The following is a 72,089-nucleotide window of genomic DNA, read 5'->3' as shown; positions in this document are numbered from 1 at the left end:
TTTTCAGTTTCACATTAGTTTCTGTGCTTATGGAGCATGTAAGTGAGTTTGCTTTGCGCGGGTCTGGATGGATGTTGAGTCATGTAAAACATCTCGACATGCATGTCTCTGCATACCGACCATTCACGGTGGGGGCCGCGCATACAAAGTTGCCTGCATTTTTGTCTAACCGCAAAGCTTGTGTAAACATCGAGACTGACCGTGAGATGTGCTTTCTGTATGCCGTTATGGCAGGTGTGACGCCGGCGGCTGGGATGGTTACTCGTACTGGATCGTATCCTAATCCTCTCGAGGTTTTTGATACGACCGGTATGACATTCCCCATGACACTGCATCAGGTTAAGATCTTTGAGAGTCTCAATAATATTTCCGTGAACATTTATTCTTGCGTGAGTGATCAGGAAACGATTATTGACGAGGATTTTAACAAACCCACTGATGCAAGTATCCAGTCGATTTGCATTACCTCTATGCGATGTGATCGCCATGTGAATATTTTGGCTATTCGTGCGTCTGATGCTCCCGCTCATCTCCATTTCGTGACTATTAAGAATTTGTCCCGCTTGCTTTCTTCTCAACTCTCGCGTGATCAACATACAAAGTGGGTTTGCGACCGCTGTCTTCAGTATTTCCATACTGCGGACAAGTTGAACTCCCACACTGATTTGTGCAGCCAACACACGGCCGTTCGGTCAGTATTCCCGACTGAGGAGACCAAATGGCTCGAGTTCACAAATGTATCCAAGAAGGAACGTATGGGCTTTGTCGCTTATTGCGATACAGAGACCTACTTGAAACCGATGTCCACCTGTTTACCGGAGACCGATGCCTCCAGCACCACGACGGTGAACGAGCACGTGCCTTATGCATGTAGCATTTTATTAGTTTGTTCGTACGATGCTTCGCTTACCAGATATGCGCACTTTGAAGGGGAGAATTGTGTTGCCGACATGGTCTCTACCTTGATTGATATGACTAAGTGGGTGTGCGCGATTTATGCTAAGACCGTTCCCATGAAAGCCCAGACTCCTGCTGTTGCTGCGCGGTTGGCGAGTCAGACACATTGCCATATATGTAATAAGACACTAGGTGACAAGTCAGTGTTGGACCATGACCACCTGACCGGTGAGATTCGTGGCTATGCGCATTCTAAGTGTAATATTGCATTTAGACTGCAGAAGAACCAACTGGTGGCTATTTTCCACAATCTTCAGAATTATGATGCCCACTTTTTGATGAGACCATTAGTCTCACGTCATATTGCACAACCTGACGGTTCCTCCATTTTGGAGAACCCCGGGGAGGTCAGGGTTATAGGCACGTCTCTTGAAAGTTACAAGAGCATAACAAAGTACATACCGATTACCGGTAATGATGCGAGAGGAGGTACTCGAACAGTGTGTTTAAGATTCATTGACTCCCTTAACTTCCTAACTTCATCTCTGGATACTCTGGCAGGTAATCTCTCGCCTGCTCAGCTGAGCCTCACTCGTGTCCAGTTTCCAGAAGACGCACAGTTTGATCTAGCTCGTAGGAAAGGGGTGTTCCCATACGATTTCGTCACTAGTATGGCAGAACTGCAGACGACCTCACTACCCCCTAGGGAAGCATTTCATAATGCTCTTAGTGGGACTGACGTGAGTGAGGGGGACTATGCTCACGCTAGATCTGCGTGGAATGTTTTCCGCTGTAAGACTTTGAACGATTACGCGTTGCAGTATTTGAAGGTGGATACGTGTTTGTTGGCTGACGTGTTCGAGAATTTCCGTTCAGTTTGTTGCCAGTCCTATGGCTTAGATCCGGCGCACTACATTACGGCCCCATCACTTGCGTGGGACGGTTTGTTGAGCAAGTCTGAGGTGTGTCTGGAATTAGTCACCGATCCAGATATCTATCTTTTCTTGGAGAATGCTGTTCGGGGTGGGATCACCAACGTTAGTCGGCGCTATGCGAAGGCTAACAATGTTTACATGAGCGATTATGACTCCAGCCTGCCATCTTCCTACATCTGTTATTTCGATGTAAATTCTCTCTATGGTCATACGATGCTTGGTAAGCTTCCGGTGGGCAACTTCCAGTGGGTGCAGGAACTCGAATATGCAAACTGGAACTTTAGCACCATGGACACCGATGGTGACTGCTCATGTTTTATAGAGGTGGATCTATCCTTTCCGCGTGAATGTCATGACCGGCTATCAGACCTGCCGCTTGCACCCGTGAATGGCGTACCGGTGAACGGCAATATGTCAAAGCTCTTATTGACACTTGAACCTCGAAAGAACTATGTTTTACATGCAAAAAAACTGCAGCACTACCTTACGTACGGGGCCGTTCTTGAAAATGTTCATCGTGTTTTGCGCTTTGAACAAAAATCCTGGATGGCGTCGTACGTACGGTATAATCTGAATTGCCGTGCTCAGGCAGCGAACCCCTTTGAGAAATCCTTCTATAAATTAATGAATAATTCCGTTTTTGGCAAATCTTTGCAGTCGCCGCGTAGGGAGCGTGACATACGTGTGGTTTCGCGGTACGATACCATATATGGTGCGGCAGAGTTGATAGGTCGTCCGTCATTTAAGGCAAGGCGGATCGTCGATGAGAATCTGGTCCTCATTGAGTTAGCCAAAGGTTCGGTAACCTTCAACAAACCCCTTTACACTGGTGTGGCCATCTTAGATTTATCCAAATTGCATCTCTATGATTTCCACTATAACTATATGCAGGTTAAGTTTCCCTTTCCATCTCTGCACCTGCTTTACTCAGATACCGATTCTCTTCTGTACCACATCGAGTGTCGCGATGTGTATTCTTCGATTCTCCCCGATTTGGCTTCTCGATTCGACACTTCGAATTATGCTCCAGATAATGCTCAAAGGTTTCCATCAGTCAACCACGGCATGACTGGTGTCATGAAGGATGAAGCCGCTGGACGCATCATTACTGAGTATGTTGGTCTTCGCCCCCAACTTTATGCATACAAGATGGACGATGGTGCTTTTACGCTTAAATCCAAGGGTGTGAAGGCCAGTGTACTCAGCTCGCTACTTTTTGAGCAATATCTGGATTGCTTGCAAACAAATTCACGGGTTTGGGGGACTCAATATCATTTTCGTTCACGAAATCATATTGTTTGTACTGAACGCGTGACTAAGGTGGCGTTGTCATCAGGTGACGACAAGCGGAGCATTTCCGATGATGGAATTAGCACGCTTCCATGGGGACATTACCGTCTAGATCCCTGAACCTGAGTTCCCCACATAATAAGAGATTCTAACTTTTTTTTTTTTTTTATAATTTTCCAGTTTATTTTTTTTGTACTATCCTCATACCTTGGTACGCTCAATAAGCATTGCTGCTCCGAGTCGAGTTGTAGGAAAACAACAGCACTCCAAACTCCTCCTCCGCTCGGAGTGGTCAACTGGGTAGATGGCAACCAACTTCGATTCATTGCCTCCCCCTTCAGCCATAAAACATTAAGAATGTTGGACAGAACTCATGCACTACTGTACTGCGCATGTGGAGATAAAACCATCGGTATGTTTAACATGTAGAGATTGCACTCATCTTATTTACACGGTTCAGATAGTGAATCTGATAGTTTTCTTTAAATGCTAGTCTGTTTAATAATTTAAAGTAAATTTGAGTCTATCCTGATTTTAAATGCTAATGTGGTTAAACTTTGTTGCATGTCATCTTTCCGTCAAGACCAGGTCAACTATAGTCTTCATTCTGTCTCTGACAATTCCATAATGAACATGGCTGCTTTTGAGGAAATGCGCGATTGCATTGAATATGCGCTTCATGCTTGCATCGGCATGAATATAGATGCGATAGTACACCATCTAGAGGTCTCCGCGATCAATTTGTTCGCTGCATTTCCAGAGGAATACGAGTTTCTAACATACCTTTACAACGGTATTATAGCATGCTTTGAAGCTGTAATGGAGGCTCAAGAGCAAGTGGAGCCAGATGATGGAGTGGACAGCGGCTTCGGAGAGAGTGACGGTGAAGCATAATGCTTGCGCCCTTGTTAAACATGGAAAATAGGCCTCTCGGGGAAACTCGCCATGTATAAAAAAAAGGAGTTAACGCATCTAATGCTGTACCTCCTGAGACATAGTCTCTAAGGTGATGTGGAAAGCAGCATACCACTATAAATTCAAACACAAGTTTTTTTTTTTCAGCTTACACTCCAGAGAATCTTCCGCCACGTCGAGATGAAGAGAATGAGACTACAAATCATAGTTATAAATTCACTATCACTAAATAATAATAATGAGCTTACACTATTATTAAATGCATTACAGGAAAGCTAACACTAAAGTATGCCTATAAGAAAAAATTTCTTATGCCTGCTTCTGATGCATATAAAGGAACACATATCATGATCATTCAATATGGTGCACTCTGTGCATGTAAGGGAACAATCTTTTCGGTGCACTCTGTGCATGTATTAGAACGAGTCCTTGGGTGTATCATGTGCTTCCAAGATGGTGGGGCTGTTGAATCCAAGATGGCGGAGAATTGTTTAAAGGTTGTAATATTTTTTAAATTTAAATATCGCGCCCTCTGGTAGCAACACTTGTTACTAAATATATCGATTAGCATTCGATCTATCGAATGGTGCTGCGCCCTGGCAGCTGAAATATGAAATAAAAGTAAATATATCGATTAGCATTCGACCTATCGAATGGTGCTGCGCCCTGGCAGCTGAAATATGAAATAAAAGTAAATATATCGATTAGCATTCGACCTATCGAATGGTGCTGCGCCCTGGCAGCTGAAATATGAAATAAAGATGGCGACGGTGGCACACTCTGGTAGCCAACTTGAGAATCAAGATGGCGGCACCTCTGGCAACTAATTTTTGAATTTGCCGCGCGATACTAGCGACATCTACCAGCCAACTTGAGAACCAAGATGGCGGCGCCTCTGGCAACTAATTTTTTGAATTTAGCGCCATCTGGTAGTCTGTGCTGGAATTAAAGATGGCGGCTGTATAATAATTTTTAATTTCAAATGTGGCGCCTTAGGTATGCATTAAGGAAGGCAAAAACACCCTCCCCCCATTTATCATAAACTTGCCGTCAGTACATAGCATATATAGATTATTTATTCCACCATATTCCAATTGGTCTCGTGGTCTAGTGGTCAAGGCGTCCGCCTCGCAACCACGACATCCTGGACGTTTTCACGTCCCATGGATCGAATCCCAGCCTCGGCACTGAAAATATTTTAGTTAAAATAAAATAATATCTGCTGCTACCTGGTGGCGACCAACAGAACTATATGACGTCACACAAGATGGCGGCCTCCAGCAGCCGAAACAAGATGGCGACCAGGAAAAATCAAGATGGCGGCCTCCAGCAGACGAAACAAGATGGCGACCAGGAAAAATCAAGATGGCGGCCTCCAGCAGACGAAACAAGATGGCGACCAGAAAAAATCAAGATGGCGGCCTCCAGCAGACGACACAGAATCATGTCGTCATGATTCGAAGTTGGTGGAAATTTCTAGAAATACAAAATGGCGGATTTGCGGATTTGTGAATTTGCGGATTTGTGAATTTGCGGATTTGTGGATTTGCGGATTCGCGGATTTGCGGATTCGCGGATTTGCGGATTCGCGGATCTCCGGATTAGCCACTGGATTAGCGGATTAGCCACTGGATTAGCGCATAAAAAACTGGATTTGCACATAAAAAACCATAAAAAATGCATAAAAAACCATAAAAAATGGGATAATCCCCGGATTACCCCGCTCCCCCCTCGCCTATGTTCCAGAGTCGGCACGCTCTCCCTACTAGCCTGAGGCCGTGACAGTGCGCAGGGAACGGAAGGGGGAGAGGATATAGAGTACCCTTGCAATCCGGCCAGGCACGCGTGGCATGCCTTACGTCAGTGGTGGCCGTGCCGGGCCACCAGCCAGCTCCGAACCTGGGGCGCATCGCGGTCCTGTCTGCGTTCATAACAATATGCTGGACATTGATCATGACTTGGTTGAAAGGAACGCCAATTATCGACCTAAAAGGCCCAATATACTTGGCTTATATGCTTGCAGTGGTCATTCTAGTAGTTCATAGTTTAAACTCTAGTAGTTATAGGTTACACCGAATATATCCTCTGAGGTAGGCGTAAAACCATCGAGTAACTTTTTTTTATTCGAGCAGCTGCCTTACAGGTATCGAGTCCTTACACGTTCTGAAGGTGATAAATTTGCTTGTCAAAATGGATATGAAAATTTTGCTAAAAAAAAAAATACATTTGTATTTTCGTCTGTATTCACATAGTCCGTTTTTTAAAGACTGTATATTCATTAAACCAGGCCACATTTATTCAAGTAAAATTATAAGCTTTTATAAATTCATATTTTGGTCCAACCAAGAATGAAACCATGAATTGTAATGGATCGATTAATTTAGTATAATAAATTGTAACTTTTTTCCAATTGTTTAAATCGTTTAGATAATTTTAAATATTTACAATATAGTGACCAAGATTGTTGACAACATGGCGGACGCTAAGATAGCTGGCGATCTGGTGATTGACACTAATGAACTATAGTTGGTAACAAATGTAGTACAATGACGATCGCCGTCAAGCAGGCGACAAGCAAATCCAACATGGAACTAACATGGCTGTCATGTCGTTGCACTGGTAGAACTACTTGGTATTACAGTGGATTCGTTAGCTTGTGTAGTTAATGGAGGAAGAACGTAATTTTTTTACAAATACATTTGTCAATTTCCAACACAGGAATCTAAAGTCAGTGATGAAAATATTATTTATAATATTTTTAAATGATACTTTTTAATATTATTTATTTTTTTAAATAAATTTGGTGCGTTAGAACTGAGGGTGTCAAACTATAAGTTAGATATAAGTGTTTTTTATTCAAATATTTTAATACTAATTTTAACCAATATGGTGCCCAAGATTAAGTCATTGGCAATAAGTAAGAATATTCAGCTTCTTAACAAACAAAAAAAAAACTGTTTTTAAGAAAACTAAGCAACTTTAAAATTTTTTGAAGAATTATAACTTATATATTTGGACAATTTCCCCTCATAACGGGAATTTTACCTGTAACGTGGGAATGTTTTTTGGATCTTTGAGTTAGTTTCAGAACATTTTGTACGTATTTTGGAGAATTATTTTTTAACTTTGAAGGTCAAAGTCAAGTATTAAATATTAAAAGATTTAAGCTGTTGCGTCTCAATCCAATATGACTGATGTGGTAATCATAATTCATTAACTAAACCCTGGTACAGAACCGACCATTCAATACTTCAAATTCAATACTCTATGAAAAAAATGTTCTGTTATAAAATATAATAAAGTATTAACAAGAATAAAATTAACAAAATTAATTACTCACGTAAAATTAAACATTCTTCTCAGCTCTATATTCTGTTGTTCAGCGAATATGTCTTTTGGGTATTTTTCTCCTTTATTTGATGCCACAGGACCGTTGTCTGGATTCGCGTGAGGTTTTAAAACCTGAAGAAAATGTTCGTCAGTTGTGATGAAAATAAGTTACGAACATATGAAGAAAAGTTACAAAATAGGCACATTGTTTAAAATATGTTTGTGTTCTAATGTCATGAAGTAATAAAAGTCAAATTTAAGAAACGGTACATGTTTCTCAAAGTGAAAAACTATCATCAAACGATCTGGCATTTGGAGTCTCAGCTGTTCTGTTAAGCTTCTTAAGGTGGGATTTCTCTCGCTTTGTTGATATTATTTTTAATTTCCTTGTCATTACTATTAGTAAACGGCTATTTCTGTAAATATACCATCATGTCTCTCTTGCATTTGTTGTTTATCCACAAATATTTTCAAGAGATATTTACAGAGCATAATAAAATTTCTGTAAAAGGGCGCGCGTCAAGTAACAAATTACAAACACTTGTACGACTTTATATAGCCATTATAAAACATTAAGTAAATATTTGTGACCGTACAACAAATCCAAGAGAGGTATAGTGTTAAATTTACAGAAATAACCTTTAACCAACAGTGAACAATAGAAAATGGAAAAAAAAAATCTACTTTGCATATAAGACTCCTCCTTAAGGCTTCGTCTCACACGCCATGTTTAACTTTATTTTCTCGCCATAACTATTATTGAAGGGCTAAAAATAAAAAAAAAATTAACGACACCTGCCTTGAATTTGTTGTAACGTCACACATATTTACAAAAGATGTTCACTAAGAATAATATAATGGGAGTAAATAGTCTAGCAAGTGTTCGTTGATACTATTATCAATGGCGGGATTATTTACACCGTTTACAAGAAACTTTTACTTTCAGTGAAAATATATTGCAAATATTTGTTACATAACAACTTATTCAACAGAGATATGGATTTAAAATTTTATAAATAGCCGTTAAATAAAAGTAATGATGAGAAATAGTAAAAAAAATCAAAATTGCGTGTCAGACCAAAACTTAAGATCTAGATGAAATTATTTTAGGCTCCTTTTGTTGAAAAATAATAAACTTTAAATGGATGCCATAATTGTAATAAATTTTATGCAATGAACGTTTCAAAACGTATGAAAATACCAAACTTCAATGCTGTGGTCGCTGATAAAACAACAAAAAGTAAATGTAAAGAGGTGAAAAATCATAATCTAAAAAATATTATTCTTTTTCCGCCTTAGTCAAGTAATATGTACAATTATATTTATTAAGACATAACAAGGCTGAACTACTATTTTAAATAAACCTGAATGACTTTTACTGTAAATATTTCCTTATTTCTTACATAAAAGCATCCGACGTAAACGAGTGACATTGAACTTTGAAGAATTTAAATAATAAATATTGTTTACTTATTTTGAGTTTGGTAATTTCTTACGAAAACTACAAAACATAACAAAAGATTTAAATAAATGCAGAAAATAAAACTTTTTTTCTTATCTTCGTCATTTCTGCTCAATAAGGAATTTGACACCCCAAAAAAAATTTTTTTTCTTTATTTTAAAGTCATTGTAGTATTTTCTTCACCAAAAAGTAAAATTTAATAAATTTTAAGTGAATAAAAGTTAATTTGGTTCAATAATTATGTGTGTAGAATATTTGTGGAAGAAAATACACAGTAATTATAAATAAATTTAGTAAAAAACAAAATAATTTAACCAAGCATCATTTTGAAAATCTACTTATTTCAAGGTAATTGATTTTGGATACTTGTATGAACACACAATAATAATGACATTTAGCCATATCACCGTTTTGAACAAAAGTATTAAGTGTCATGCCTTATTTCGTTGTAGTTTGACTACCAAAAGTCAGTTGTATAATTTAAGGACTTTGAGTGCAGGCTAAATGTAACAGATTGCGTACGGGCTAACTCTAAGGTCGTGATCTTAAATTTATGTGGCCATTGACCTTAAAAACATCCATTTCTCAAAAAATAACTGAAAAAATTAATCATAATAACTAAAACTTTGATGGAAAATTTTCTATTCTAAGGAAAACTTTATCATCAAAAATATATTTATATGTATTTATTATGTGTGTTTTAATTTACTTCCAGCTGCTATACTTTTCAACCTAATGGCTACCTTTCCTTCGAAAGTAGTAAATTTTTGAAATTACCTAGATCCAGCCACCATCTTGGATCTATACAAAATTAATTCGAAATAAATATTATTTAATAATTATATATATTATAGACTTCCAGGTACTTGGCTCTAAAGTGGCGATTAAAAAGAAAATGACTATAGAACATTTATTAACGTATTGTTTTAAGAATTCTAAAAAAAAATTATTTAAAAAAAAAAATTATTTTAAACGATTACATTTCATAGATTTCAACTATCTTCGGTTCATTTTCCATAGATTTTTTCTACAATATGTTATGATTGGTGAACACTAAATGTATTAACAAGTGACATAATATATAATCTATTTAAAACAATCTGACCATAAGCACGTGATTGGAAAACTTAACTTCAACAATCATAATTAAATACATTAATAATACGTGCACTCTGTTACAATTTAAGTCATTCACATTTTAAAAAGAAGAGTGTTAGCATTTCAAGTGTGCACTGAAGGATCCATAATTTTGTTTCCAAAGCTTAAAAAAAATAATTTTTATATATGGACAGCAATAAACAGGGTAAGAGGTTCCATACAGTGTAATATTTCCCGTTGCTTGTTGACGTATAAATTTTCCTGAGAATGCAGTGGATGTAACTAACTTGTCTATTTCATTACTAAGTAGGTATGCTTGTTTATCTTACAAATTCAAAATATATATCAATTTAATAAACTATCATAAAGAGGATATTCGAAACTGTGTAGGTGTTCGTGGGTACGAATGGTGTTGTAAGCGGGTACTCGCGAGCAGCGCGGCGAGCAGGTTGAGTCCCTGCAGGTCTCCTCGGCGGCTGGCGTGGTACTTCCACCGGGGGTCCCAGGCGCCGGCCGGGTCCTCCAGCACGGGGCGGGCGCGGTCCAGCCGGTACAGCTCGCGCGTGGCGAAGCTGCCCGCGCCGCCGCGCCTGGTCGCCCACGCCAGCTCGCTGTCCAGCCGCAGCCCGAGGGCCTCGCGCGGGAGCAGCGCGCCGTCGGAGTGGACGAGCCAGTGGTGGCTGCCGTTCAGCAGGCCCCGCTCCGAGTTCTGCTGGCACGTACTTCAAGTCACTTTTCAGATGCGTAACATCTTAGCTCTCGGTATACTGCAATTTCTAGGAGTAATTTCGTGAATGGAATGGCGGATGGCGCAAATCAATGTTCAAAAAGACAAAAGTAAAATTTATGTTGTTAACTGTTCTAGTTAATTTTAACAAGCTGGGCAGTACTTTAATAGAATACCTTGTCAAAAATCAGCCATTTGTTTTTCTTTCATCTGAGCCGTTTGATTATATAGTTTAACATTTCGCTCTGTAAATCGAGTGATTCTATAGTCAACTATGCTGCTCCAGCAACGAATTCTAGTGGCTTGCACGGAAAAAATTTATGATCGCGTCCAGAAATGTAGCTGAAAACACAATTTGTGAATATCTATCATGCTCGGTATTATTTTAAAGAATTCTAAATTTAATTTCGCGTCCGAGTTTCGTATTATGAGTGTATTAACAAAATGACAACATAAGCATGAATTTGCTCGTTTCCGAAGTTAGTTAGATGTTACTCATCTCTCACGAGTTCTGAAAGACTCGCCCACATTTATTTTTACCTCGTCGTCGCCATATTGTCATGCCAAAAATATTGCTTGACCATACATCTGATGAAAGTTTCTAAGTAAAAATTAGAATATCTGTCGTTTGACACAATCACATTTATAAAATACAAATAGGTAGGCCTACTTAACTGTTTCCACGGTGAGGTAAATACAATTCAACAAATGTTTTTGGATGTCTAACCAACATAGCGCCGCTGAAATAAATGGCTTCACCCGGTTACCATGAAAGTGTGGGAACGTAGCCACCCCTTGCCAAAAAGGAATGTCGTGAGTAGTATAGTTTGGTTCCTTCTGGAACATGGAGCTGGCCCGAGGTGTAAGGTGCCGGTAAATGACCGACCGCTTTGATGTCACGGTGGCCATAATGGATTGCCATGACCTATAACCATGACCTTGAACTTTGACCTTGAACTTGAAAGTTGACCTTGACCTAGACCTTAGATCTCAGTCGCCATCTTGAATTATGCCATCTTGTAATCAAGAACCCCAATCCCCGAATGTTGTACGTTTCGTTACGCATGCCATATTGTATGTGTTTTATGTCATGGATGCTTTTTTCGTTACGGTCGCAATCTTGAACCTTAGATGTTGCATTTTTCGTTATGGTCGTTATCTTGAATTCTTACAACATTTATGCCATATTTTATCTATTCTGTCGTCATTTCCGCCATCTTGTTTTCGTCTGCTGGAGGCCGCCATCTTGGTTTCTGCTGATTGTTCACAGAGAGCGCCAGCATTACTCTGTCTCATGCACATACGGTCATTTTCCATTACCTGCCAATGTTGTTGTGGTTCAATTTAATTTTTTATGCCAAATACATTGGAAGTGCTGTGATACGAACCATCACAGCTCTGACCTCTGGGTTGGAAAATATACGCCTTTAACCGCACAGCCATCAAGACAACTATAGACCGAGAATTCAATAAGGTATATAAAAATATAACACACATATCTGGAATGTAATTTTTTTTTAATTTTGAAGGAATAATAAATATTATCACCTGTTCGAAACCGAGCCGCAATAATTTTTTTTTTCCTTTCATGCTATGCTGGTTAACACACATTACCTGCAAGAGAGAGCTGCCGCCACCTTGTTTTCAGTAATCAATTCCAGCACCGCTAGTATCATGTAGTACACGCGCCATCAGCTTGAGTGTGTTGCCGTCAAATTAGTTTAATTTTTATACTCTAGTGTTCAGAAATAATTTATTGCCAGGGCAAATGCCATCTTGCCGCCCATCTTGGCCGCCAAGTTAAATTTATGTAATTATTAAATTATAAATTTGTAAAAAATTCCAATATCCATCAGAAAAATCGCTGGTTAAAATAATGATTTAGTAATTGGATCACTGTCCTTAGTAGTATAGGTTAGCCGGAACTGGCACAGGCTTCAGGCTGAGGATTGAAGATTGTTTACATTGTGACGTCACGGCGGCCATCTTGGATGGTTGTTACCTTGACCTTTGACCTTGACCTTGAATTTGATCCTCAAAATGTGTCAAAATCCGCCAAAATTGGGCAAAATTTGCCCAAAATTCCTCAAAAATCGCCAAAATTTCAATTTCTGTGAAAAAAAATTCCGCCAAAAAATCTCAAAAAATTCCACAATTCAAAAATTCCCGTTTTCGTGAGAAAAATTCCCGTTTCGAGGGAAAATTTCCCGTTTTTAGTCCTTAAAAATCCCAGCGGCTAGAAATGTCCATATGTAGGCTTAAGCATCCATGTCTACAGCCTACGATAAGCCTCTGACGTCATCATGGATTATGACGTCACCGTTGTAATTTCCGTTATGGCCGCCATCTTTAACTTTTTTATTTATTATCCGATTTTAATGAAATTTTTTTTTAAAATTATAAAAATATTCATTTAATAAAATTTCAATAAATTTTTTTAAAAATCATACATTAACGACACGGAGCTCGGAGTCCTCGGTTCAAACCCGACGAGTGCAAAAAAATAAAAATGGCGACCGATCCTTCCCCCCGCGGTGGCTGCAGGCATACTGACTCCCACCACTTTTTTTCAAAGCATATATATCGTCAGGTAGTATGACGTCATGTCCGCCATCTTGTCCTCGTCTGCTGGAAGCCATCATCAGTGTATCGTCGGCGAGAGTGCGCTGACGCCATGTTAGTTTAATTCTTATCCGATAGAGTGCAGTAATCATTTATTATTGCTGTGACACCCGACATCTTGTCATTTGGCCGCCATCTTGAAAATCCGTAATTATTTAGCTAGAAATTCGGGAAAAATTCCAAAATTCATTAAATAAATTTGTAATCTATATACTGATTGATTAGGTCGACTAAGGTCCTTGGTACGATCCAGGACGATGCAAAAAAAAAGGAAATATAACATCAATTTAACATAATAGTAACAGGTTCAAAAATAAAAACACTGCAAGTTCTTTTACAAACATAATATTTATTACATAATTTCTATTTTACTACAGGATCACCTGCGAAGGTTAGCAATCTTACAAACATTTAGGTCCGCATAGGCGTGAAATGACTAATTCTTAGCTCCAATCGGTTTATACAAGACAGAGTCCAGCCAGATCCTTTACAGACATAGTCCTCCTCTTCTTGACAGAGTTTCTGGATACCTTGTTTAACAGTTTGCTTGATATCGTTAGAACTGTAAATTACTGCAGCCGATGTCTTGAATGCACACTTCTTCACTTTGTCATCGAACGGATAAGGCTTTCCATATATACAGTCCAACCACAAGTTATATTTCAAAGGTCCGTTTGTTCCTACGTCATCAGTAACCTGATTGATTATGTCCTGTCTGATATCATCAAGAAAATTACAAATGTCCTTTGACTCACTTAACGTACTTGGATAATAGTAGTCTTTCAATGTTCCACGAAATGCAGACTGCGCCAAGTAGAAGCCATTATCGTTCACTTGTAATGCTCCGATCACAGTATTATGTTTATTTTCATGTTCAGATGCCACAGCAATCGGTTGCTGCACATCAGTTTTTTTACTTGTACGCTCACGAGTCACCAATCTAAACTCAGGAGTCGTAATTGCTGCAGGTAGTTCAGCAGTAGGCGCACTGACTTCACCTTTACAGTTTATCGAATGTTGGCACAAATTATCAATTCGAGTAAACCATTTATGACACTCGTCACAGCGAAACTTCATGCGAGAAGGATTCTTCGTACATTTACTCCTCTCATGTCTCCGTACATCATGTGCAAATGCAAACGTCATGTCGCAGTAGCCACAAGGATGCCTAGTTGAAGACAAACCCGAACCAGATGTCGATGTTACTGCAACTGAATCATTTCCAGGCATACTCTTATGCACATCAATGCATCGCTGTTGTATAGAAACCTTTACTTTCTGCCGCACTGCAGGTCCTTTACATGTCTCCAAGTGATGCTTCAAATTAGCATTTCTTGTAAATTGCTTGCGACACTTAATACAACCAAACATTTTACGATAAGGGTTCTTGGCACATTCTCTCTTCTCGTGTCGACGAGCATTGCTGATGTTTGAGAAAATCTTGTCACAGTAACGACATCGATGTTCGTTAGTTGACGATTCGCCATCCATTGAAGTCTCCATCGAGGGCGAAACAGCGTTCGTCGAGGTTTCCTGTACAGTCAGCACTACCGGCGTTAAAGTCTCTTCTGCTGGTGGTATCACATCTGTTGAAATCCCCTCCAATGTTGACGTCATCGTTACCAACGGGATCTGCTCCTTCTCCGTCGTAGCTATCGATAAGGTTCCCGTAGTCGATGGTACAACCTCCGAGTTCAACGTTAAAGACGGTAAAGATGCCATCGAGTTCGCAAGAACAGGTAATTACGCGATTTATGCACCAGATTAAACAATCTAGGTGATCCTTACACCGCCGTCGTCAGAAACAAACTGAGCGTCCTGCTGTCTAGGACTCGCTTATATACATGCACCGGATGGAATAATACGCTAGTCAAATCAAGAACAATTTATTATAATACTAGAGTCAAAACAACATTAAAAAAATAGAAGCACCATCAAAAAAAAAGGAAGCACACTTGGAAGCACCGACAACGAAAAGGCAGCACATTTGGAAGCACCGACAACGAAAAAGGCAGCACCATCATCGAAAAGGCCGCACATTTGTCATTGGCTCCAATATTCATTGGCTCCAATATTCATTGGCTCCAATATTCATTGGTTCCATCAGTCTATTGATTCTATCAGTCTAGTGACTCCAACAGTCATTGACACCAACGACCTTTTTCTTCATCAGCTCCAATGATATTTGGCTAGAATGCTACGAGTCTAAGAGACCATGAGACTACAATTCTACGAGTGTACAAGACTCCTCCAACTACCTTCAAGTGTATAAAGCTCCAAATGCTCCAACAGCTCCAACACGCAATGTACGCGCAATACATGCAATTTACACGCAATAAATGTAATGATTACACAGTACACACACACAGGAAACGGAACGTACACACAGTACACACAGGAAACGGAACGTACACACAGTACACACAGGAAATGGAACGTACACACAGTACACACACAGGGAACGGAACGTACACACAATACACACAGGAAACGGAACGTACACACAGTACACACAGGGAACGGAACGTACACACAGTACACACAGGAAACGGAACGTACACACAGTACACACAGGAAACGGAACGTACACACAGTACACACAGGAAACGGAACGAACACGTAATATTCACGCAATTGACACACAGTACACGCAGAGTACACGCAATTTACGCAAAGTACACCCAATGTACGCAATGTACGCAATTTACGCAAAGTACACCCAATGTACGCAATGTACGCAATATATATGTAATGTACACACAATGACTACGCTTCGTTCGCGCAGAAGTACTCGGAGAAAACCACCACATGTTTTCCTTGATATCATAAAATTACAGGAAAAAAATATTTAAAAAAATAAAAATAAATTAATAAAAAAATAAAAAAAAATAAAAAATGCATAAACAGTTTCTGCTAGCTTGTAAACTTATCATTGTTGAGCAAAGATAGAGTTCTTGTACAAGCCAGAAATTTATGCATTTTTTTTATTTTTTTTATTTTTTTATTAATTTATTTTTATTTTTTTTAAATATTTTTTTCCTGTGATTTTATGATATCAAGGAAAACATGTGGTGGTTTTCTCCGAGTACTTCTGATTAATCTGGTAAATATTATGATGGTTTTCTCCGTGTGCTCCTGATTATTCTTGCCAATATTATGATGGTTTTCTCCGTGTGCTCCTGATTATTAATGTCAATAATTTGATGGTTTTTCCCGCGTTCTTGCAATCATTCCTGTGGTTTCTTCAAGTGTTTCTGACTATTCTGAGGAACCACTCTCTGCATGGATTTTTTTTTGTCTATTGAGACATGTCATTTTAATTGGAGTTACATTTAATTCGATAATTTCTGCTACTAAATCAAAACTTGCAATATTTTTATCAGGTGGAATTGACAAATATCATTACTCAGTCAAATTAATATTACGCCATGAGACATCTGTGGAGCACCAACATGTAAGACGAACTTCCTTTTCCTTGGAGTCTAGCGAAGCCATCCTTCTTTTGCGATCGTTAGTGAGCATCCCGCATCCCGCATAAAAGAACTAAATATTATTTACCTGCAAGCAACATGTGGCGACATCTGTTGTTGAAAAGCAGAACTACATGCATAAAGTACTTTTGCATGAGATAACCTAACTCTCACCACTGAGTGGTGCTATTGTAATCAGTTATAGTCATGTAGTCTCGTAGCCATGTAGCCTCGTGTCCTGGAAGCTTCGTAGTCCTGTAGCCTCGCAGTCTCGTAACCCTGTGTTCTGGAAGCTTCGTAAACATGATGCATTGGAACCTTGTAGACCTGTAGCTATGTAACAAAGTATCCATGGAATCATATAGCATAATGCTGTTGGAGCAGTGGGAGCAAAAGAGAAAATGCTGACGAAGACAGATGTGATAATTGGAGCCTTGTAGATGTGTAGCTTCGTAGTCAAGTAGCCTTGTACTATTATAACATAATGCTGTTGTAGCAGTTGGAGCCAAAGAGAAAATTCAGCCGAAGACAGATGCCGTAATTGGAGCCATGTAGACTTGTAGCTTCGTAGTCAAGTAGCCTTGTACTATTATAACATAATCGAGGTGCAGATCGAAGAGATGCTGGCGGGCGGAGTTGGAGTCAAAGAGAAAATTCAGACGAAGACAGATGCCGCAATTGGAGCCATGTAGACTTGTAGCTTCGTAGTCAAGTAGCCTTGTACTATTATAACATAATGCTGCTGAAGTAGTTGGAGCTTTGTACGCTTGAAGGTAGTTGGAGGAGTCTTGTACACTCGTAGAATTGTAGTCTCATAGTCTCTTAGAGTCGTAGCATTCTAACCAAATATCATTGGAGCTGATGAACCAAAAGGCCGTTGGAGACAATGTCTGTTGGAGGCAATGACTGTTGGAGCCAATGACTGTTGGAGTCAATGACTGTTGGAGTCGATGGCTAATGGAAATATAAACTGTTGGTTTCATAGACTGTTGGAGAGATTATATCCTAAATTATCATTGAAGATCGTATCCTACCAAGTTGAATGAACGAGAGAATGCGCCTCCTTTTCGTTAAATGAGCTTTAGTTTTATAGAATTTCCGTCCAAACGTGCTTCGTTTTCATTAAATGCTTGTCCTGCGCGAACGAAGCGTAGTCATTGTGTGTACATTACATATATATTGCGTACATTGCGTACATTGGGTGTACTTTGCGTAAATTGCGTACATTGCGTACATTGGGTGTACTTTGCGTAAATTGCGTGTACTCTGCGTGTACTGTGTGTCAATTGCGTGAATATTACGTGTTCGTTCCGTTTCCTGTGTGTACTGTGTGTACGTTCCGTTTCCTGTGTGTACTGTGTGTACGTTCCGTTTCCTGTGTGTACTGTGTGTACGTTCCGTTCCCTGTGTGTACTGTGTGTACGTTCCGTTTCCTGTGTGTATTGTGTGTACGTTCCGTTCCCTGTGTGTGTACTGTGTGTACGTTCCATTTCCTGTGTGTACTGTGTGTACGTTCCGTTTCCTGTGTGTACTGTGTGTACGTTCCGTTTCCTGTGTGTGTGTACTGTGTAATCATTACATTTATTGCGTGTAAATTGCATGTATTGCGCGTACATTGCGTGTTGGAGCTGTTGGAGCATTTGGAGCTTTATACACTTGAAGGTAGTTGGAGGAGTCTTGTACACTCGTAGAATTGTAGTCTCATGGTCTCTTAGACTCGTAGCATTCTAGCCAAATATCATTGGAGCTGATGAAGAAAAAGATCGTTGGTGTCAATGACTGTTGGAGTCACTAGACTGATAGAATCAATAGACTGATGGAACCAATGAATATTGGAGCCAATGAATATTGGAGCCAATGAATATTGGAGCCAATGACAAATGTGCGGCCTTTTCGATGATGGTGCTGCCTTTTTCGTTGTCGGTGCTTCCAAATGTGCTGCCTTTTCGTTGTCGGTGCTTCCAAGTGTGCTTCCTTTTTTTTTGATGGTGCTTCTATTTTTTTAATGTTGTTTTGACTCTAGTATTATAATAAATTGTTCTTGATTTGACTAGCGTATTATTCCATCCGGTGCATGTATATAAGCGAGTCCTAGACAGCAGGACGCTCAGTTTGTTTCTGACGACGGCGGTGTAAGGATCACCTAGATTGTTTAATCTGGTGCATAAATCGCGTGATTAACTGTTCTTGCGAACTCGATGGCATCTTTACCATCTTTAACGTTGAACTCGGAGGTTGTACCATCGACTACGGGAACCTTATCGATAGCTACGACGGAGAAGGAGCAGATCCCGTTGGTAACGATGACGTCAACATTGGAGGGGATTTCAACAGATGTGATACCACCAGCAGACGAGACTTTAATGCCGGTAGTGCTGACTGTACAGGAAACCTCGACGAACGCTGTTTCGCCCTCGATGGAGACTTCAATGGATGGCGAATCGTCAACTAACGAACATCGATGTCGTTACTGTGACAAGATTTTCTCAAACCTCAGCAATGCTCGTCGACACGAGAAGAGAGAATGTGCCAAGAACCCTTATCGTAAAATGTTTGGTTGTATTAAGTGTCGCAAGCAATTTACAAGAAATGCTAATTTGAAGCATCACTTGGAGACATGTAAAGGACCTGCAGTGCGGCAGAAAGTAAAGGTTTCTATACAACAGCGATGCATTGATGTGCATAAGAGTATGCCTGGAAATGATTCAGTTGCAGTAACATCGACATCTGGTTCGGGTTTGTCTTCAACTAGGCATCCTTGTGGCTACTGCGACATGACGTTTGCATTTGCACATGATGTACGGAGACATGAGAGGAGTAAATGTACGAAGAATCCTTCTCGCATGAAGTTTCGTTGTGACGAGTGTCATAAATGGTTTACTCGAATTGATAATTTGCGCCAACATTCGATAAACTGTAAAGGTGAAGTCAGTGCGCCTACTGCTGAACTACCTGCAGCAATTACGACTCCTGAGTTTAGATTGGTGACTCGTGAGCGTACAAGTAAAAAAACTGATGTGCAGCAACCGATTGCTGTGGAATCTGAACATGAAAATAAACATAAGACTGTGATCGGAGCATTACAAGTGAACGATAATGGCTTCTACTTGGCGCAGTCTGCATTTCGTGGAACATTGAAAGACTACTATTATCCAAGTACGTTAAGTGAGTCAAAGGACATTTGTAATTTTCTTGATGATATCAGACAGGACATAATCAATCAGCTTACTGATGACGTAGGAACAAACGGACCTTTGAAATATAACTTGTGGTTGGACTGTATATATGGAAAGCCTTATCCGTTCGATGACAAAGTGAAGAAGTGTGCATTCAAGACATCGGCTGCAGTAATTTACAGTTCTAACGATATCAAGCAAACTGTTAAACAAGGTATCCAGAAACTCTGTCAAGAAGAGGAGGACTATGTCTGTAAAGGATCTGGCTGGACTCTGTCTTGTATAAACCGATTGGAGCTAAGAATTAGTCATTTCACGCCTATGCGGACCTAAATGTTTGTAAGATTGCTAACCTTCGCAGGTGATCCTGTAGTAAAATAGAAATTATGTAATAAATATTATGTTTGTAAAAGAACTTGCAGTGTTTTTATTTTCGAACCTGTTACTATTATGTTAAATTGATGTTATATTTCCTTTTTTTTGCATCGTCCTAGATCTTACCAAGGACCTTAGTCGACCTAATCAATCAGTATATAGATTACAAATTTATTTAATGAATTTTGGAATTTTTCCCGAATTTCTAGCTAAATAATTACGGATTTTCAAGATGGCGGCCAAATGACAAGATGTCGGGTGTCACAGCAATAATAAATGATAACTGCACTCTAGCGGATAAGAATTAAACTAACATGGCGTCAGCGCACTCTCGCCGACGATACACTGATGATGGCTTCCAGCAGACGAGGACAAGATGGCGGACATGACGTCATACTACCTGACGATATATATGCTTTGAAAAAAAGTGGTGGGAGTCAGTATGCCTGCAGCCACCGCGGGGGGAAGGATCGGTCGCCATTTTTATTTTTTTGCACTCGTCGGGTTTGAACCGAGGACTCCGAGCTCCGTGTCGTTAATGTATGATTTTTAAAAAAATTTTATTGAAATTTTATTAAATGAATATTTTTATAATTTTAAAAAAAAATTTCATTAAAATCGGATAATAAATAAAAAAGTTAAAGATGGCGGCCGTAACGGAAATTACAACGGTTACGTCATAATCCATGATGACGTCAGAGGCTTATCGTAGGCTGTAGACATGGATGCTTAAGCCTACATATGGACATTTCTAGCCGCTGGGATTTTTAAGGACTAAAAACGGGAAATTTTCCCTCGAAACGGGAATTTTTCTCACGAAAACGGGAATTTTTGAATTGTGGAATTTTTTGAGATTTTTTGGCGGAATTTTTTTTCACAGAAATTGAAATTTTGGCGATTTTTGAGGAATTTTGGGCAAATTTTGCCCAATTTTGGCGGATTTTGACACATTTTGAGGATCAAATTCAAGGTCAAGGTCAAAGGTCAAGGTCACAACCATCCAAGATGGCCGCCGTGACGTCACAATGTAAACAATCTTTAATCCTCAGCCTGAAGCCTGTGCCAGTTCCGGCTAACCTATACTACTGTCCTTGTATCGATTCTTTGTCAGTTTTAGGAGTAACTAAAGCTTAAAATTAAATTTAATTCTGTTTCCTATTACATTTCGTTATTTTTTTTTTATTCTCTCTGCGAAGAAATAAATAAATTGTCGCTGTTCCTACCACAGAACTCTAATTTTTAGATATTTGGAATATCTTACAAACAGGCCTTAAACAATATTAGGTGTACAGGTCAAGCGTTTCCGAACAGAAATATTTTTCGACGATACTAAACGAACATTTTAAACAGGCCATGTCCAATTTCAGGCGTTTAAACCAGGGATCTTCGAACCACGAGGTCAATCATGACCTGACTACAGTTTTGTCAATAAATATTCAAAAAAATTAATCACAATCAAAAAAAGTAAATACCATCGGAAGGACGTCGAATAAAGTAAGCACAATAGGAAGCACAATTAAAAAGGGAACCACATTTGGAAGCACAATTTAAAGCTTATTTCGAAAAAATAAACACATTTAAAAGCATATTCAGAAAAAGGAAGTACATTTGGAAGTACCATCAAAGATAAAGTATCACAATACAAAGTACAATAAAAAAAGGAAGGACAATCGGAAACACAATCAAAAATGTAAGCCTATTTGTGACGCACTATAAAAAAAAGGAAACACATTTGGGAACACATTCAGGAAAAGTAAGCACATTAAAAAAAGATATACTGTATTACGAGATCTCCATCTTAGAAACTGAAATCTAGGAATAAAACTATCACTTTTAAAAACAAAAAATATTAATTAATTTTTTTTATTTTATACGAATGCAGGTAACACAAGTCATTATTGTTTGTAGCCAGCTTCCCTCAGTTCTTTGAGTACGAAGGATACTTCATTTTTTTGCGAGTAGTTTCCTGCTATAAGCGGAGCCATCGGTAGTCTCAGACGATCGATCAATATGTTAGGATCTTCCCATGATGTGCAATCAATCTCTTCTGCTGCAGTCATCTCCCTGGAATGTTTGTCATTAATATTTTTAAGATCACTATCGTCCCAGTGATTGTTTTGTTCACAAGCTTCATCAGTCTCGAATCTTGACAGCTTTAGGTAATTCATCACAGTGTTTTATCTTGTCACCAGCCTCAAAGTCACTCTCGTCATCTTCGTAGAAGTCAGCGCCTTCACCAGTATCACTGTAAGAATTCGAAATCCGTGACGTCGAAGTTTCATCAACGTCTACAAGCTTCCTGGAGGATCAACTTAAGATGGGCTTGAATGTATTCTCACTTTTCATGGTAATGATATTTCCATTGTCTTCAGTCGGGTAGCAGTCACTAGGCCGAAAGTCATTTGGCCGAAATTTCGGCCTAGTGCCTTTCGGCCCACTCAGTAGTATATAATAGGGGTTCCGGGCCCAGGATGCAGGATGTGGATTGTGATTGTCGGTCAGCCATCTTGGATTGTGACGTCACGGCGGCCAACTTGAATGGTTGTGACCTTGACCTTTGACCTTGACCTTTGACCTTGACCTTGACCCCGATGGCCATTTTGGGCCCGCCATCTTGGATACGCCATTTTGGATGACGTCATTGTGTTCTCGAACATTCTGGCGATGTGTTTTCCGCCATATTGGATGATGACGTCACTGTTGCAATTTTCGTTACGGTCGCCATCTTTAACTTTTTTATGTATTATCCCATTTTAATGAAAAAAAATATTATAAAATTCTTTAATAAGATTTTAAAAAAATTTAAAAATCATACATTAACGACACGGAGCTCGGAGTCCGTGGTTCGAACCCGACGAGTGCAAAACAATAAAAATGGCGTCCGATCCTTCCCTCACAGTGGACGCAGGCAGACTGACCCCCACCACTTTTACCAACACATATACAAACTTACACCCCCCCCCCCTCTCCGACCCCCCCCCCCCCCCACAACGACCACCCACCATTTTCTAATTTATTATTTTTCTCGCACATGACGATCCACCCCTCCCCCACCCCCTTTTATAATTATTTCGTTTTTTTCATCGTAATAACCTCCCTCCATCAATAATCTTGTTTTTTCCCCTCCCTCCCTCACTTTACCGTCATTCCCACCCCTACCCCCTTCACCACTATTCTACCTTTTAGAGTATAAATACCGGCTGCAGGACCCGGGAGCCTTCAAATTTGGCCGTAGCTCCCAGCCTGAAGGAAAGACGATGTTTTCTTGTTGTGGGAGCGGAGCAAAGATCTTGTCGGCCATCTTAGCATATGGTAAAGTGCACACGCTTGCTGCACTGGATAAGGAGACGGAGTTACCTTATCTACCAAAGGAGTTTCTCCTGGTCTACGCCCCGTACGAGATAAGATACGTCTACAAGTTCCTGCCGGTGTACCTGCAGCTAGACCCAGATATCCAAGACTGTCTACCATGCACCGAGTGCGACAAGGATATGTCGTCCGTGCCCGACACGCCACACATGAAGTTATGGTGCAAGAAGCGACGAGATGCGTGGCAGCGGCAGCAGCAGCCTAGCTCCTGAGTGCCAGGGGTCACAGCTGATAGCATCCAGACGTCCCGGTCTCCGACAAGGCCAGCCTCGCAGCCTTGTAGTGTCAGCTCTCCGGCCTCGCAGCGCCATCCTCGCAGAGCCAGCATCATAGTCACGTCACTCCAGCCTCGTCATATGTGTAACTGTGAGTAATCACAATATGACACTGTTTCTTGTCAACGTTCAGTGTCTTACGTCCCAAAAGGGGCCTGTAGTGAAGCAACTGTCCGTGACGTCCGTCATTGGCGGTGACGAAGTCAAGACTAGCGAATACATCTTTAGACCGCCGTGTGACTGGACTAAGCTAGACAGAAAGTAACAACGCGAGAACCGTCGTCTAACCTACGAAGTGAACGGACTCTCGTAGAATGAAGGTGATTTAGACTATGTCCAAGTGAACTCTGTGCTACGTGATCTCGTCGAGTCGGAAGACGAGGTTGTTTACGTCCTTGGTAATGAACAGAAGCGTATTGTGAGTGATTTGTGTAGTGCCAATGTAATTTACCTACTTAAACAAGGCAACTGTCCTTCTTTCAAAACACTGTTAAAGATGTACGGAAACCAAATTGAAAAGTGTGATAAATTTTATAATGTTTTCCACTGTGGACATTGTAATAGTCAGTTACTGAAACTGTGGCTCTATGAGCATCCTTATTACTACAGTGATGTTTAATTTTCTATTCTTTTTGCAATTGTAAATATTGTTTCCAATGTCATCGACTGATGTGAGGGGTGATGTAATTATGTAATTAAAATATATATAAACCAATGTATTTGTCTGTTTTCTTCTCACCTTTATTTCATTGGAGATTTTTTGTGTAAAATATTATGATTATACTCTTTCGATAAAAAATATATAATAATCACATTAACTGTTTCAAGCAATTTTCATTCCAAACATACAATATAAAAAAAAATTTCTCAAGAAAAAATAAATCAGCAAATAAAAAAACAAGGGTATTAGTATTAAAGAAATAAAACCAAAGGACAAAAATGTTACAGATATATATATTTTCGTAAACATATATATTTAATTATATCCTTAATATATTTGACATGTATGCATGTGTGTAGATTCGCAGGTCTGTTCCTCTCTCTCCCAGCAGCCCACGATCGTCCCGCCATCTCCCCATCACCATCTCACCAGCTCCCCGCCCCACACCGAATCTCTCTCCATCTCAGCAACTGCTCACCTGCTAAAAACTTAAACAGAATATTAGTAATTTAAACAAAAAGCTTGCACCACAGCTCTATGTGTTTGGAACGGGCTGGAGACCGACACCGCTAAACAGGCTTGTCGATCACAATCCCCTTGCCTCCATATGCAATATACGTCACATATGTAGTCAAGTACTTATGAACAACGTCTCTATTTAGCCGTGGCCCATTACAACGATGCAAGCCTACCAGAAAGAACTACCATATGATACAATGACACAAAGCACGTGCGTAAATTAGCATATGAACACATAGCAACACTGACATTGCCAGTAACAACGATGTATCAACGCCGAAATCTTGCATGTCAACGACTGTGGAACCCAGCGGCGTAACAGTCCAGCGTTGACACACAACGCCGAAATCTTGCATGTCATCGACTGAGGAACCCAGCGGTGTAACAGTCCAGCGATGACACACAACGCCAAAATCTTGCATGTCATCGACTGAGGAACCCAGCGGCGTAAAAGTCCAGCGGTGTCACACAATGCCGAAATCTTGCATGTCATCGACTAAGGAATCCAGCGGCGTAACAGTCCAGCGTTGTCACACAACGCCGAAATCTTGCATGTCATCGACTAAGGAACCCAGCGGCGTAACAGTCCAGTGGTGACACCATCGAAATAACTCCACCAATGTAAAGAGCCCAACGTCATGACTCCATCGATGATAGGAGCTCATCGTAGTGACCCCATCAACATGACACCATCGATGTTAGGAGCCCCATCGACATGAGTCCATCGATGTAAGGAGCCCAACGATGCATAAAAAAATGCATAAATCACTTAAAAACGCATAAAACCGCAAAAAACGCAAAAATAAAAAATACATCAATGTAAACAATGCTTGCACCACAAATCAACGTAGGTGTACAAAAACCACCACTTCCATCCCAACCAACCAAGAGAGCGCAGCACCACAAAAACAACATAGGTGCATAAAACCACCACTTTCATCCCAACCAACCAACCAAGAGAGCTGAGCACCACAGAAAACAAGGATGCAAAACACCACCACTGCCATCCCAACCAACCAACCAAGAGAGCGCAGCACCACAAAAACAACGTAGGTGCATAAACCAATACTTCCATCCAAACCAACCAAGAGAGCACAGCACCACAAACAAACGTAGGTGCATAAAACCACCACTGCCATCCCAACCAACCAACCAAGAGAGCGCAGCATCGCAAACAACGAGGATGCAAAACTTCCATCCCAACCAACCAACCAAAAAACGTAGCACCACAAACAACGTGGATGCTAAACACCACCACTTCCATCCCAACCAACCAAAAAACGTAGCTCCACAATCAATACAGGTGCAAAAACGTACCCTCACCATCTCCACCACCGTCAAATCCCATCGACGTAAAAACTCCACCAAGTTAAGAGCCCACCGCGTAAGAACTCCATCGATGCCAAAGCCCATCGATGAAAAAAAATAAATCCACAGACGTAAGAACTCCATCGATAAAAAAATAATCCACCGATGTAAGAACTCCATCGATGTAAAAAAAAAGCATTAGTGTAAAACGCATCAGTGTAAAACGCATCGGTGTAAAAAAACGCATCAGTGTAAAATGCATCAGTGTAAAGCGCATCAGTATAAAACGCATCAGTGTAAAACGCATCAGTGTAAAACGAATCAGTGTAAAAAAATGTATCTGTGTAAAAAAACGCATCAGTGTAAAAAAAATTCTTGCACCACAAACCAACGTAGGTGCATAAAACCACTTCTGCCATCCCAACCAACAAACCAAGAGAGCGCAGCAACGCAAACAACGAGGATGCGAAACACCACCACTTCCAACCCAACCAACAAACCAAGAGAGCGCAACACCACAAAAACATCGTAGGTGCATAAAACCACCACTGCCATCCCAACCAACCAACCAAGAGAGCGCAGCACCACAAATCAACGTAGGTGCATAGAACCACCACTGCCATCCCAACCAACCAACCAAGAGAGCGCAGCATCGCAAACAACGAGGATGCGAAACACCACCACTTCTAACCCAACCAACCAACCAAAAAAGCACCACGAAACAGTGTGTAGGTGCATGAACAAAACGAATCGCACCACGAAACAGTGTGTGTAGGTGCTTGAACAAAACAAAACACACCACGAAACAGCATGTGTGTGGGTGAATGAACAAAACAAACCCCACCACAAAACAGTGTGGAGTGCAAAAAATCAAGGAAAAATAGCACCACGAAACCAAAAATCTAGGTGCAAAAAAATAAACAAAAAAAAGAGCACCACGAAACAGCGTAGGTGCAATAAAATTACAACGAGCGGACTCAGGAAACCAACGATGAAAAATCCATCGACGAAGGCTATGTACACCAAATCAACAGAGACATGGGTGGCTACCAAGTGACAAACACTAGTCCCATACTCGTACATCACGGTACAGATTCCCGTCAAGGTCTTCTTCTCGGCTACCACAACAGCCTGGGACACCGTCAGAGAACACTGCTCTATACGTACGAGCACAGACACCAGTTTCTACATTTCATATTATTTGTTCAGTTCCTTTTTTTTTTGTGGAAGGAAAAAAATACCTTTTTTCCATCAAATTAATTTTTGCATAAATACTGCGTTATTGTTAAAATAACATTAACCATTGTACCCATATGGTAATGTGTGTATACCATCATCACATATTCGTCGCTTATCATCATGCCATGAGAGTGCCAATTTATTCGTACATTCTATGTACAATACCATTTGGTGCGACCTTATGGACCGGACGTTTACGCGCTTTGTTGTGTGTTCTTCCAGGACCTCGAGGAAATCTTCAAATAATATTTTATTTTTCACTACACATTTCTGAATTCCTTTTGCTCTCTTTGTAATCGGTTCCCCATATCTGTACGTATATAATTTAGCTCTGAGGCCGACAAACACCTCCATCACCACCACAACCCCATTGCACTCATCCTTGAACTTACCCACCACTTTCTTATTGGTGGGTGAGTAGCAGGGGTGGTCAATGGGATACGCGCTCGTATCAAATACACTCATGAGCGCAGAGTCGACGGCCAGGTCCTGGTAGAAGTCACGCGTCTTGATCTCGTAGATGAAACATATCGTAGTCAATCATAAACTCCAGCTGTACCTGCGTCTGTTTCAACATTGAGTCGAAAGTGAACCCTTGAGAACTGACATACTGACTGCTGTCAAGCCCGTACGTGTCGAGATAGATCTGACGAAAGTTCTCGAAAATGTCTGCAAGAAGCAGCTCGTCCGTCTTTAAATATACGTCGCTGTAGTCACCCAGGGTCACACAGCCGAACTTGTTCCACACCACCAGCGCATGTTCGTAATCGGCAGCGCTGACATTGCAGTCATTTAATATATTGTAAAAATCTTCCTTTTCAGGCAGTTGTGGATCGTCCAGTTTCTCCCAGCTGGAAACATAATCATAGGGGAATATACCCTTTCTCGTGACGAGGGACATTTCTTCTGTTGTGAAATATTTTGAAGTCTCTTTGAATTTGTCGGCTGGCAGGTACGATTCAAGGGACGACAAACTTCGTGCCATGAACCTGAAAGTATCGATAAACTGTACGGAGAATTTTTCGCCCAGACTTTTCGAAAATGTTATCATTTTTTCCTGCGTGTGGGGGATTATGAATATTTCCTTGTTGTCGTAGCCCAGTTACTTGATGATAAACTTTTCATCATAACCCAGGTTGTGGAAGTTCACAACAAGCTTCTTGGGTTGCCTGCGCAGAAGATTGCAGATGTTGCAGGGGGCACCAAGGTATTTACCACTGAAGTGGTCGTGGTCCTTGACTTTATAATTATCAGCCATAAATACTGTATTACAGTAGCAGCACTGTTGGGCTGCGGCAAATCTGGCATACTCTTGAGCTGTCAGCGGCGTCATGGGCAGGCTCGTCTCGTATATTTGCTTCACCTGATTCCCAATATTGACTATGTCCTCCACGAATTTTGCTTCAGCATCGGGCCCCCTGTATAGCATCGGCTCTTGTGGCAGCGAGGCGGTGAGTGTGGCTGGGATCACATCAGTATCTACCTTTACATATATGCAATAACTATAAGCTTCGTGCTTCTGGTAGGCCTGTGTGCTTGATTGCTGGGGGTCCGGCTGGCATGATGAGATGGGCACGACCATGGCCTCAAAGTCTGCGTATACGTCGATGGGCATCTTTGACATGTGGTGGTAATTTTTGAATTTTTGACAGGTGGCTTGCCGTTCTTGTCTGGCTTCGGCATCTCGACGCGCACGGGAGCATGGGTGTTGCAGAATTTCTTGTGCACTTCGATACACTGTTGCCCTGTCAGCCCTGAAACTCGGTGCTGGTCATCGTAGTACGTGAAGCATCTCTTGCAGACATGGATACCTTCTTTGTGGGCTGTGATCTGAGGCCTGACGAGTCTTGAGAAGTTCTTAATATAGCAGAAATGAGAGTTACTATCTTCGTTCGACAGAAGCAGGAGGTCGAAATGATGTTGCTTTTCCTCCTTCCCCACACGCACTGGCGCGATCTTGTCGTTCTCGTCAATGTTGTAGACGTTGACAGACACTTCGAGATTGTTCCTCTCAAACACTTTGATTTGGTGGAGGGGGGTATGGAACTCCAATCCTGAAAAATCAAATTTGTTTTCAAGCTCAAAGTAGCGCTTGTCCACACGTTGAGGATTCACCCCCTCCACGTACCGCGCCAGTATGGGTCCACTTGAAGCACTTTTGTCTTCCAGGTTCATGCGCGCCTCCCATCGCCCCCGCCGGTTCCCCGGCGAGCAGGCCGGCATAGAGAGTGTAGGGAAAATAAAAGTACGCACTAGGCATAGCAATCGCCTGTTTTCCAAAAAAATGTTTCAGAAATTATTACAATTTCCGTCTCGTAATTTTTTTGAGTGTGTTTATTTTTTTTCACGTCTAAGATTGGTACTGCTTAGATGATGTGTGCGAGTGGAACTGTTTAGAGCCTGCGTTCGTTAGTTTCCGTATTACTATTGTAGAGTCGTGATTATTACAATTTTTTTCTAGTCGAAATTATTAGAGTCATCAGTTGCAGTATATTTCATCTTGAAATATTATTTTTCCCTGGCATACATGTTAGTTATTATTATTCATGCATGAACGACTTTGCTCGAAACAAGATGGATGCCGTGCACACCACTGTCCTACCGACGGGGCAGCGCGTAGAGCGTGCCCTCCCCCCATCGCTGCTTCAGCCCCCACCCGTGGTGCGCGGAGCGCTCCCCTCCCTCCTCCTGGACGGTCTGCCCCCCCTCATCCTCGGCGCGTGTGGGCCCTACCGACCCCCCGCGCTCGTTGACCGTCCCCGTGCACGGAGCGATGTTTCCGTCGCGCCCTGCAGCTTATGTCTGGCTAGTTACCGCGCCCAAGTCAACCTGCCTGCCCCCTCGCCAGGCCTAAAAAAATAAATAACAGATGCACGCGCACTTGCCATTATAATCAAATAGAAAAAAAAAATATTTGATAAAAAAAAAGAATTTTTTTTTATACTTAATAAAATACAGAATTTCTAATCACAACTAAATACAGAAATATACCAAAAAAATACGACTAAATTACTATTGTAGTATATTTACGTAAAAATACTGTATGTGTTGCAGGTATTCAGTGCTTCTCCTTGCGTCGAGCTACTCCCCAGTGTGATCCGCTTGGAGAACGCCTGTCTGCCCTCTGGAGTCCTGCACCGTTCCTCTTCGTTTCCGGTCAGTACATAAAAAATAAAATTTTGACGTCAGTGTCTTTGCGCTGTCTTGAAAGAAAAAAAATTCGAGTGCTAAGCCAGGTGGTCTCTTTTCTATGTTACAGGTTACAGTGTGCTGTACAACGTTCCAGCCCTCCTCGTTGTGCGTGCGTGCAGTACACACAGAGTCGTTCCTGTGTTCTTCTGGTGAGTTGAATTTAATTATTTTTCATGCATGTGTGCTTGTTTCTGATGTTTTGTGTGTGTGTGTGCGTGTGCGTGTGCGTGTAGCTGTCTTTATGCTAGTGTATTTTGTTTGTGTGTAGGTGTGGTTGTATTTATGCACGTTTATTTGTTTGTGTGTGTATGTGTGTGTGTGCGCTCGTGGTTGTATTTATACACGTTTATTTGTGTGACATGTTAATTTTTGATTATATTTGACAATTTAAATAAACAGGATAATCACTAACACTTTAAACATTCATTGCTACAGTTTCAAAATTTAATGGTGGAACTATTTAGATAAATTGCATTCCTATAATTTTCCGCCCGTGTTACAGAGTCCATCATCGTCATCATGAAGAGGACCGCGTCTGGAGTTCCCGTGGTAGCCCTCCAGCCCTCGACATCGGGAGCCTGCCAGCTTGTGTCATCTCAGGTATGTGCACCGTCACCAGGGAATGGGTGTGCGTACTGTGGCAAAGGTTTTACCAATACTCAAAATGCCAGACGGCATGAGCGCATCTGCGCAGCTAATCCTGCCTGTAATACAGCAAGCCAATGCCATATCTGCGGTATGACAATAAGCCGCAAGGACAGTTTGGCCCGCCATATGAGAACATGTGAGGGCACCGTCGAGCACAGCACAGGCTCGAGGTGCATTCACTGCGGGCAGCAATTCAAATATAGCTATGAAGCCAGACGCCACGAGAAGAGCTAGTGCTCATTCAACCCTGAGCGCATTGCATTTACATGCACTACATGCCAGGGCGAGTTTACCCGCAAAGACAATTTATTGACGCACATCAAGACGTGCAAGGGCCTGGCTCCCAAGAGACGGTGCGTAGACGCGACCTCCGGCCTGCAACAGCCCTCGGCCCCAGCACTCGTCCGCAATACGTGGCGAGTGTGCCCGACCAGGCACAGCGAGACTTGGAGGCGCAAGCGCCTGACCAGGCTCAGGTTGACTTGGAGGCAGGCGGTACCGGGTTCGTTGAGGCGAAGAGTGCATTCCGTCGCAACCTAAAGACCTTAGTGGCAGTCAACAATGGTGCGACAAAAGATATTTGCACGTACCTTGGCGAAATGAAAAATAACTTGATAAATCGCATTTCCCAGGTAGTACGTGAAAATGGCCCAGTGAAATTCAATGTATGGCTTGAATGCGATTATGCCAAGCCCGCTCCCTTCGATAAAGGTGTAGACAAGAGGGCATTCAAGACGAAGAATGTAACCATCTACGAAGAGAGCGACATTGAAGAGGCAGTAACAGAATGCATTGAGAAAATATGTAGGAGGAAGACGAATATGTCAGTAAAGGCTCGGGGTGGACTCTGTCTGCAGTAAAGAAAATTCAGCTCGTTTCAACAAGTTAGTACCTCTTCGAGTCTCCTCCTACATTGATCTGCCCGCTGTCATCAAGAACCGTGAAGCATGCATAAATCCCATGAACCTGGAAGACAACGAGTGCTTCAAGTGGGCCATACTGGGGCGGTACGTGGAGGGGGTGAATCCTCAACGTGTGGACAAGCGCTACTTTGAGCTTGAAAACAAATTTGATTTTTCAGGATTGGAGTTCCCTACCCCCCTCCACCAAATCAAAGTGTTTGAGTGGAACAATCTCGAAGTGTCTGTCAACGTCTACAACATTGACGAGAACGACAAGATCGCGCCAGTGCGTGTGGGGAAGGAGGAAAAGCAACATCATTTCGACCTCCTGCTTCTGTCGAACGAAAATAGTAACTCTCATTTCTGCTATATTAAGAACTTCTCAAGACTCGTCAAGCCTCATATCACAGCCCACAAAGAAGGTATCCATGTCTGCAAGAGATGCTTCACGTACTACGATGACCAGCACCGAGTTTCAGTGCTAACAGGTCAGCAGTGTCTCGACGCGCACAAGAAATTCTGCAACACCCATGCTCCCCTGCGCGTCGAGATGCCGAAGCCAGACAAGAATGGCAAGCCACCTGTCATGAAATTCAAAAATTACCACCACATATCAAAGATGCCCATCGTCATATACGCAGACTTTGAGGCCATGCTCGTGCCCATCTCATCATGCCATCCGTACCCCCAGCAATCAAGCACATATGCCTACCAGAAGCACGAAGCTTATAATTATTGCATTAATGTAAAGGTAGATACTGATGTGATCCCAGCCACACTCACCGCCTCGCTGCCACAAGAGCCGATGCTATACAGGGGGCCCGATGCTGAAGCAAAATTCGTGAAGGACATAGTCAATATTGGGAATCAGATGAAGCAAATATACGAGACGAACCTGCCCATGACGCCGCTGACGGCTCAAGAGTATGCCAGATTCGCCGCAGCCCAACAGTGCTGCTACTGTAATACAGTATTTACGGCTGATAATTATAAAGTCAAGGACCACGACCACTTCAGTGGTAAATACCTTGGTGCCGCCTGCAACAGCTGCAATCTTCTGTGCAGGCGACCCATGAAGCTTGTTGTGTACTTCCACAACCTGGGTTATGATAAAAAGTTTATCATCAAGAAACTGGCCTACGACAACAAGGAAATATTCATAATCCCCCACACGCAGGAAAAAATGATAACATTTTCGAAAAGTCTGGGCAAAAAATTCTCCATACAGTTTATCGATACTTTCAGGTTCATGGCACGAAGTTTGGCGTCCCTTGCATCGTACCTGCCTGCCGACAAATTTAAAGAGACTTCAAAATATTTCACAACAAAAGAAATGTCCCTCGTCACGAGAAAGGGTCTATTCCCCTATGATTATGTTTCCAGCTAGGAGAAACTGGATGAGCCACAGCTGCCTGAAAAGGAAGATTTTTACAATATATTAAATGACTGCAATGTCAGCGCTGCCGATTACGAACATGCGCTGGTGGTGAGGAACAAGTTCGGCTGTGTGACCCTGGGTGACTACAGCGACGTATATTTAAAGACGGACGTGCTGCTTCTTGCAGACGTTTTCGAGAACTTTCGTCAGCTCTGTCTCCACACGTACGGGCTAGACTGCAGTCACTAGGTCAGTTCGCCAGGGTTCACGTTTGACGCAATGTTGAAACAGACGCAGGTACAGCTGGAGTTGATGATCGACTACGATATGTACATGTTCGTCGAAGCTGGGATCAGGGGCGGGGTCGCGCAAGTGGTCAAGCGCCACTGCAAGGCCAACAACGTCTGCCTTCCCCGCACCTACGATCCCAGCCAGTCGTCGACACACATACTCTATCTGGATGCCAACAACCTCTACGGATGGGCCATGTCGCTGCCGCTGCCAATCAGAAGCTTCAGGTGGGTGGGCACGGACATTGACGTGATGTCGATACCTGACGAGGGGCAGACGGGCTACATCCTTGAAGTCGATGTAGAGTATCCATCTGCCCTCCACGAGAACCACAAAGATCTGCTGTTCCTCCCCGTAAACAAGTGCCCGCCCGGCTCGAGTCAAACTAAATTAATGACAACTCTCGAGCATAAGGAAAATTATATAATTCATTATAGAAACCTGAAGCAAGCTCTCCAGCACGAACTGAGACTCAAGAAAATTCACAGAGTCCTGGAATTCAAGCAGCGTGCCTGGATGAAGTCCTATATTGAGAAAAATACATTAAAGAGACAACATGCTAGCAATGACTTTGAGAAGGAGTTTTTCAAGCTGGCAAATAATTCCTGCTTTGGCAAGCTTATAGAGAATAGATTCAAGTGGCAGTGTATGGAGCTCGTATGCAGCGAGGCGATGCTCCGAAAAGTGATTGCCAAGCCAGCGTTCAAGGACCGAACCATTTTGGACGAAGACCTATCGCTAATTAAACTCCAACATGAGAAAATTGATCTTGGCCACCCTATATATGCGGAGTTCTCGGTTATGGACTTGTCCAAGACGTTGATGTACGATTTCCACTATGATGTGATGAAGACAAGATATAAAAACAACATCACGCTGGCGTACATGGACACGAACAGTTTCATCTACGAGATCAAGACGCGTGACTTCTACCAGGACCTGGCCGACGAATCTGCGCTCGTGAGTGTATTTGATACGAGCGCGTATCCCATTGACCACCCCTGCTACTCACCCACCAATAAGAAAGTGGTGGGTAAGTTCAAGGATGAGTGCAATGGGGTGGTGGTGGTGATGGAGGTGTTTGTCGGCCTCAGAGCTAAATTATATACGTACAGATATGGGGAAACGATTACAAAGAGAGCAAAAGGAATTCTGAAATGTGTAGTGAAAAATAAAATATTATTTGAAGATTTCCTCGAGTTCCTGGTAGAACACACAACAAAGCGCGTAAACGTCCGGTACATAAGGTCGCACCAAATGGTATTGTACACAGAAAGTACGAATAAATTGGCACTCTCATGGCACGATGATAAGCGACGAATATGTGATGAATGTATACACACATTACCATATGGGTACAATGGTTAATGTTATTTTAACAAATACCGCAGTATTTATGCAAAAATGAATTTGATTGCAAAAAGGTATTTTTTCCTTCCATAAAAAAAAAGGAACTGATCAAATAACATGAAATGTTGTAACTGGTGTCTGTGCTCGTACGTTTCGCGCAGTGTTCTCACGGTGTCCCAGGCTTTTGTGGTAGCCGAGAAGAAGACCTTGACGGGAATCTGTACCGTGATGTACGAGTATGGGACTAGTGTTTGTCACTTGGTAGCCACCCATGTCTCTGTTGATTTGATGTACATAGCCTTCGTCGATGGATTTTTCATCGTTGGTTTCCTGAGTCCATTCGTTGTAATTTTATTACACCTACACTGTTTCGTGGTGCTCTTTTTTTTTGTTTTTTTTTTTTGCACCTAGATTTTTGGTTTCGTGGTGCTATTTTTCCTTGATTTTTGCACTCCACACTGTTTTGTGGTGGGGTTTTTTTTGTTCATTCACCCACACACATGCTGTTTCGTGGTGTGATTTGTTTTGTTCATGCACCTACATACACTGTTTCGTGGTGCGATTCGTTTTGTTCATGCACCTACACACTGTTTCGTGGTGCTTATTTGGTTGGTTGGTTGGGTTAGAAGTGGTGGTGTTTCGCATCCTCGTTGTTTGCGATGCTGCGCTCTCTTGGTTGGTTGGTTGGGATGGCAGTGGTGGTTCTATGCACCTAAGTTAATTTGTGGTGCTGCGCTCTCCTGGTTGGTTGGTTGGGATGGCAGTGGTGGTTTTATGCACCTACAATGTTTTTGTGGTGTTGCGCTCTCTTGGTTGGTTGGTTGGGATGGAAGTGGTGGTGTTTCGCATCCTCGTTGTTTGCATTGCTGCGCTCTCTTGGTTGGTTGGTTGGTATGGCAGTGGTGGTTCTATGCACCTATGTTGATTTGTGGTGCTGCGCTCTCTTGGTTGGTTGGTTGGGATGGCAGTGGTGGTTTTATGCACCTACGATGTTTTTGTGGTGTTGCGCTCTCATGGTTGGTTGATTGGGTTGGAAGTGGTGGTGTTTTGCATCTTCGTTGTTTGCGATTCTGCGCTCTCTTGGTTGGTTGGTTTGGTTGGAAGTGGTGGTGTTTTGCACCTACGTTGATTTGTGGTGCTGTGCTCTCTTGGTTGGTTGGTTGGGATGGCTGTGGTGGTGTTTTGCATCCTCGTTGTTTGCGATGCTGCGCTCTCTTGGTTGGTTGGTTGTGATGGCAGTGGTGGTTTAATGCACCTACGTTGGTTTGTGGTGCAAGAATTTTTTTTTACACTGATGCGTTTTACACTGATGCATTTTACACTGATGCATTTTACACTGATGCATTTTACACTGATGCGTTTTACACGGATGCGTTTTTTTACACCGATGCGTTTTACACTGATGCGTTTTTTTACATCGGTGGATTTTGTTTTTCATCGATGGAGTTCTTACGTCAGTGGATTTATTTTTTTTCATGGATGGGCTTTGGCATCGATGGAGTTCTTACGCGGTGGGCTCTTACATCGGTGGAGTTTTTACGTCGATGGGCTGTGACGGTGGTGGAGATGGTGAGGGTACGTTTTTGCATCTGTATTGATTGTGGAGCTACGTTTTTTGGTTGGTTGGGATGGAAGTGGTGGTGTTTAGCATCCACGTTGTTTGTGGTGCTACGTTTTTTGGTTGGTTGGTTGGGATGGAAGTGGTGGTGTTTTGTATCCTCGTTGTTTGCGATGCTGCGCTCTCTTGGTTGGTTGGTTGGGATGGCAGTGGTGGTTTTATGCACCTACGTTTGTTTGTGGTGCTGTGCTCTCTTGGTTGGTTGGTTGGGATGGCAGTGGTGGTTTTTATGCACCTGCGTTGTTTTTGTGGTGCTGCACTCTCTTGGTTAGATTGGTTGGGATGGAGGGGGTGGTGTTTTGCATCCTCGTTATTTGCGATGCTGCGCTCTCTTGGTTGGTTGGTTGGGATGGAAGTGGTGGTTTTATGCACCTACGTTGTTTTTGTGGTGCTGCGCTCTCTTGGTTGGTTGGGATGGAAGTGGTGGTGTTTTGCATCCTCGTTGTCTGTGGTGCTGTGCTCTCTTGGTTGGTTGGTTGGGAGGGCAGTGGTGGTTTTATGCACCTACGTTGTTTTTGTGGTGTTGCGCTTTTGGTTGGTTGTTTGGGTTGGAAGTGGTGGTTTTTATGCACCTACGTTGATTTGTGGTGCAAGCATTGTTTACCTTGATGCATTTTTTTATTTTTGCGTTTATATGCGGTTTTATGCATTTTTTTGTGATTTATGCGTTTTTTTATGCATCGTTGAGCTCCTTACATCGATGGAGTCATGTCGATGGGGCTCCTAACATCGATGGTGTCATGTTGATGGGGTCACTACGATGGGCTCCTATCATGGATGGAGTCATGACTTTGGGCTCCTTACATCGGTGGAGTCATGTCGATGGTGTCACCGCTGGACTGTTATGCCGCTGGGTTCCTCAAACGATGACATGCAAGATTTCGACGTTGTGTGACACCACTGGACTGTTATGCCGCTGGGTTCCTCAGTCGATGACATGCAAGATTTCGGCATTGTGTGTCATCGCTGGACTGTTACGCCGCTGGGTTCCTCAGTCGATGACATGCAAGATTTTGGCGTTGTGTGTCACCGCTGGACTGTTACTCCGCTGGGTTCCACAGTCGTTGACTTGCAAGATTTCGGCGTTGATACATCGTTGTTTCTGGGCAATGTCAGCATTGCTATGTGTTCATATGCTAATTTAGGCACGTGCTTTGTGTCATTGTAACATATGGTATTTCTTTCTGGTAGGCTTGCATCGTTGTAATGGGCCACGGCTAAATAGAGACGTTGTTCATAAGTACTTGACTACATATGTGACGTATATTGCATATGAAGGCAAGGGGCTTGTGCGCGACCAGCTTGTTTAGCGGTGTCGGTCTCCAGCCCGTTCCAAACACAGAGAGCTGCGGTGCAAGCTTTTTGTTTAAATTACTAATATTCTGTTTATGTTTTTAGCAGGTGATCAGTTGCTGAGATGGAGAGAGATTCGGTGTGGGGCGGGGAGCTGGTGAGATGGTGATGGGGAGATGGCGGGACGATCGTGGGCTGCTGGGAGAGAGAGGAACAGACCTGCGAATCTACACACATGCATACATGTCAAATATATTAAGGATATAATTAAATTTATATGTTTACGAAAATATATATATCTGTAACATTTTTGTCCTTTGGTTTTATTTCTATAATACTAATACCCTTGTTTTTTTATTTGCTGATTTATTTTTTTTTGAGAAATTTTTTTTTATATTGTATGTTTGGAATGAAAATTGCTTGAAACAGTTAATGTGATTATTATATATTTTTTATCGAAAGAGTATAATCATAAGATTTTACACAAAAAATCTCCAATGAAATAAAGGTGAGAAGAAAACAGACAAATACATTGGTTTATATAGATTTTATTCACATAATATCCATCACCCCTCACATCAGTCGATGACATTGGAAACAATATTTACAATTGCAAAAAGAATAGAAAATTAAACATCACTGTAGTAATAAGGATGCTCATAGAGCCACAGTTTCAGTAACTGACTATTACAATGTCCACAGTAGAAAACATTATAAAATTTATCACACTTTTCAATTTGGTTTCCGTACATCTTTAACAGTGTTTTGAAAGGACAGTTGCCTGGTTTACGTAGGTCAATTACATTGGCACTACACAAATCACTCACAATACGCTTCTGTTCATTACCAAGGATGTAAACAACGTCGTCTTTCGGCTCAACGAGATCACGTAGCACAGAGTTCACTTGGACATAGTCTAAATCACCTTCATTCCACGAGAGTCCGTTCACTTCATAAGTTAGACGACGGTTCTCGCGTTGTGACTTTCTGTCTAGCTTAGTCCAGTCACACGGCGGTCTAAAGATGTATTCGCTAGTCTTGACTTCGTCACCGCCAATGACGGACGTCACGGACAGTTGCTTCACTACAGGCCCCTTTTGGGACGTAAGACACTGAACGTTGACAAGAAACAGTGTCATATTGTGATTATTTTCAGTTACACATACGACGAGGCTGGAGTGACGTGACTATGATGCTGGCTCTGCGAGTATGGCGCTGCGAGGCCGGAGAGCTGGCTGCGAGGCTGGCCTTGACGGGTACCGGGACGTCTGGATGCTCGCAGCCGTGACCCCTCCACTCAGGAGCTAGGCTGCTGCTGCCGCTGCCACGCATCTCGTCGCTTCTTTCACCATGACTTCATGTGTGGCGTGTCGGGCACGGACGACATATCCTTATCGCACTCGGTGCATGGTAGACAGTCTTGGATGTCTGGGTCTAGCTGCAGGTACACCGGCAGGAACTTGTAGACGTATCTTATCTCGTACGGGGCGTAGACCAGAAGAAACTCCTTTGGTAGATAAGGTAACTCCGTCTCCTTATCCAGTGCAGCAAGCGTGTGCACTTTACCATATGCTAAGATGGCAACAAGATCTTTTCTCCGCTCCCACAACAAGCAAACATCGTCTTTCCTTTAGGCTGGGAGCTACGGCAAAAACTGAAGTCTCCCGGTTCCTGCAGCCGGTATTTATACTCTAAAAGGTAGAATAGCGGTGAAGGGGGTAGGGGTGGGAATGACGGTAAAGTGAGGGAGGGAGGGGAAATAAACAAGATTAGTGGTGGAGGGAGGTTATTACGATGAAAAAAACGTAAAAATTATAAAAGGGTGTTGGGTGAGGGGTGGATTGTTATGTGCGAGAAAAATAATAAATTAAACAAGGTTGCGGTGGCGGGGGGGAAGAGGGGGGTGTTAGTTCGTATATGTGTTGGTAAAAGTGGTGGGGGTCAGTCTGCCTGCGTCCACTGTGAGGGAAGGATCGGACGCCATTTTTATTTTTTTGCACTCGTCGGGTTCGAACCGCGGACTTCGAGCTCCGTGTCGTTAATGTATGAGTTTTAAACAAATGTTATTAAAATCTTAATAAATGAATTTTTTTATAATTTTTAAAAAAAATTACATTAAAATCGGATAATAAATAAAAAAGTTAAAGATGGCGACCGTAACGAAAATTGCAACGGTGATGTCATCATCCAATATGGCGGAAAACACATCGCCGGAATGTTCGAGAACACAATGACGTCATCCAAAATGGCGGATCCAAGATGGCGGGTCCAAAATGGCCGTCGGGGTCAAGTTTAAGGTCAAAGGTCAAGGTCACAACCATTAAAGATGGCCGCCGTGACGTCACAATCCAAGATGGCTGACCGACAATCACAATTCACATCCTGCATCCTGGGCCCGGAGCCCCTATTATATACTACTCCAGTGCCTTTCGGCCTAGTGCCTGTCGGCCTAGTGCGGGTTGCCAGAGTTAAGACATATTCCCAGTGATATAAATTTTCTAATTTTCGGCCTACTGCTTTTCGGCCTAGTGCCTTTCGGCCTACTGCCTGTCGGCCTAGTGCCTTTCGGCCTAGTGCCTTTCGGCCTAATGCCTTTCGGCCTAGTGCTTTCGGCCTAATGCCTTTCGGCCTAGTACTTTCGGCCTACTGCCGTTCGGCCTACTGCCTTACGGCCTAGTGCCTGTCGGCCTAGTGCCTGTCGGCCTAGTGCCTGTCGGCCTAGTGCCTTTCGGCCTAGTGCCTGTCGGCCTAGTGCCTTTCGGCCTAGTGCCTGTTGGCCTAGTGCCTTTCGGCCTAGTGCTTGTCGGCCTAGTACCTTTCGACCTAGTGATTTTCGGCCTACTGCCGCGGCCCCGGTATGCTAACATCACTTGTCTCGCGTATTTCTTACCAGTTTCCTATATTGTTACTATTACAATATTTCTTCAACTTCAGTTCTGACATATCTCCATGATTGATTTCATTTATTTGCATGGAAAATGTATATATATTTAAAAGTAAAAACGCACACATGTTTGAAGTTAAGCTTTACAAGTTAGATTTATGACGATGTAAAGGAACTTGTGCAAGTATCATGGGCGTGCCCAGAAATTTTTTCGTGGGGGGGGGGGGGGGGTGTTTGGGGTTTCCCATAATTTGTTAAATGAAAACTTACATGCATATTTGTAGTTCCTGATTATGTAATAGTATTTTATCTGAACTGGTCACAATTATAATTAATAAAACAGTCAATTAACTCAAGAACAAAACGTTTTTTTTTTATCGCACGAAAACTGTTTTAGATATATGAAGAGTTATTTTCAAATTTGGTTTCATTTACAATACACAACTTATGTATCGTTTAAGCTTACCACTTTGCCTTGCTCTCAACCATGATTTCATTTTTTTTTTTTTTTTAGCTCTCTTAAATATATAGAGCATGTATTGCAATATGGTTTCTTACAGAGTTTACAGTGCAGTGCAGCATATCCTTCATACACACTGACATGACTATGTTCAGCATCTGAACCAGTAAAAAGAGAATTAGCCAAATAAAACAGATATAATAAAACTATTGACAACAACGTAAGTGTGTTTTTTACTACAATGTTATATTTATGCATAACAAGTTAAGCTTGAGGTTAATTGCTTTTCAAAAAGCTCTAATTTTACAAATGAGCAAAATAAATACATATAATTAAAATATTTGAGGACACATTTAAGTAGTATGTAAATGGGTATTCTGAAACAGGCTTCAGGCTGTGGTGCCTGTGGTGCCTGTGGTGCCGACCGCCATCTTGGATTGTGACGTCACGGCGGCCATCTTGGATGACCTTGACCTTGACCTTGACCCCGGCGGCCATTTTGGATCCGCCATCTTGGATCCGCCATCTTGGATACACCACCTTGGATGACTTCATTTTGTTTTCTCGAACTTTCCGCCACTTTTTTTCCCGCCATTTTGAGTTATGACGTCACTGTTGCAATTATCGTTATGGTCGCCATCTTTAACTTTTTTATTAATCATCTGATTTTAATGAAAAAAAATTTAAAAATTATAAAAAAATTCACTTAATAAAATGTTAATGAAAAACTAGAAATGTCCCCATAGTGGCTAAAAATTCCCCATGGTCAAGCCGCTCTAAGCCGCATGCTGTGGGGAGCTTTGATCATGAACTTGGCGGCCCATATTGGATTCTAGATCATTGCAAATTTTGTTACGGTCATCATCTTTAACTTTTTTATTATACGATTTTAATAAAAAAAAATTTTAAATTATAAAAATTCAATTAATAAAATTTTAATGAAAAATTTAAATAAAACTAGAAATCTCCCCATAGTGGCTTAAATTCCCCATGGTCAAGCCACTCTAAGCCGCATGCTGTGGGGAGCTTTGATCGTGACCTTGGCGGCCATATTTGATTCTAGATCATTGCTCATTTTGTTATGGTCACCATCTTTAACTTTTTTATTTATTATCCGATTTTAAAGATTTTTTTTTAATTTATAAAAAAATTATCTTATTAGAAAATGGATTGATTAGATCGATTCCTGTCCATGGTTATAAACTGGTGAAGGCAAAAAATAAAAAATCAACAGATCCTTCCTCCACAGAAGTCACCTACAGACTGACTTACCATCAGTAACAAGGTATTTACCATCAGCTGTTATGACGTCATGTCCGCCATCTTGGCTTCATCCACTGGAGACTATCATCTTGTTTTCGTCTGCTAGAGTGTGCAGGCGACATGTTAGAATAATTTTCTGTTCACCATACCTTTAACCTCGACTGTTGACCTTGAACTTTGACATTGACCATGAAATTTGACCGTGACCTGGAACTTTGACCTTGACCTTGAAATATGACCTTGACTTTGAAATTTGACCTTGATCTTGAAATTTGACCTTGACCTTGAAATTTGACTTTGTCCTTGTCGACCATCATGGATCCGACATTTTATGTTCAGTACATGCTACCAGGAGTTACCACCTGCTGTAGTACACCATCTTGTGTGTGTACTCGTATTATAGAAAACATTTCCATCTGGATGATTTTAGTATAACCCGCTAGAGTGCAGTAATAATTTATTACCGAGGAGCCCCCCGCCATCTTGAAATTCGACAGCCATCTTGAAATCGTGTAATAATGTAGCTAGAAAACCGGGAAAAATCCAAAATTCATCAAAAAAATCACTCATTTACTTACATATTGATTCGATCCGCTCCCGTCCTTGGTTCGATAGTCGATCGATGCAATAATGTTTAATTTTATGAAGAAAAAAAATAATAATTTCAATAAACCATGTTCAACATTCTTAAGAGACTTTAAATCCTCTACTTCCATCATCCTATCCGACATCAAGACCAACATCTTGGAATCTTCGTAATTGTAATGCTAGAGATTCGGGAAAAAGTTAAAAATTCATTAAATAAATTTGCAAACAATATACTGATTAATTAGGTCGACTAAGGTCCTTGGCACGATCCTGGACGAAGCTAAAAGAAATTTAATTTAAATACCAGAAAAGTGTAAGGTTTGAGAAATAAAACACCACAAAGTCTTTTACAAACATAATATTTATTACACAATTTCTATCCTACTACAGGATCACTTGTGAAAGCCAGCCAACTTAAAAACATTTAGCCCTACATAGACGTGCAACGACTACTTCTTAGCTCCAACAGCTCCAAATGCTCCAACAGCTCCAAATGCGCCATCAGCTCCAACAGCTCCTAATGCTACAACTTCCTTTTCTTTCAACAGCTCCAATGATATTGGGCTACAATGCTATGAGTCTAAGAGACTACGAGGCAACAAGGCTACGAGTCTAAAAGTATCTAGCTGGTTCCGAGTTATACATCGCTGAGAGACTGCATGACTAAAAGACCGCATGGCTACGAAACTACATGTCTATGAAGCTACATGGATACAAGACTACTCGGCTCCAACACGCAATGTACACACAGTACACACAGGAAACTGAACGTACACACAGTACACACAGAAAACTGAATGTACACACAGTACACACAGGAAACGGAACGTGCACACAGTACACACAGGAAACGGAACGTACACACAGTACACACAGGAAAAAGAACGTACACACAGTACACACAGGAAACAGAACGTACACACAGTACACACAGGAAACGGAACGTACACACAGTACACACAGGAAAACGGAATGTACGCACCGGAAACGGCACGTACACACAATACACACAGGAAACGGTACGTACAAACAATACACACAGGAAAACGGAACGTGCACCCAGTACACACAGGAAAACGGAAATTAAACACAGGAAAAAAGGAATGTACACACAGGAAAACGGAACGTACACACATTACACACAGAAAACGGAACGTACACACAGTACACACAGGAAACGGAACGTATACACACAGTACACACAGGAAACGGAACATACACACAGTACACACAGAAAATCGAAATGTACACATAGTACACACAGGAAAACGGATTGTACACACAGTACACACAGGAAAACAGAATGTACACACAGGAAAACGGAATGTACACACAGTACACACAGGAAAACGGAATTTACACACAGGAAAACGGAATGTACACACAGGAAAACGTAATGTGCACACAGTACATACAGGTAACGGAACGTACACACAGGAAACGGAATGATCACACATGCAGTAGCGGAAACACATGCTTAGTTGGAAATCAGGAAACAAGAAATAAATCATATCTTTTTTTTTAATATAAATAATTCATTTTATTTTTCATTAGTACACACATGACAGTTAAACAAATTATTATTGTATGTAGCCAGCGTTCCGGAGTTCTTTAAGTATGGACGATACTTCCTCGATATGGGAGTAGTTTCCTCTACGAACAAATGCCACCATCAGTCTTAGCCGGTCAACCAATATGTTTGGATCTTTCCAAGATGTGTAATCCATCTCTTTTGCCACCATCTTTCGTGCACGTTTATAAAAAATATTATGATCTCTGGTGTCCTCCGTTTTAACACCAACCTCAGGGTTACTTTCGTCATCGAGCCAGTGATCATCACAAGCTTGATCAGATTTATTTAATATAACACGACGTTTCCATCGTTTCGGTCTCAGGACACCGCCACAGCCTTCGGTCTTGTCCGCTTTAGATGCTTCAGCACAGTCTTCGATCACGACGACAGTTTCAGAGTCACTGTAGCAATCACCGTAGAAGGCATCGTCTTCACCCAGATTTCCGTAAGAACTCGATATCGTTGATTTCGAAGTGTCTTCATCGCCTTCATGCTTCCCTTTTAGGAGTCCATTAATTTTACAAAGTATGGACGATCTACTGAATATAGGCTTGAGTGTATTCTCACTTTTCACGGTTTGATACTTCGATTAGTTTCAGTCTTCCCGAAACCATCAGCATCCTTCAATATTTGTTCCTCGTCACGATCGGCGTGCTACGGCTTCCATCTTTTCTATATTAATAATATTATTTGTCTTAAAATCTCCGCGTCCGTGTCACTATCACAGATGTAAATCATCATCATAGCTGTCATCAATATTATCATGAGCTACATCAATATCACTCATTTTATGAAATCGTTTCCACATTTAAGTTGTCAGAGATTAACCACAATCTATGATCTTGTGAGCTCCATTCTCATTTTTTGTAAAAGCCAGTGTGTCTAGTTAAATTATTTATCCTTCAACCCATCATCCCAAACACAATTAATTAATTGTAGTGTACAGAAAAAAAATCAACAAAGTTCCTTTTATTTAATCTTAGGAACCGCTTCATCCTTTCCACCTATGGTACAGTGTATTGAACCCAAGAGTATTTCATTATATACCATTCAGTGTTCTTCAAGAGATGTGATATACTTCTAGTTCTACATACAAATCCATCCTATCAATGATTTGTTTACACATAAAAAAACCTTCACGTTAATTTTACATGTTTTATAAAATATCATTTCGACTAAAATAATTACCTTACATAGTAAGTTCTACAAAGGACCCTTTGCCCAAGACATTTTAACCATCATCTCTGAAAACAACCATGTCCCGTCTATATCACAAAGCAAAAGAGGGTAGAGGAGATGGCTCAAACGTCAAATGTAGTCACACATATGGTAAGGAACATGCGTTCGATACCTATCTCAGTCATTGTAGCATCTATGTATTTTTCTTACCTCATGTAGAAAAATACCTTCCAATGCATACGAATTTAAACTTATCCACGTGCGTCTAGTTAAAGTACCTAAATTCAAGCACGTTAACCGCAACAAAAAAAAAATTCTCAAGGATAGAGACAGAGTCTACACGATCGAGACACACCTACCGTCACCCTCAAATGAACATGGACCCCTCGCGCGTGAATTGCAAGCTAGCAGAATGCTGCGACAGTCATATGTTTGCTCGAGACATGCATACATCACGTCGCTAGCCTTCCAACCTATTTCACGTAAAACTCCAGTGAAATCGTAATCCAGCATACGTAAAGTACTTGCTGGAACCACTTCAAAGTAAACATCACTGAACCAGAGCAGAAAATTAGCTTACGCATGTATAACTTGCTACCAACAAAAAAATTTGTAGCACATATACAAGAGGAGTCGAACCCTACATACCATACTGTGAAAGTCGATACTCCGATGATTATAAGCGGCAAAATATTTTAAATCAAGACCCCGGCCAGTATATAATATTTTTTTCATGTTTTAAAAATTCATGTTAGTAATCAGCAACAAAGTAGTGAGTAACTTTGACGAAGAACCGTTTACCACGTATCCAGAATCTTACTGATAGAGCCCATCCAGTGCACCAGCATACTCCGAAGTGTGGTCAATTAATTGATTAACATTCTTTAATTTTTTAATATCACCACCGTAGTGTACACCACTATATGACAGTTTATGATTTAGGACCATAATTTTTCCTCAAGTCTGTTAGTTTTATTTCGGGGAGTAATAAATTATTTCTCAGAAATTACATGTACCAGCACTTTACCAAAACATCTCCCATAAAAAATCTTAAGAAATCAGATGACATAAGTCAAAAAAAATTTAAAAAAAAACTGTCTTCAGCATTATTGATAAAAAATAATACACACAAACAAGTCAAAACGGACATTACAAACCCGACCTAAATTACGTGTCACATGTAGTTTATTACATTAAGATAAACGATGCAGGTTAAGAAGAATTAATAAAAAATTCTTTAATTCTATAATTTATTTTTAATTGTACATTTATACACATTAAAATCTGACACTGTGTATATATTTTTTACATTTTTCAGTCCATGCGACATTCAATATTATTAAAATACATTATTATAGTTCGTATTAAGATTGAAAAAATACAAATAATTCATACAGATCACGATACATCAGTTCAGGAGTGTAAGACCTTAGAGGACCAGAAATGATGATGCTAGAGACCTTCCTATACAAAATTTATAATGTTTTTTCAAGTAAAATCTTCGTGTAACCTGTACACCACACTTATCACACAGAAATTTTACACGGTCAAGATTTCTTCTGCAGCCATGCCTTTCATGGATGCGTGTACTTCGTACTCGTTCAAAACGTTTACCACAGTAGTACAGATACTCATCGCAATTACCATCGCTTCCCCGATGTACAACTTGCAAATGAACTTTGCTTTTACAATGCCTAATCAAATTACTTTTGTTTATGAAATGTACACCACATGGCTCACACGGAAATGTCAAACGATTAACGTTTCTTCTACAGACATGATTTTCATGTCTTCTTGCATGTTGTCGGTATTTAAAAATTTTGCTACAGTACGTACACAGATGTCTCGTCGTTAGACCGTTAGTCACCGACGGCTCGGAAAGTATATTACTTTCAATGTGCACTGCTGTAGTAGGCGACCAAGTCCCATATGTTGCATGAGCTGGAGATTTCCCACTAAATATTGACAGATCATCTGTACTGGATGTCAAAGAATCTGAAGTATTACACGACTGATGCAGAAGCTGGGAATTGCTCACAAAATCTTTTATTTACCAAATGCGGTGTAGTTGCAGGTATCGGAGTCTATTCTGCCGTCGATGATGCACACATTGAAGTCTTTTGGAGTGAAGAGACAGTAGATACAACCATTATCGGGATCTCTGGAGATGGTAGCCTCGTTACCATCGGAAACATTGGAGCTGCCGTCGACGTTGTAATCGGGATCTGCTTCGTCATCGTCCCCTCCGTCGTCAGGGACCCCGGTGAAGACGCGAGACCCTCCGACAAGATCTCTGCAGCCATTGAGCCCGCCACCATTGGGATTTGTACCGATGTCGACGTTGCTACCATTGTGTTCAGATACAAATGAATATTCATATACCAGACTTATATGCACTCAAGTCAAGCCTTCAGATCTGCACTGTACCACTACAAGAGATGGACTGAGGGACCTTCTGTCCAAGACTTGCTTAAACAACACTGTCCGCTTGTATAATACTCAAGTCAATACATCATCCATTGTTATTTCTTAAAAAATTAGGACTTTCAAGGAATACAAGTTTAAAATACATATTCAATCAACTAATCACACATTATAAATACTCGGTTCATTTAAACTTACTAGAGGACCAAGAGTCGATGATCAATGGAACTTTCAATATTCAATCATAAATTAAACTACTCAAATTTAAATTTTATTATGTACAGCTACACATATCCTCCAACTGACTCCAAATGTCTACAACACATAACATAAATATTTTATCCGATACCAGACTATGTCCAAAGTCAGTTATTTTTTGTAACTCTCATCTACAGTTCAGGGGTCCTTCAGTGTTAATATAGATACAACCAAGACATGCTCACTACCACGCATCTTCAAAATACTAAGCATAACGACATTAGTCTCCGAAAAAAGAGACCTACTCTATAAGTTTACTTGACATTTTTATGCCTGTCATAGCTCACATCGATAACTATCTTCGTAAATAACCCAAAATATTATCAGACCACTAGCATTTGATTTATGCACGTACAGTAGGACACCAACATATCCATCAACACAAGTCCATTCTACAATCAGCTCCTCACTTATTTTCATCAGTCTACTCGGCTACACTCAGCACACAAAAACTAAATGAATTCAATTAACAACCTAGTATTTATATACATCCAGTTATTTAACATCATACCGATGGATAGTTAAATAAGATCGACAGTGATCATGTTAGCAAAGTTTAAATTTATATAAGACCAGGGACCCATTGAACCTTCAGAGCCGAGCTACACATACTCAGTGCTGGATGCAAGTTAATTCTACACTCATTTGCCATCACTCATATTACAGCACAGGCACTTGAGTCAACACTCATTTTCCATCAATAACATGCAATCAAATGCAAATTAACGATCAGCGTCACTCAATTGAACCCTCATTTTCCATCATTAACATGCAATCAAATGCAAATTAACGATTATCGTCACTCAATTCGACACTCATTTTCCATCACCAACACTCAATGCTACACTCATTTTCCATAATCGACACTCAATTCGACACTCATGTTCCTCATCGACACTCAATTTGACACTCATTTTCCATAATCGACTCTCTATTCGACACTCATTTTCCATAATCGACTCTCTATTCGACACTCATTTTCCATAATCGGAACACATTTTCCATCATCGACACGCAATTCGACACTCATTTTTCATCACCGACACACAATTCAACACTCATTTCCCATCATCGAAACTCAATTCATCACTTATTTTCCGTCATGGACACTCATTTTAACACTCATTTTCCGTCATCGACCCTCAATTATACATACTCTTTCCAACTTCGACACTCATTTTCCTTCATCTACACAAAATGGAAACTTTCCAACACCCACACACACACATAGATATATATTAAAATAATTATCCTCAACTCAATTCTTTAATGTAGAAAACACATGTACTTTACTAGGGTATGAATAACGATACATTTTTAATATCAATTTTTAAAATTATATTTAAATCAAAAATACATAAGTATAAAAATTCGTCAGTCAATACACATTAATAACATATTCTATATACCCAGAAATTCTAAGTTCATCAAGATTAGTTCACGTTTCTTTGATAACTGATAAAATTTCGTCATCTTGCGAAACAAGTAAAAGTCGCAACCTGTTCACCATCACGTTCGAGTCTTTCCATATATAATCAATTTCACATGTTGCCACCATCTTCTTCGAGTGTTTGCTGTACATATTCTGAATGACATTGTAATAATTAATACGTTAGTTTACATCATCATCATCGGTGCTGTCCACATCTTTATCAAACACAATGACATCTACATCTTGATTTTCCCAGGATTTCGAATTTTTTGATATTAGAGTACCATCATTGACATCATGCTTACTTGCGAATTGTACAATAAAATATTCCAAAGTCCGTAGAAGACTACTATAAGACGACTTGTCACTTTTTCTGGAGATGATACTTTCATTACCTTCTACCGTACTTATATTTTCAACACTATTTAAGCTATTTCCTTTTTCAAGACCTGGAGAGATTTTAACACATTCGCTTTTAAGACTAGGTAGATCAATTTTATTGTAAGACATAATGTCTCCGAGCATACCGTCTCCATCTATGTACTTTATTTCCTGCGCGAGCTTGGCTTTACAAGTTTTAACGTGTCTTTTTAAATTATCTTTTCGTGTCAACAGCCTACCACACTTGCCGCAACTTGGAATTTGTTCGGATGGGTTTTTAACTCAATTGTTCTTTTCATGTCTACGAGCATTATAGCTTTTATCAAAGTATTTGCTATAGTATGTACAATGTCCTTCAGATCGAGATTGATATATGTATATCGTACCTTCACTAGACTGTACGTACTCCATAATGGTTGAATAGCGACTAAAATAATTTTTAAGATACATCGTATTTTTTTGTAAGAGCATTTTTTCGTCAATTATTTGCGTGTATACATTTCTTTTTCATTTTGAAAAAAAAAATCATGCCCAAGTAGTTTTACTACCCACCTTCATATTTCCCTATATGTTATGTTGTAAAAGCAACCAAAGTTGGTTGTAGGTTATGGAATGCTCTTTCACGATCTGTTGAAAAAGGTGTGCTTCCCTAGATCACAAGAGGAAGAACATTGACCTTATTTTAAAATTAGTGAATAATATCATGCCTAGCAAGAATCACAAGATAATCTATTCACATATTAGCAACCATCATGTAACAATTGTCTGCATAAGCGTTCTCTGTTGTCTGTATAAGTAGACAATGTTTTGTGTGGGAAGCGGGATGCTCCCTATCGATCGCAACAGAAGGAGGGCTTCGCTAGAACTCAAGGGGAAGGGTAATCTTCGTCTGTGATAGCGTTTCTCATTTGTTTCAAGACATAGTAATCGTCTGATTAATGAATTTTTGTTTTTGTGTGATTTCCACCTGTTAAAATATTCTTTTTTTAGTGTTGATTTGATAATATGACTTCGGAAATTTATACGAAACTCTGAATAAAATTACATGTCTTAGACACCAAGGACAATGCAGTTTGTCTTTCATGTAAATGCTTCTCAGCTGTCTCATAGCATATTATTTTTCTGAGTAAGGTTATTATTTTTTAAATCCACCTGATAAAAATATTGTAAGTGCTGTTTTATTGACAGAATTTCACTAATTAAATGTAACTCTGAATAGAAATGACATGACTCATTAAGTAAAAAATTCTTCATGCAGAGATAGATTTCTCACAAATAATCAGGAGCACTCGGAGAAACCATCAGATGACTAGTCAGGTATAATCAGAAGCACCCGGAGAAAAACATCATAATATTTTCAAGAATAATCAGGAACACACGGAGATAACCATCAGATGTCTAGTCAGGTATAATCTGAAGCACCCGGAGAAAACCACCATAATATAAACAATAATAATCGGAAGCATACGGAGAAAACCACCATAACATTGACAATAATATCCGGAAGCACACGGAGAAAACCACAAGTTTTCTTTGATATCATAAAAATACAGAAAAAAAAAATTTAATAAATAACAAATAAATTTAAAAAAAAATATTAAATGTCAAAATAAAATACAAAAAATACATAAAATTCTGGCTTGTACTAGAACTATATCTTTGCTCAACAACGAGAAGTTCACAAGGTAGTATAATCTGTTTATGTATTACAAAAAAATACAATGTATCTTAAAAATTCTTTTAGTCGCTATTCAACCATTATGGAGTACGTACAGTCTAGTGAAGGTACGATACTCATATATCAATCTCGATCTGAAGGACACTGTACATACTGTAGCAAATACTTTGATAAAAGCTATAATGCTCGTAGACATGAAAAGAACAATTGAGTTAAAAGCCCATTCCAACAAATTCCAAGTTGCGGCAAGTGTGGTAGGCTGTTGACACGAAGAGATAATTTAAAAAGACACGTTAAAACTTGTAAAGCCAAGCTCGCGCAGGAAATAAAGTACATAGATGGAGACGGTATGCTCGGAGACATTATGTCTTACAGTAAAATTGATCTACCTAGTCTTAAAAGCGAATGTGTTAAAATCTCTCCAGGTCTTGAGAAAGGAAATAGCTTAAATAGTGTTGAAAATATAAGTACGGTAGAAGGTAATGAAAGTATCATCTCCAGAAAAAGTGACAAGTCGTCTTATAGTAGTCTTCTACGGACTTTGGAATATTTTATTGTACAATTCGCAAGTAAGCATGATGTCAATGATGGTACTCTAATATCAAAAAATTCGAAATCCTGGGAAAATCAAGATGTAGATGTCATTGTGTTTGATAAAGATGTGGACAGCACCGATGATGATGATGTAAACTAACGTATTAATTATTACAACGACATTCAGAATATGTACAGCAAACACTCGAAGAAGATGGTGGCAACATGTGAAATTGATTATATATCGTGGAAAGACTCGAACGTGATGGTGAACAGGTTGCGACTTTTACTTGTTTCGCAAGATGACGAAATTTTATCAGTTATCAAAGAAACGTGAACTAATCTTGATGAACTTAGAATTTCTGGGTATATAGAATATGTTATTAATGTGTATTGACTGACGAATTTTTATACTTATGTATTTTTGATTTAAATATAATTTTAAAAATTGATATTAAAAATGTATCGTTATTCATACCCTAGTAAAGTACATGTGTTTTCTACATTAAAGAATTGAGTTGAGGATGATTATTTTAATATATATCTATGTGTGTGTGTGAGTGTTGGAAAGTTTCCATTTTGTGTAGATGAAGGAAAATGAGTGTCGAAGTTGGAAAGAGTATGTATAATTGAGGGTCGATGACGGAAAATGAGTGTTAAAATGAGTGTCCATGACGGAAAATAAGTGATGAATTGAGTTTCGATGATGGGAAATGAGTGTTGAATTGTGTGTCGGTGATGAAAAATGAGTGTCGAATTGCGTGTCGATGATGGAAAATGTGTTCCGATTATGGAAAATGAGTGTCGAATAGAGAGTCGATTATGGAAAATGAGTGTCGAATAGAGAGTCGATTAAGGAAAATGAGTGTCGAAGTTGGAAAGAGTATCTATAATTGAGTGTCGATGACGGAAAATGAGTGTTGAATTGAGTGTCGATGACGGAAAATAAGTGATGAATTGAGTTTCGATGATGGGAAATGAGTGTTGAATTGTGTGTCGGTGATGAAAAATGAGTGTCGAATTGCGTGTCGATGATGGAAAAAGTGTTTCGATTATGGAAAATGAGTGTCGAATAGAGAGTCGATTATGGAAAATGAGTGTAGCATTGAGTGTCGATGTGGAACATGAGTGTCGAATTGAGTGACGATAATCGTTAATTTGCATTTGATTGCATGTTAATGATGGAAAATGAGTGTTCAATTGAGTGACGCTGATCGTTAATTTGCATTTGATTGCATGTTATTGATGGAAAATAAGTGTTGACTCAAGTGCCTGTGCTGTAATATGAGTGATGGCAAATGAGTGTAGAATTAACTTGCATCCAGCACTGAGTATGTGTAGCTCGGCTCTGAAGGTTCAATGAATCCCTGGTCTTATATAAATTTAAACTTTGCTAACATGATCACTGTCAATCTTATTTAACTATCCATCGGTATGATGTTAAATGACTGGATGTATATAAATACTAGGTTGTTAATTGACTTCATTTAGTTTTTGTGTGCTGAGTGTAGCCGAGTAGACTGATGAAAATAAGTGAGGAGCCTAATGTAGAATGGACTTGTGTTGATGGATATGTTGGTGTCCTACTGTATATGCATAAATCGAATGCTAGTGGTCTGATAATATTTTGGGTTATTTACGAAGATAGTTATCGATGTGAGCTATGACAGGCATAAAAATGTCTAGTAAACTTATAGAGTAGGTCTCTTGTTTCGGAGACTAATGTCGTAATGCTTAGTATTTTGAAGATGCGTGGTAGTGAGCATGTCTTGGTTGTATCTATATTAACACTGAAGGACCCCTGAACTGTAGATGAGAGTTACAAAAAATAACTGACTTTGGACATAGTCTGGTATCGGATAAAATATTTTAGTTATGTGTTGTAGACATTTGGAGTCAGTTGGAGGATATGTGTAGCTGTACATAATAAAATTTATATTTGAGTAGTTTAATTTATGATTGGTTATTGAAAGTTCCATTGATCATCGACTCTTGGTCCTCTAGTAAGTTTAAATGAACCGAGTATTTATAATGTGTGATTAGTTGATTGAATATGTATTTTAAACTTGTATTCCTTGAAAGTCCTAATTTTTTAAGTAATAACAATGGATGATGTATTGACTTGCGTATTATACAAGCGAACACTGTTGTTTAAGCGAGTCTTGGACAGCAGGTCTCTCAGTCCACCTCTTGTAGTGGTACAGTGCAGATCTGAAGGCTTGACTTGAGTGCATATAAGTCTGGTATATGAATATTCATTTGTATCTGAACACAATGGTAGCAACGTCGACATCGGTACAAATCCCAATGGTGGCGGGCTCAACGGCTGCAGAGATCTTGTCGGAGGGTCTCGCGTCTTCACCGGGGTCCCTGACGACGGAGGGGACGATGACGAAGCAGATCCCGATTACAACGTCGACGGCAGCTCCAATGTTTCCGATGGTAACGAGGCTACCATCTCCAGAGATCCCGATAATGGTTGTATCTACTGTCTCTTCACTCCAAAAGACTTCAATGTGTGCATCATCGACGGCAAAAGAGACTTCGATACCTGCAACTACACCGCATTTGGTAAATAAAACATTTTGTGAGCAATTCCCAGCTTCTGCATCAGTCGTGTATACTTCAGATTCTTTGACATCCAGTACAGATGATCTGTCAATATCGAGTGGAAAATCTCCAGCTCATGCCACATATGGGACTTCGTCGCCTACATCAGCAGTGCACATTGAAAGTAATATACTTTCCGAGCCGTCGGTGACTAACGGTCTAACGATGAGACATCTGTGTACGTACTGTAGCAAAAGTTTTAAATACCGACAACATGCAAGAAGACCCGAAAATCATGTCTGTAGAAGAAACGTTAATCGTTTGACATTTCCGTGTGAGCCATGTGGTGTACATTTCACAAACAAAAGTAATTTGATTAGGCATTGTAAAAGCAAAGTTCATTTGCAAGTTAAACATCGGGAAAGCGATGGTAATTGCGATGAGTATCTGTATCAGTGCCGCTACTGTGGTAAACGTTTTGAACGAGTACAAAGTACACGCATCCATGAAAGGCATGGCTGCAGAAGAAATCTTGACCGTGTAAAATTTCTGTGTGATAAGTGCGGTGTACAGGTTACACGAAGATTTTACTTGAAAAAACATTATAAATTTTGTAAAGGAAGATCTCTAGCATCATCATTTCTGGTCCTCTGTCTTACACTCCTGAACTGATGTATCGTGATCTGTATGAATTATTTGTATTTTTTTACATTTAATACGAACTATAATAATGTATTTTAATAATATTGAATGTCGCATGGACTGAAAAATGTAAAAAATATATATACAGTGTCAGATTTTAATGTGTATAAATGTACAATTAAAAATAAATTATAGAATTAAAGAATTTTTTATTAATTCTTCTTAACCTGCATCGTTTATCTTAATGTAATAAACTACATGTGACACGTAATTTAGGTCGGGTATGTAATGTCCGTTTTGACTTGTTTGTGTGTATTATTTTTTTATCAATAATGCTGAAGACAGTTTTTTTTTTTTTTAATTTTTTTTGACTTATGTCATATGCTTTCTTAAGATTTTTTATGGGAGATGTTTTGGTAAAGTGCTGGTACATGTAATACCGTAATATTAGAGCAAATCTGATAGGAACTTGATTTATTTTTTCTGAGAAATAATTTATTACTCCCCGAAATAAAACTAACAGACTTGAAGAAAAATTATGGTCCTAAATCATAAACTGTCATATAGTGGTGTACACTACGGTGGTGATATTAAAAAATTAAAGAATGTTAATCAATTAATTGACCACACTTCGGAGTAAGCTGGTGCACTGGATGGGCTGTATCAGTAAGATTCTGGATACGTGGTAAACGGTTCTTCGTCCAAGTTACTCACTCCTTTGTTGCTGATTACTAACATGAATTTTTAAAACATGAAAAAAATATTATATACTGGCCGGGGTCTTGATTTAAAATATTTTGCCGCTTATAATCATCGGAGTATCGACTTTCACAGTATGGTATGTAGGGTTCGACTCCTCTCGTATATGTGCTACAAATTTTTTTGTTGGTAGCAAGTTATACATGCGTAAGCTAATTTTCTGCTCTGGTTCAGTGATGTTTACTTTGAAGTGGTTCCAGCAAGTACTTTACGTATGCTGGATTACGATTTCACTGGAGTTTTACGTGAAATGGGTTGGAAGGCTAGCGACGTGATGTATGCATGTCTCGAGCAAACATATGACTGTCGCAGCATTCTGCTAGCTTGCAATTCACGCGCGAGGGGTCCATGTTCATTTGAGGGTGACGGTAGGTGTGTCTCGATCGTGTAGACTCTGTCTCTATCCTTGAGAATTTTTTTTTGTTGCGGTTAACGTGCTTGAATTTAGGTACTTTAACTAGGCGCACGTGGATAAGTTTAAATTCGTATGCATTGGAAGGTATTTTTCTACATGAGGTAAGAAAAATACATAGATGCTACAATGACTGAGATAGGTATCGAACACATGTTCCTTACCATATGTGTGACTACACTTGACGTTTGAGCCATCTCCTCTACCCTCTTTTGCTTTGTGATATAGACGGGACATGGTTGTTTTCAGAGATGATGGTTAAAATGTCTTGGGCAAAGGGTCCTTTGTAGAACTTACTATGTAAGGTAATTATTTTAGTCGAAATGATTTTTTAATAAAACATGTAAAATTAATGTGAAGGTTTTTTATGTGTAAACAAATCATTGATAGGATGGATTTGTATGTAGAACTAGAAGTATATCACATCTCTTGAAGAACACTGCATGGTATATAATGAAAGACTCTTGGGTTCAATACACTGTACCATAGGTGGAAAGGATAAAGCGGTTCCTAAGATTAAATAAAAGGATCTTTGTTGATTTTTTTTCTGTACACTACAATTAATTAATTGTGTTTGGGATGGTGGGTTGAAGGATAAATAATTTAACTAGACACACTGGCTTTTACAAAAAATGAGAATGGAGCTCACAAGATCATAGATTGTGTTTAATCTCTGACAACTTAAATAAGGAAACGATTTCATAAAATGAGTGATATTTATGTAGCTCATGATAATATTGATGACAGCTATGATGATGATTTACATCTGTGATAGTGACACGGACGCGGAGATTTTAAGACAAATAATATTATTAATATAGAAAAGATGGAAGCCGTAGCACGCCGATCGTGACGAGGAACAAATATTGAAGGATGCTGATGGTTTCGGGAAGACTGAAACTAATGGAAGTATCAAACCGTGAAAAGTGAGAATACACTCAAGCCTATATTCAGTAGATCGTCCATACTTTGTAAAATTAATGGACTCCTAAAAGGGAAGCATGAAGGCGATGAAGACACTTCGACATCAACGATATCGAGTTCTTACGGAAATCTGGGTGAAGACGATGCCTTCTACGGTGATTGCTACAGTGACTCTGAAACTGTCGTCGTGATCAAAGACTGTGCTGAAGCATCTAAAGCGGACAAGACCGAAGGCTGTGGCGGTGTCCTGTGACCGAAACGATGGAAACGTCGTGTTATATTAAATAAATCTGATCAAGCTTGTGATGATCACTGGCTCGATGACGAAAGTAACCCTGAGGTTGGTGTTAAAACGGAGGACACCAGAGATCATAATATTTTTTATAAACGTGCACGGAAGATGGTGGCAGAAGAGATGGATTACACATCATGGAAAGATCCAAACATATTGGTTGACCGGCTAAGACTGATGGTGGCATCTGTTCGTAGAGGAAACTACTCGCATATCGAGGAAGTATCGTCCATACTTAAAGAACTCCGGAACGCTAGCTTCATACAATAATCATTTGTTTAACTGTCATGTGTTTACTTATGAAAAATAAAATGAATTATTTATATTTAAAAAAAAAGTATAATTTATTTCTTGTTTCCTGATTTCCAACTAAGCACGTGTTTCCGCTACTGCATGTGTGATCATTCCGTTTCCTGTGTGTACGTTCCGTTTCCTGTGTGTTCTGTGTGTACATTACGTTTTCCTTTGTGTACATTCCGTTTTCCTGTGAGTAAATTCCGTTTTCCTGTGTGTACTGTGTGTACATTCCGTTTTCCTGTGTGAACTGTGTGTACATTCCGTTTTCCTGTGTGTACATTCCTTTTTCCTGTGTGTACATTCCGTTTTCCTGTGTGTACTGTGTGTAAAAATCCGTTTTCCTGTGTGAACTATGTGTACATTTCGATTTCCTGTGTGTACTGTGTGTACGTTCCGTTTCCTGTGTGTAATGTGTGTACATTTCGTTTTCCTGTGTGTACATTCCGTTTTCCTGTGTGTAAATTCCGTTTTCATGTGTGTACTGTGTACACGTTCCGTTTTCCTGTGTGTACTGTGTGTACGTTCCGTTTCCTGTGCGCACATTCCATTTTCCTGTGTGTACTGTTTGTACGTTCCGTTTCCTGTGTGTACTGTGTGTACATTCTGTTTACTGTGTTTACTGTGTGTACGTTCCTTTTCCCGTGTGTACTGTGTGTACGTTCCGTTTCCTGTGTGTACTGTGTGTACATTCAGTTTTCTGTGTGTACTGTGTGTACGTTCAGTTTCCTGTGTGTACTGTGTGTACATTGCTTGTTGGAGCCGAGTAGACTTGTATCCATGTAGCTTCATAGACATGTAGTTTCGTAGCCATGCGGTCTTTTAGTCATGCAGTCTCTCAGCCATGTATAACTCGGAACCAGCTAGATCCTTTTAGACTCGTAACCTTGTAGCCTCGTAGTCTCTTAGACTCGTAGCATTGTAGCCCAATATCATTGGAGCTGTTGAAAGAAAAGGAAGTTGGAGCATTTGGAGCTGTTGGAGCTGATGGCGCATTTGGAGCTGTTGGAGCATTTGGAGCTGTTGGAGCTAAGAAGTAGTCGTTGCACGTCTATGTAGGGCTAAATGTTTTTAAGTTTGTTGGCTTTCACAAGTGATCCTGTAGTAGGATAGAAATTGTGTAATAAATATTATGTTTGTAAAAGACTTTGTGGTGTTTTATTTCTCGAACCTTACACTTTTCTGGTATTTAAATTAAATTTCTTTTAGCTTCGTCCAGGATCGTGCCAAGGACTTTAGTCGACCTAATTAATCAGTATATTGTTTGCAAATTTATTTAATGAATTTTTTAACTTTTTCCCGAATCTCTAGCATTACAATTACGAAGATTCCAAGATGTTGGTCTTGATGTCGGATAGGATTATGGTAGTAGAGGATTTAAAGTCTCTTAAGAATGTTGAACATGGTTTATTGAAATTATAATTTTTTTTATTCATAACATTAAACATTATTGCATCGATCGATTATCGAACCAATGACTGGAGCGGATCGGATAAATATGTAAGTTAATGAGTGATTTTTTTGATGAATTTTGGATTTTTTCCCGCTTTTCTAGCTACATTATTACACGATTTCAAGATGGCTGTCGAATTTCAAGATGGCGGGGGCTTCTCGGTAATAAATTATTACTGCACTCTAGTGGGTTAGAATAAAATCATCCAGATGGAAATGTACTCTATAATACGAGTACATTCACAAGATGGTATACTCCAGCAGGTGGTAACTCCTGGTAGCATGTACTGAACATAAAATGTCGGATCCATGATGGTCGACAAGGACAAAGTCAAATTTCAAGGACAAAGTCAAATTTCAAGGTTAAGGTCAAATTTCAAGGTCAAGGTCAAATTTCAAGATCAAGGTCAAAGTTCATGGTCAAGGTCAAAGTTCAAGGTCACGGTAAAATTTCAAGGTCAATGTCAAAGTTCAAGGTCAACAGTCGAGGTTAAAGGTATGGTGAACAGAAAATTATTCTAACATGTTGCCTGCACACTCTAGCAGACGAAAACAAGATGATAGTCTCCAGTGGATGAAGCCAAGATGGCGGACATGACGTCATAACAGCTGATGGTAAATACCTTGTTACTGATGGTAAGTCAGTCTGTAGGTGACTTCTGTGGAGGAAGGATCTGTTGATTTTTTTATTTTTTGCCCTCACCAGTTTCTAACCAAGGACAGGAATCGATCTAATCATTCCGTTTTCTAATAAGATATTTTTTTTATAAATTAAAAAAAATCATTATAATCGGATAGTAAATAAAAAAAGTTAAAGATGGCGACCATAACAAAATGAGCAATGATCTAGAATCAAATATGGCCGCCAAGGTCTCGATCAAAGCTCCCCACAGCATGCGGCTTAGAGTGGCTTGACCATGGGGAATTTAAGCCACTATGGGGACATTTCTAGTTTTATTTAAATTTTTCATTAAAATTTTATTAATTGAATTTTTTTATAATTTAAAATTCTTTTTTATTAAAATCGGATAATAAAAAAGTTAAAGATGACGACCGTAACAAAATTTGCAATGATCTAGAATCCAATATGGGCCGCCAAGGTCACGATCAAAGCTCCCCACAGCATGCGGCTTAGAGCGGCTTGACCATGGGGAATTTTAAGCCACTATGGGGACATATCTAGTTTTTTTTCATTAACATTTTATTAAGTGAATATTTTTATAATTTTTAATTTTTTTTTCATTAAAATCGGATAATAAATAAAAAAGTTAAAGATGGCGACCATAACGATAATTGCAACGGTGATGTCATAACTCAAAATGGCGGAAAACAAAATGGCGGAAAGTTCGAGAAAACAAAATGAAGTCATCCAAGATGGCGGATCCAAAATGGCCGCCGGGGTCAAGGTCAAGGTCAAAGGTCAAGGTCAAGGTCATCCAAGATGGCCGCCGTGACGTCACAATCCAAGATGGCGGTCGGCACCACAGGCACCACAGGCACCACAGCCTGAAGCCTGTTTCAGAATACCCATTTACATACTACTCATTTGACATGACCTCATTAAATTACAATTATAGCTTACAAAGATAAAACATCAAATAATTTTTTTTTTTTTACATTTAAAACATACACACAAAAGATAACATGTTAATGTTAAGTAGGAATTACAAATTACAGTCGTAATAATTTCAATTATTGTATACAATAATTACTGAACTATTTATAAATTTGCTCAATCAGATAATAAAAATATTTAAGACAGCAAATGTGATCAATTATTTGCAGAAACAAAATACAAATCAAGTTGATACAGAAATGCGCCTGGGCATTTTCAGAAACCTCGAGACAACTTCTTCTGTTTTCACCTGTATACTGCGGTGCACAGAAAGAAGTGCTAGTCCAGTCAATCTCGTCTCGCACATAGAATTTCTCAAATAAGTCTTCAACCTCCTTAATGTTGAAAAAGTCCGTTCTGGGGTTGCAGTTGATACTGGAAGTGTCGCTAGAACTTGCAGTAACTTCTTCACATTTGGAAAAAAATGTTTATTACAAGTAGCAAATGCATCCAATGCATTGGCTGGTCTTGAATTGGGGTCTTCCTTCATCCATTTGTTTTTCCAAATAGAAAATTCTGCATCAAATATGCTGTGTTCGGGCAAAATCGTCTTGTAAAATTCAACACACGTCCTCAACTCTTCTACATTTGCATCACTGCTGTAAGATGGGATAATCTTCTGAATGGATGTTAAGAGAGATTTGTGCTTTTGGAACCTCTCTTTTAACTGAGTCCGGACATGATCAAGAAAAGGCAGGTACAAGTTCTTCTTAAAATGATCTTGTGTGGATTCCGTAACAATATTAGCTCTGTGAGCTGATCTGGCAACTATTCGGGGACTCCTAATTTCCTCCCCCACTTTTTCTATCATCAAAGATGATGTTGTGTAAATATAATTGAACTCATGTGTATTTTCCCTTAGCTCATCATGTGTGGTCACAACATCGTCAACATATCTTATGGCTGCTGCAAGATCGGAGTTGGCAGATTGTAGAAATTTACAAAGAACTAAAGTGTATGAAAATATTTTGCTCAAGGTATTCAAAGCAACAACAAATTCACTTTGAATTATTGCACAGTACAAATGAAGGGCTTTTTGGGATGCTTCTCTGTTGACGAATAATTGAATCTTTAGAAGAGACTGTACAATTGGTTCATAAATTTCTTAGAAACGCAGCACTGCTTCATGATTGTAAACCCATCGAGTTTCACACATTGCCAACAAATTAGAATGTGCAGATGAAGGCAGAAGTTCTTTAATGGTGTCTTTAAGCATGGTCGTATTTTTTGCAGACATTCTAAGGAATGAACCAACTGACTTATTTGTACCTATACAGTTACGAATTGTAGGCAGAGAACATGAATCTGCAAGAGCCAGGTTTAAAGAATGAGCGCTACAGTGAACATACAAAGCCATTGGGTGATCTTTCCTTATATACGCTTGAGCACCGTGTAAATAACAACTCATAGATGATGCAAGTAGGTATATATAGTTCGTTCTGGGACAGGGGCTGGGGGCTGGGGAGCCGGAAAGCCACGGCCACCATCTTGGATTACGTCACTTCAGGCGGCCATCTTGGATTTGACCTTGACCTTTGACCCCGGCGGCCATTTTGTTTTCTAGAACATTCCGACATTTCGAGTTTCGTCAGCCATCTTGAAAATCTTTATTTACTATCCGATTTTAATGAAAAAAGTTTTAAAATTTATAAAAAATTCAATAATAAAAATTTTAAAATTTAAAAATATATTATTTAATAAAATTTTAATTAAAAAACCTGCGCATCGAACCCCCACTCCTCTACATTATGAATACACCATCTAGCACCTCACTCCTCTGTTACAATGACATCGTCATCGAACACCCCACTCATACATGTTACAATTTTTCGTTACATCACATTCTTTAAAATAATTTATTATCAAAACAAAAATATATATACCATCGTTGTCTGCGGAGGCAGCCATCTTATTTTGTGGAGACAACCATCTTGATTTCATCTGATAGATGTCGTCATCAGGTGTAGGTTTCTAAAGTTCGCCAGTGTATGTAAGGCCGAGTTCCTATCTCGTACCAGCATTATTATGACCCTTATAGACAAAAATCCACAAAAATCCACAGTCATTTTGCTGTTGTAACCACCATTTTTTCTTATAGTCTTATAATTTATAGGTTTTAACTAAAATATATGTTATCAATACTATCGTTGTGGATGCGTTATTTAAAAAAAAAACATTTATTACTCCATCTTAGCGGGGCCAGAAATTTTTCAGAGTCCTAACTCACAAGTAATATTCTCTTCTCATGTTTGTGTACACGTGTTTAAAAGCTGCATGGAAGCAGATATTTTTAATGTTTGCGTATAATACCATTTCACCATTCTGTAAGACATTTATAAGTATCAGTACCTCGTGGGATGTAGGTTCTATATTAAAAATAATAAAACAATATATGGGTAAAATTGTATTTATTAAAAATAAAATCTCATGAAGAGAAAAACGGACAAGAAAAACAGAACTATACAGCAAAGGGAAACCATGCAACAAATGGAAAACCAAACAACAAATGGAAACTTTACAACAAAATATATATAACAGCAAAAACATAAAACTATACTGCAAAACTGTAACTATACACCAAAATGGAAATATATACAAAAAATAAAACGACAAAACAGAAAATAAATACAGCAGAAAAACTGTACAACAGATTATTTTACAGGTCATTGCCAACACATCCGTGGGGGACCGTGTGGATACCATCTTCGCAGATCAGCCGTTTGTCGTCCTCCCACGTGATGGCCAGCTTATTGCTATATTCGCTGTATAGTATGTGCTGCCGGGAGCGAATGGCTCTTACACCCGCCCTCCTTGTGCGGTGTTCTTGCAGGGCATCCAGGTAGTCGCTGAATGTGATGCGGTTTTTGACCACGCACCGCTGAATACCCTTGGCCTTCTTCTCGACCTTACCACCGCACCTGTAGGCATAGAGTTTGGCTCGTAAGCTTACAAACTCCTCCATCACTTCTCCCCCACATTCATCTTTGAATTTTCCAACAACTTTCTTGTTGGTGGGGGAGAAGCAAGGGTGGTCGTAAGGGTAGCAGCTGGTGTCGAACTTCTCCATCAGTATAGGGTCGGCTTTGAGGTCATGGTAGAAGTTAGCTGTCTGGATCTCATATACAAAACTGTCTGTATCCATGTACACCAGATGAATGTTTTCAGAGTATTTAGGCTTCATGGTATTGTAGTGGAAGTCGTACATGAGAGTCTTTGATAGGTCGAGTACTGCTAGTCCGACATAGATCGGCTTGTCAGATATTATTATTTCATGATTAAGGTGGACAAGCGTCAAATTCAGCTCGTACATTGTGCGGTCCTTGAAGGACGGGCGGCACACTAGTTTCTTGAAACGCTTCTCAGAACACACCAACTCCATTTTGAGCCTCCATCTCTTGTTCTCCATCAATTTTCCGAAGGTGGAGTTCACAGCCAACTTGAAGAACTCCTTCTCGAATTCGTTGGCTGCTGCTTTATGCTTGTTGGTGTTCAGTCGAATATAGGGCTCCAACCATGCCGACTGCTCAAACTGGAGGACTCGGTGTATCTTCGTCACTCTCAGCCCATGCGATACGGCTTGCTGTAGGTTTTTGTAGTGAACGATGTAGTGCTCTTTATTTTCCAGCGTTGTCATCAGCTTTGATTGCTTTGAGCCGGGCGGAAACTGATTTACGGGGAGAAATGGCAGTTCTTTGTGACTTTCGTGGAGCTCGGGAGGGTACTCCACGTCACACTCAATTATGTAGCCAGTAGGTGAATTTTCCGGAATAGACATAACATAAACGAACATATCCGACCATTTGAAATGATGAATTGGAAGCGACAGAGACATCGCCCACCCGTACAAATTATTTGCATCAATATACTCTAGGAATATGAATGGCTTGGAAGCATCATATGTCTCAGGCAAATAGGCGTTATTAGCTACACAATGATGTTTGATGCTTTGTGCTACACCTCCGCGAATACCGGCTTCCACAAACATGTACATATCATAATCGGTAAGAAGCTCTAGCTGTACACCTGTGGTTCGAAGCATCGCATCGAAAGCGAAACCAGGACAAGAAATGTAGTGAGATGGATCTAGGCTGTATGTCTCCAAACATATGGAATGGAAATTCTCGAATACATCTGCTAGGATCAGAACATCTGTCTTTAGGTACAAGTCTGCATACTCCCCTAAGGTAGCACACTGAAACTTGTCCCAGACTTTCACTGCATGAGCATACTCCGTCTCTGAAATCCCAGAATCAGTCAGACAATTGTTGAAATCATCGATAGGCGGAAGACTCGTATCATCCAGCCGAGCAAAAGAATCCACAAAGTCTTAGGGGAAGACTCCCTTACGGGTAACCAACTCTAGCTCATCAGGAGCGAAAAACTCAGCAGTACTGACAAACTTGTCCGCAGCCAAGAACTCAGCGATCGAAGCAAGACCCCGACTCATGAAATGGAACGTATCAACAAACTGAATGCTGAACTTATCACACAACTTTTTGGAAAAAATTATCAGCTTCTCTTCCAAATTATGAATGATGAAGATGTCTTAAGTGTTGTACCCCAACTTCCTGATAATGAAGTTCTGATCGTACGCCAGGTTGTGGAAGAACACAATCATCTTTTTTCGTCTGCGCCTGAGAAGGTGGCAGTCATTACATGCAGGTCCCAGATACTTGCCGGTGAAGTGATAATTATCACGAACTTTCTTTGCGACCCCTCCGAACTTTCCTCCACAGTAGCAACACACACTTGCTTGCATAAAAGCAGTGTTCTGTGCATGTGTGAGCGGAGTCATAGGAACAGACGTAGAAAATATTTTCTGTACATCATGTCCAATCTCCACAATGCGGGATATGAATTTATCTTCTACGTCACAACGACAATACACTTCAGGCTGTGAAGGAAGTGAAGAAGTGAGGTTTGCAGGAATGACGGTATTATCCACTTTCACGTAAATGCAGTAGCTGTATGCTTTATGTTTTTGGTACTGCAGCGTGTATGACTAATCAGGATTCGGGTGACATGTATGGATTTTCTCCATAATAGCTTCAAAGTCGCAATATACCACGATGGGCATCTTAACACTGTGATGGAAGTTTTTGAACTGAAGTACAGGTGGCTGGCCGTTTTCATCAAGCTGTGGCATTTCCATCCTAACAGCAGCATGCTGTTTGTAGAGCTCACTGTGTTTTTCCAAACACTGAAGACCAGTGAGCCCACTAACCCTATCCTGATCATCATAATGCTTAAAGCATATTTTACAAATGTGGATAGTGTCATGATGTGTAGTGAGTTGGGACCGAACCAGGGCAGAAATTCTTTTAATGAATGTGAAATGGGACGAATTGTCATTGACCAAGAGCAGCAGATCGAAATGATGTTCTTTCTCTTCAGGAGCGACTCGTGCAGGAACAACATTCAGATTCTCGTCGATACTGTTGATGTTGATGGAGACTCCGGGGTTCTGTTTTTCAAACAGTGGTATTTGCTTTATTGGAGTTGGGAAGTCAATGTTGTTGAAGTTGAACTTCCCCTCCAAGTCATGGAACCGCTGGTTGACACATTCTGGGTGCTCACCTTCAATGTACTTGACCAGGATCCCCCACTTGAAGCACATGTGTTCATCCAGGTTTTGTGGATTGATCACTGCAAGTAGGCAGTTCAATGTAGGAGCTGACACGGAGTAGATCAAGCTTGTTGATTCTCAACTGTAGTCGCTTAACGGCCGACAAAGTCCATCCGGACCCCTTGCCCATGTAATCTTCCTCCTCCTTGCAGATCTTGGAGATGGACTCGGCAACTGCTTCCTCCACCTCGTGAACTGCGTAGAGGGGGGCATTCATGGTTTTGAAGGCCCTCTTGTCTTCGCTGGCATCCACAGGTTTTTCGTAGTCGCACTCCAGCATTATGTTAAACTTCAGCGGCCCGTTCTCTTCAATCTCCTCCATGAGCTGGCTTATTATTTTTGCCTTGATGGAGTTGAGGTACATACAGATATCCTTGGCAGCACTTGTTGTGTTTTCTGCCACGTATGTCTTCAAGTTGCCCTTGAAACCTACTTCGGCGGTGATGAAGTCGTGGGTATTGGCCAAACCCATGCCGGTCACCACCTTTGTACTACTTGGCTTGGATTTAACTGCAGAGTTAACTGCTGCCATCCTCTGTTTTTTGGTCGGAGGTGGAGCAGGCCCCTTGCATACCTTAATGTGGGCTTTCAATTTGTCAGCCCCGGTGAACTCCTTAGCACAGTTCTCGCAGGAATGTACTATGTAGTTTGGGTTAAGTCCGCAAGCCAACTTCTCATGTCTTCTGGCATCATTAGCACGGGCGAAGGCCTTGTAGCAGAAACTGCACCGTATGCTTGATGCCGTGGTGACAGCACTGGTACATGATGCAAGGTGCTGCTGCATTTTGTGACTGCGAGCGACCGTCTTGCCACATAGGTGGCACTGCTGGTAGTCACGATGTAGGTTCTCGGCACACTGTCGCTCGTGCCGGTAGCAATTCTTAGATGCCGTGAAGGAGGCAGAGCAGAAACGACATTTCTGAACGGTAGACGTCATCTCACAATCGGTAGTCCGGTCTCAACGTATAGAACACGCGAAGGAAGCTCTACGTACGGATAACTGTAACAAAAGAATTAAGAATACAATGTAGCTAAATGTTACACAAAAACAAACATAACCTCAAAACTCTAGCCCTCAAGCTTTCTAACCTAAACTGCTAGCAATGTTACTAAATAAAGAAAGTTGCAAACTTAACCTCAAAACTCTAGCCCTCAAGCTTACTAACCTAAACAGATAACAATGTAAATAAATAAAAAAAGTTGCAAACATACCCTCAAAACTCTAGTCCTCAAGCTTACTAACCTAAACTGTTAGCAATGTTACTAAATAAAAAAGTTGCAAACATAACCTCAAAGCTACTCCTCGTGTACAAACCTAAAAATGGTAGAATATTTAAAGGACTGATAAAAGTTAAGCTAAAAAAGTATTCAATGTTAACTAAACATGTTCAAAACTACTCTAATGCACAACCCAAAAATGCTAGAGTATTTAAAGTACTGTTAAAAGTTTAAGCTTAACAATTCCTGGTTACCCACACATAAGTTTAAGTCCAAGTCCTGCTGACATACACTAAAGTTCCAGTACAGAGAAGTAGTTAGCTGATAGCCTACAAGAAAGTTAAGCTGATAACCTACACAAAAGTTTAAGTACAGATAAACAGCTAGCAGATAACCTACGAAAAAGCCGAGAAACATTCAATGTTAACGAAACATGTAGCATACCTCAGAAAACGACGAAGTGGAGCTGTAGAAGATGATGTAGTGTTGGCAGTAGGAATCGTGGTAGCAGCGAAACTCACACACGAACTAACTCACTCAAACTCTAAAAACACACTGAAGCTCCGACAGCTAATCCCGGCCTTTTATAGACTCGGACCTGCCTGTTCTTGGAAAAACCATTGGGAACAGAGTATTTTTACCGATACCTACCAACAGGAATGTAGTATCTGGAGGGGAAGTACCATTGTCTCATATGCATGTCGTAGCAGGTCTGTGAGGGAGTAGAAATGTAGGTAATAACTTAACATGGGAAACCACTCTCGGACCCTAATGACCTAGGTGATTAGGGATTAGGTTGCGAGGCACTGCCTGCATCGTGACTCATCACTCAGGAATGTCAGCTAATTTTTGTTTTTTAAAAAGCAAAGACACAAGTGTCCGCGGTTTGTTTGATTAGGCCTCTGTTCCGTTTCGTAATTGTAAAACAACGAAGTGAACCAGCCCAGGTACTGTCGCAGTTCTGGCGGAGGCCGTAAATTTCCAAAACTATCGTAGTACTCGGCCATTTTTCCAGACTTTACATAGGCCACCCAGTGCGTGCCGCGACCCGCCGACGTGTCTAAATTAATGATGGCACGTTCGTGCGTTTTTGGCTTGCTGGGCAAAGTGTCTCGCATAAACACGCCGCGGAAATTTGGTATTTTCAGTTTTCGAGCGTACCTGATCAAATCTATATTGGTGAGTGGACGTTTCGGCAAAGAACTTAGGATTTTTTCATTCGTTTCTTCCTCATGCCTCGACCTGATTTGTGAGGTTGCAAGTAGAGTCCTGCGCCGTTTTTTTTTACCCATGGCAATGGCTTCCATGCTTGCATTATGTCGCTGTGCTTCTTTTAACTGCTTGCGCTCATTCTTCGAAGTGTTGACTGCCCGCACTATACCGTTCGTTGCACCGATGAGGCCGTCGAGAGCACCCAATGCAGGCAAAAGCAAAGGAAGAAATCCTCCTATAATCTTCTTGTCGAGAGTCTGTAATTTTTGCTTGGCTTTTTGCACGCCTGCACCAGTCTTGCGTTTGGTCTTGCGTGAGTTAGTCTTTGACTTGATGGAGCTGGCTTGACGAGCACCCAGTCCTAATTTCGTCTTTGCCTTCATGATTTTGGAAAAGCCCCACGCTGCGATTTTCTCTCCTAGTCCCGTGTTCGACGATTTATTTATATCTTCGGCTTCCTGTGCCAATATCTCGTCGGCCCGGTGTCTGGATTTCAGATCCTTGCTTAATGAATATGTGATATCGTGCTGCTTGCACTTTTCGTCGAGAGAATTAATGCCCACGTCACCGCGAGCTAACCTTTCGCTAGTTTAGTGCCGGGGCCGCAGAATCGGTAGCCGGGAATGTGTAGCTCGAATGGCAGATTGTTTATCAGCGAGTTCACGAGTCCTGCACCGATGTGTTTTTTGTTCTTACCTCTTCGAGTCATTACGCACAACTGACCAGAAAGTATAAATGTGTTTGATTTTATACAATTTCTTAGTACAATGCAGGTCGTCAAGCAAGAAGTTTGTTTGCCCGTGCGCATTACGCAAGCCGATGTATTTAGTGCGCGTGAATCACGACATGGCTTACTGTTGCCTTCTGCCGTACGTTGCATAATTTCTGGTCCGTCCTACTGCGGCAAAACGTGCGTTCTGCTGAGTTTACTGGAGGAACTAAACGGTCTTCGGTTCGAAAACGTTTACTTGTATTCCAAGTCGTTGCAACAGCCAAAGTACCAGCGCCTGGCTACTGTTCTACGCTCGGTGGATGGTCTGGAGTATTTTCCATTTAATGATAACGCGGATGTGGTACCTCCAAGTGAAACAAAAGCCTTATTCCGTGTTTGTTTTCGACGTTGTAATGTGCGCAAAACAAGGCATAATACAAGAGTACTTTTCCATGGGCAGACACTCCAAGGTAGACTGCGTTTACCTGTGTCAGACGTACAGTCGTATTCCAAAACATCTCCTACGAGACAACGCAAATGTAATAGAACTTTTTCGCATGGACGAACTTAATTTACGTCACGCTTATGATGATCACGTAAACACCGACATGACATTCCAGGAATTCAAAGACATGTGCTCCTTGTGCTGGAAACACGAGCACGGATTTCTAGTCATATAAGGGCAAGTACAGACGAGATTTCGATCAGTTTATCGTCAAACATGAGTCATAGCATTTTCAAATTTGGACGCAGCAGTCGAGACTTACGTACTGCTCTCAAGTGGGAACCACACATAACTTAGAAAGTCACAACTTATAACTGTCATAACTAAGAAAACTTGTAAAAATCCACGTAACTTAGAAACACACAACTTAGAAACACACAACGCAGAACCACACAACTTAGAAACGTCATAACGTATAAAGTCACAACTTAGAACTATCATAACTTAGAACTGTCATAACTTAGAAACACGTAACTTAGAAACACACAACGCAGCACCACACAACTTAGAAACGTCATAACGTAGAAAGTAACCACTTTGAACTATCATAACTTAGAAACACACAACTTAGAACTGCCATAACTTAGAAACACACAACTTAGAACTGTCATAACTTAGAAACACGTAACTTAGAAACACGCAACCTAGAACCACACAACTAAGAAACGTCATAACGTAGAAAGTCACAACTTAGAACTATCATAACTTAGAAACACACAACTTAGAACTGTCATAACTTAGAAACACGCAACGCAGAACTACACAACTTAGAAACGTTATAACGTAGAAAGTCACCACTTAGAACTATCATAACTTAGAAACACACAACTTAGAACTGTCATAACTTAGAAACACGTAACTTAGAAACATGCAACACAGAAC

Source organism: Bacillus rossius, chromosome 1, assembly GCF_032445375.1.
Source record: "Bacillus rossius redtenbacheri isolate Brsri chromosome 1, Brsri_v3, whole genome shotgun sequence".
NCBI classification, from domain to species: Eukaryota; Metazoa; Arthropoda; class Insecta; order Phasmatodea; family Bacillidae; genus Bacillus; species Bacillus rossius.
This window is presented reverse-complemented; position numbering follows the sequence as displayed.